The sequence below is a fragment of the Nicotiana sylvestris genome, chromosome 4, assembly GCF_000393655.2.
Source record: "Nicotiana sylvestris chromosome 4, ASM39365v2, whole genome shotgun sequence".
NCBI lineage: Eukaryota > Viridiplantae > Streptophyta > Magnoliopsida > Solanales > Solanaceae > Nicotiana > Nicotiana sylvestris.
The window spans coordinates 82,299,398-82,371,486 of record NC_091060.1 but is presented as its reverse complement, the minus strand read 5'-3'; the positions used below and the strand labels follow the sequence as shown (position 1 = coordinate 82,371,486).

At 38.9% G+C, this 72,089-nt stretch overlaps 4 protein-coding genes and 1 long non-coding RNA gene across 5 annotated transcripts; 3 read left to right on the top strand and 2 right to left on the bottom strand.

Annotated features, from left to right (window-relative positions):
* Positions 1 to 30,084: 30,084 nt before the first annotated feature.
* On the top strand, positions 30,085 to 31,830 carry LOC104216191 (transcription initiation factor TFIID subunit 10-like). The gene is made up of 2 exons (XM_009766191.2): positions 30,085 to 30,445; positions 31,163 to 31,830. Exon 2 carries the CDS (start codon positions 31,252 to 31,254, stop codon positions 31,672 to 31,674), a length of 423 nt encoding a protein of 140 aa, XP_009764493.1. The 5' UTR covers positions 30,085 to 30,445; positions 31,163 to 31,251; the 3' UTR covers positions 31,675 to 31,830.
* Positions 31,831 to 36,294: 4,464 nt separating this feature from the next.
* LOC104216192 (uncharacterized) lies at positions 36,295 to 40,212 on the top strand. The gene is made up of 3 exons (XM_009766192.2): positions 36,295 to 36,814; positions 37,827 to 37,956; positions 39,644 to 40,212. The coding sequence occupies exons 1-3, from the start codon at positions 36,410 to 36,412 to the stop codon at positions 39,862 to 39,864; spliced, it is 756 nt and encodes a 251-aa protein (XP_009764494.1). The 5' UTR covers positions 36,295 to 36,409; the 3' UTR covers positions 39,865 to 40,212.
* A 1,340-nt stretch (positions 40,213 to 41,552) lies between these two features.
* On the bottom strand, positions 41,553 to 42,249 carry LOC104216193 (uncharacterized). The gene is made up of 2 exons (XR_708419.2): positions 41,916 to 42,249; positions 41,553 to 41,811 (listed from the first exon to the last, which is right to left on the bottom strand). It is a non-coding gene; the product is annotated as an uncharacterized lncRNA (long non-coding RNA).
* Positions 42,250 to 54,545: 12,296 nt separating this feature from the next.
* Positions 54,546 to 55,751, top strand: LOC104216195 (subtilisin-like protease SBT3.15). Its single transcript, XM_009766193.2, has 3 exons — positions 54,546 to 54,763; positions 54,871 to 54,968; positions 55,517 to 55,751. The coding sequence occupies exons 1-3, from the start codon at positions 54,591 to 54,593 to the stop codon at positions 55,588 to 55,590; spliced, it is 345 nt and encodes a 114-aa protein (XP_009764495.1). The 5' UTR covers positions 54,546 to 54,590; the 3' UTR covers positions 55,591 to 55,751.
* A 5,294-nt stretch (positions 55,752 to 61,045) lies between these two features.
* LOC138889763 (uncharacterized) lies at positions 61,046 to 61,794 on the bottom strand. The gene is made up of 2 exons (XM_070173099.1): positions 61,722 to 61,794; positions 61,046 to 61,656 (listed from the first exon to the last, which is right to left on the bottom strand). Exons 1-2 carry the CDS (start codon positions 61,792 to 61,794, stop codon positions 61,046 to 61,048), a joined length of 684 nt encoding a protein of 227 aa, XP_070029200.1.
* Between the last annotated feature and the right edge of the window lie 10,295 nt (positions 61,795 to 72,089).

Below are 72,089 nucleotides of genomic sequence, written 5' to 3'. Positions count from 1 at the left end.
GTTTTTCTTGGTTTTTAAAATCAGAAGTCAGTTTTAAATTCAGTTTCAGAACTGAATTTCAACTCCAGCATCTATTAAAAGAACAAAAGCGTAGTTTGAAATAGGAATCCTGTCCAGTTGTTTGTTGCTTGATTTCTTCTGAAACTGCCATTGGATTCTGATTTTTATTTGTTTGGTTTATTCTACTGGTTGTTTGGCATTTGTTACTGCCTTGCTACTGCTGCTGATGCTGTTTCCATCTTGCTGTTGCTGACTTCTCTGCTTTCATCTTCTTCTTTTGCGTTTCAACATCCAGGTACACACTAGAATCTCGCATTGTTGTAACAGTGAAAGCATGAAATGAAAGATGTTGAAGAAGTTTAATCATTTGCTGCAGTAATTACAGTTTTTGTAAGATGTGGTTAGATTCGTATAACTTGCTAGGTTACAACTCAATAGCATAGAACAATTGTTAGTTTTTGTACTTAACTGAAGCTTTAGTCTGTTTTAGTATTGTGATTTATAGTTGTTTGGTTGTACGAATGATATAATCATGCGGTTTGTGGAATGCACGAATAGTTGGCATAGCTAGATTTCCTTTCAGCTATATGTTGTATGTGTAGGGTAGAATGCTTTAACCTTGCTGAATACATCGTAATTTCAAATAGTTTAGAGTGTTAAGAATAGAACTTGGAGGTCGTTAAACATAACTCAATATATGTTGTTAGTTTGTTTGCAATCTCACTTAGCGAATTAATAAGCATATTCACTTGTTGAAGACAAAGCATGCGGTAACCCTCACCTCATGAACAATCAATCAGGTAATCAAACAAGTTTAGGTTCGGCAAACATAATAAGGATTCAGTCCGTATTTGTCCAAACCAGCAAAATTCGGCATCATCCTTTTCTTTAAAGATAAATGTAGTAAAGACGTAGTCATTGTAGGGTACCCTTCTAAAATAATGAGACGAGCCTCGCCGAATAAAAAGGCAAATTGCGGGGCCCTCAATAATTGGTCATAATAAATACTTAGAATTTGGGATGGACTGTTTAGTGAATTCCACTGCCTTCCCCAAAGATAATAACGCGTTAGACTTTTTAGGCGCGACTTAATTAAATTACATTCTTAAATTCGGGTGCGCATTTATGTGACCCAAATTCAAATCTCAACGGAGTCGAAATGTGTTAACAACTACGGGTGCATTGATTGTGACGTGGTTCGAGATGCATTTTCACGACGTTGCAATTCTATAAAAATAAATGATAATAATAAAAGCGGTTTAAACTTAATAAAAGCACATAAGTCACAACATGTATTTAAATCAGATATTTAGCCATTATAACAATTTAAGCGACCGTGCTAGAACCACGGGATTCGAGGGTGCCTAACACCTTCCCTCGGGTCAACAGAATTCCTTACTTAGAATTTCTGGTTCGCAGACTTCATTTGGAAAGTCGAATATTTTCCTCGATTTGGGATTCAAGATAAACCGGTGACTTGGGACACCAAAGGCCAAACCTTTCCCAAGTGGCGACTCTGAATTAAATAAATAATCTCATTTCGAATATTGTCACTTAAATTGGAAAAACTCCCTCACGCGTTCTACCTTCCGGGGCGGGCGCGCAAAAAGGAGGTGTGACAGTTCTGGCGACTCTGCTGGGGATTTAAGAACCCAGAACCTTCGGTTCAGGGTTCAAGAATTCGAGCTTAGAATAATTGTTATATTTGGCTTTATTATCTGAGCTTTATCACATGTTTCGACATAATGTGCTAAATGTTGTCTTTTACTGCTTTGATATTATCTGAACTATATATAAACTGTGCCGAAACCCTTCTCTCTTCACCTCCGGGGATGTGCTTACTGGTTGAGACTCCCTATTCTGTTAGTGTCAAATACCCTTAAATGAAAAAGAGGCTCGGACAAGTTACGAAGCCGTATGGCCTTTTGGTTCCCGGTAAGTTGCCCCCTCCTCGACTCGAGTTGTCCGCTCGGGTACACAGTCTAGAACACCGACTCAGGATTTGAACATAAATTAACATGACCTCATGCCGGATCCCTAGTAGGAACGCTTATTTGCATCATGTTGCATTTGACCTAGGGGACTCAACACAGGGGTTGGGTCTGTCTAGGACAGGCAACCTGGAATGAAAAGACCATCCTGCTGCATCCCGTTTGTTTTGCGCATTTATTTGCTTCAGTTCCGCATGCTGACCGGTTTCCGAAAAAAAATGAAAACAAAATTTGTCTTTTAGTTTGATTTATTAAAAAAAAATGTATATAAAAAAAACTCCTTTTAATCACTTTCAAAATCCAAAAAATATATATTTATTTAAAAGTAAAAAAAAAAAAGGGAAAATTCAAAATTCAAAAAAATGTTGTTTCTTTTGTAGTATCTCTTTTATAAATTCAGACTAATAGTCCAAATACTTCCTTAAAAAGATTTTTCTTTAGTCTTTATCTCTTTTCAAAATAAAAAAAATAAAATATAAAAATCCAGAAAAATATTTTTTCTTTTCTTTAAAAAGATTGTATTCAGAAGGGGTTTTACTCTACGCTTGATCAAGCCCGAACTACGCCGGTTTGATTCTCGCAGGGTGCGAGATACGTAGGCAACCCTCATCGGGTCCAACCTCCCCGTTTTCGGAAATAGCCAAAATATCAGAATTTTAATTTGTGAGTCGGGTGATGCCATTTTTTCGAGAATAGCCAAATGTTCCCCAAAGGGACGTCGGAAGGATATCTTTGCATAAACAGCCATTTTAGTCATTTTTAAATTTTGACCAAGTTGCCCAATGGCCTTAGGATCCTCGTCCCCGAGGATCTGCGAGGCCATGTTCCCAATATAGGGTCACCATTCCTAAAAAAAATTAAGTGATGCTTTCATTGTCAAAAACAGCCGAATGTTCCCGAAAGGGACGACGGAAGGCTGCCATTGCATAAACGGTCATCTTTGGTCATCGTTTTTGATTTTCGACCGGTTGATCCTCGCAGCCTTAAAATCTTCGTTCCCAAAGTGCTAAAAGGCCGCATTCGAAAACCGAGTCCATCATTTTACAAAAAAGAAAACATAGATAGTTTTATTTATTGAGTCTAATGAAAGTTTTTCGTTGGCATAATCACCTTAATAAATGTGCAGGATGAGCACGATACAAAACAAACCTTTTTCAATAATGACCAAGATCCCTTTCGAGTTGCGATTATGGTGGAATGATTTAGGTAAGGAGGGGCAAGACAAAGTAAAGAAGTATCTGAAAGATCTCCCGGATTTACTAAACATTCAGCCTCGGGGTGATATTATCAGATCATTGGTCACTTGTTGGGATTCAGCACACAATGTATTTCATTTCTCGGACTTTGAGCTCACCCCGACATTGGAAGAAATAGCGGGATACATCGGGAGTGATGAAGCTCCGTTAAGGTTCAAGTACTTGATTGCACCTAGGGCCATCACGGTACACCGGTTTCTGGATTTCTTAAAAATACCCCGAACATTTCACCATCCAGATCTTGCCAAAGGTTTCTGCAGTCTCCACCTCATATATGCTAGATACGGCCACGTGGGCGGGTTCAATAAGCCAGACTTCAAACTATGCAGTAGAGGTAACCGACAAAAGTGGGACGAACACAGGCTGGTAGCTTTTATGATAGCTTTTTTGGGTCTTATAGTGTTCCCAAGGAAAGACGGAAACATCGATCTAAAAGTAATTGGGGTCGTCAGTACTTTGCTCACCCAAGATAAAAGTACTCTGGCGCCTATGATTATGGCTGACATCTTCCGGGCTCTCACTACTTGCCGAGCTAGGGGTGACTTTTTCGAAGGATGTAACCAATTGTTGCAAATGTGGATGACCGACCATTTATGTCACCGCTCCCCGCTCTTGGGTTACGGTTTGCCCAAGAAAACTTGTGTTGGAGAATTCTACACAAGAATCAAAGGGTTTAGTCTACCCGAGGGAGTCACAGCTTGGACGTCATTTTTCCGAACTCTCACTGCTAACCAAATCCAGTGGACGCTCGGATGGTTGCATGTTGAGGAAATCATATACATGCCGGCAACCAGGCCCCACTTTCTGTTGATGGGACTTAAAAGCATCCAACCCTATGCACCGTATCGGGTTTTGAGGCAACTTGGGAGGTATCAAGTAGTGCCGAAAGATGAAGACTTGAGTACCCAAGTGGTTGAAATCAGTCCGGACGGTCGGTTCCCCGAAGAAGAAGTTTGCCAAATCTGGAGTGAGTGTCAACACCTGACAGCAAACACTTGTGTGATGGATATGACTAAAGGGGAAGTTGCCTCGGGGTATCACGCTTGGTTTAGAGGTGACATGTCCTGCGAGAGACCAGCTAAAAGACCTCATCTCAAAGATTTCGTTGAGTCATCCCAAGAGCAATGGAACTGGTTAGCAAAAGAAAAGGGGTATCGGGCAGAGATCGGTGATTTGAAGCAACAGGTTGACAGTCTGAAATTCAATAACAGTATGCAAATCGCTGCGGATCGAGGCAAAAAGAATAGATTGGCCCAAGAAAATGAAGAACTTAGGGCCCAAATCCAGAAATTGAGATTGGCTCTTGATAAACAACCAAGGAGTCGATCAGATGAGCAGTTGATAAAAGGGCTGAAAGTGAAGTCAGGGAATGGCGAGATGGTTTAGAAGAGTCTGAAAACGTCATGGCAGAGCTCAAGGTACAGTGGGGTACAAGAGCAGATAAGCATCGCCGATACTTGAATCAATTGAAACACGACCACGAGAAAACTGTTGCCAAAATGAAGAGAGAGATGGCTACACTTGAGGTTAAAGCAGTTAATCAGGCCGAGGATTTCCAAATTGAGAGCAGATACTGTTACGACTTGTTGGCCCGGATGAAGGTAAAAGTGCGGCAACTAAAGAATCAGCATATGCAGGATTCTCAGGTTTTAAAAACGTGCAGTGATCAGATAAAACGCCTGCTCGTGGAAAAGAAGCAAACCAGAGATAAGATCAGGACCATTGCCCCCGCCATCATCAGACGGTGTCTACGGTGTGAAAACATGACCAGCATTACCGTTCTCTCGGCAGTGATGTGTTTTGTCAAGCAAACCATGCATGAGCTGGAACAACTTGAAAGGGATCTCACACCTAGGACCGTGGCGAGGCCGAACGATGCCCCGCGGATGCCAGTTCTCAGAACCTTAATGTATTCATAGGTCGAGTCTATCCGACTTTTGCATTCAATGTGTATTAGTCTGTTGGGTCTGTACTATTTTCGATGCTTGTTATTTTCCTTTTTCAAAGAATGTTAGTTTGTAATAGATTGTTCAGGAAAAAATGTGTGCTCCTTTTACACTCATCTGTTTTGAACTACGTAATGATCTGATTCATGCAGCATCGTGGTACGTAGGCAATCCTCATCGGATCCGGTCACATTTTAACTGCAAATATTGAAAACAGTAATAAAAAGAGAAAGAAAGAAAAATAAAAATAAATAAATAAAAATAAATAAATAAAATAAAATAAAGAGAAAGCCTAAAAGAAGCCGGAATGGCGCATGCCTTCGTTGCAAACATGTAGGAATTCACTTAACTGTATAGGTGCATCATACACCAACGTGAGATTACCTATCTGTTATTTGTTTCGAACTAACCGTTCGTTTGTTGTTGAGTCCTTCCAGGTTTTAGAAAAGGCGGTTGGTTTGGTGAAAGTCTGGCCTCACATTCATACTTCACGAGGTCGAAAGGGAGTGTTCAATTACCTGTTGATAAGTCAAGAGGTGGTACTCACACTTACTTCACAAGATCAAAGGGAAGCATAGAAATGTCTTCAGAAATTCCTTTGCCGACAGTTCCTGTTTCCGAGGAGAGTTCGATCTCGGTCATCCTCACGCCCGAATCCGCAACTGCGGAGGAAAATAGAATCCTGCGGCTCCGCATGTTGGAAATGCTGGATGACTGGAATAACGGAAAAGAGCCACCAAGTGTTATCCCTGGATTCGCTGAGTTGTTCTCCAGGACAAGTGGGACTTCTAACGTCCCCATAAGCTATCCGGCCACCCCATTCGGGTACCCAGCCATTTCGGCCTTCTCTGCTGGATCGCCCTCTGATTCTTATCCCCGGATGTCAACAACAGACGTAGCTACGAACATATTCACTGCACCTCCCTGTCCGATCGTGGTTCAACCCGCTACACACAAGCCAAATTTTGACTCATCCTCATTCACATTCCAAGCACCATCTTTCTCACTGGAACCAAATCGGTTCGCCACCAGCACTCATCCTCCATAGCCTCAATACGAGTTTGCACCTGGGCAGGATCAAAACCCCAAAATTGCTGAACAAGATGAGATGGCCAAAAGGATGAGGAGCCTTGAGCAGAGTTTGAAAAACATGCAAGGTTTGAGCGGACAGAAGAGCGTCTCCTATACCGATCTATGCATGTTCCCTCACGTGCACCTACCCGTGGGTTTCAAAACCCCAAAATTTGAGAAGTATGCCGGGCACGGCGACCCCATTGCTCATCTCAAGAAATATTGCAACCAATTGCGGGGAGCCGACGACAAAGAGGAATTGCTAATGGCATACTTTGGGGAAAGTCTGGTAGGAATAGCCTCAGAATGGTATATGGACCAAGACATATCTCGATGGCATATATGGGATGATCTCACCAGAGATTTTGTGAGACAATTCTAGTATAACATCGACATTGCACCAGACCGAAATTCTCTGTCAAACTTGAAGAAGAAACCTTCAGAAACCTTCAGAGAATATGCTATTAAGTGGCGCGAGCAGGCATCGAGGGTAAAACCTCACATGGACGAGATAGAAATGGTCACTACTTTTCTCCAGGCTCAAGAATCGGACTATTTCCAGAATATGATGTCAGCCATGAGAAAGCCTTTCGCGGAAGCAATCAAGATCGGGGAGATGGTGGAGAACGGTTTGAAAACGGGTAGAATCTTAAGTCAGGCAGCCATAAGGGCAACCTCCCAAGTCGTCCAAAGTGGGTCCGGAGGAATGGAAGGAGGAAAGAAAAAGGAAGAAACGTCCATGGCAGCATCAGAAGTAAGGGAATATCGTAATCCCAGGCCCCGTTTTCCAGAAAGAACCCCACAACACTACTACCCCCACCAAAATGTGACATATGCTCCTCAACCCTACATGGTCATGAACACCCAGCCCTATGTCCATCCCCCACAGCAAGCCAATCGAGGCCAAGCTCCACCTCCCAGAAATCAGCCTCCCTACCGCAACCACTATAATCCACAGCCTCCTCAAAATAACTTCCACCCTCAGGAACCACCTAGAAGACGGACTTTCACACCCATCGGTGAACCATATTCTACTTTGTTCCCAAAGCTAGTCCAGTTGGGTTTCCTGCAGTCAGTCCCTCAGACAAGGCACAATCCGGTATCACCTACTTACAAAGCCGGTGTTAGGTACGCCTATCATTCAGGAGCGGAAGGGCACGATACAAATGACTACTGGGCTTTGAGAAGGGCAGTCGAGAATTTAATAGAGCAGGGGAAAATAGTACTAAGGGACGAGGAGGTCCCAAATGTGACTAACAATCCGTTGCCTGCTCATAACAACGGGCCGCTGATTGGAATGATCTGCGAGGACAAAGAATTTGATCCTGCTTTAAAAGCTATAATCGCCATCGTCGATGTAGGGAAAAAGCGTAAAACCATCCCGAAGCTAGAAAAAGGGGAAAAAAGGTTAGTACTGTCAAAGGCGAGCCCGAAGAAAAGGTGGAGAAAAAGACAGTGACAATGGTGCCTGTAAGAATGAAGTTCTTTACGTTCCACGAGGTCGAGCAGAGAAACCGCAGAGTTTCAAAGTCAAAAGGGCAAAACCAGTGTACGTACCAAAAGGGGCCTATGTGGTCCGGGGGACGATTCAACCACCTCGGCTGAATGAGCCAGTGGTTATCGGACGCGTGCCATAGAAGGCGATGACAAACCCGTCCACAGTGCCGTGGAACTATCAAAGAACGTTGGTTACATACAAAGGTAGAGAAGTCACGGGAGAACTTCTGGAAAATACTTTCATTGGAAGATATTCGAACACTCAAGAGTTAAACAACGCCACACGGAGACGCTTCCCACCGAAGAAGCCTGTAAGCGTTGAAGAAGCGGAAGTTTTCTTCCAACAGATGAAAATGCCAGACTACGAAGTGGTAGATCAACTACGCAAGTGCCCCGAGCATGTGTCCATGCTATCACTGCTGATGAGGTCGGCCGAATACCAAAAGATCTTGCTCAAGACTCTGAACGAAGCATACGTACCAGTTAAAACCTCAGTCGAACAACTGGAACGGATGATAGAGAGGTTCTTCGCCGTTAACCAGGTTTCTTTCAGCAAGAACGACTTACCTCCAGAGGGAGCAGCTCACAACAAAGCCTTACATCTGACAGTTAAATGCGAGGACTACTATGTGAAGGGGTTAATGTTGGATGGAGGATCAGGTGTTGACATTTGTCCGCTCTCCACACTACATAGAATGGAAATTGGGACCGGAAGAATCCGCCCCAATAATGTCTGCGTAAGGGCTTTTGATGGCGTCAAGATGGATACCCTCGGGGAAATAGACTTGGTGTTGACTATAGGACCAGTGGAGTTTGAAATAACTTTTCAGGTGCTTGACATGGATACGTCTTACAATTTTCTCCTCGGCAGACCTTGGATTCATGCGGCAGGAGCTGTGCCTTCCACTCTTCATCAAATGGTGAAGTTTGAGTACGAAGACCGGGAAATTGTGGTCCACGGAGAAGATGAACAGTCTATTTATCGGGACCCATCCATCCCATATCTTGAACCAAGGGAAGGGAGCGAGCACACGGTTTATCAGGCTTTCGAAGTTGTGCTAGCAGAGCAGTATGAAGAAGGAAGACCGTGCCCCCAACCTTTCTTGTCCAACACCTCAATCATGGTGGCTAAAGAGATGATCATGCATGAATTCAGGCCAAGGAAAGGGCTCGGACGAACATTGCAAGGAATAACGGAACCCATCACCTTGCCTTCCACCAAGAAACTTTTTGGGATAGGTTTTCAACCCACTCCAAAAGATGAAAAGTGGGCAAAGAAGAGGAAAAATGAGGGTTGGAAACTGCCTCGTCCATTGCCAGATCTATACGAAACTTTCGTCGGACCGAAATACATCGAAGAAGAAGACGATGAGGTTTTCACGGCCGAAGAGATCGAGGAGATATGTGGGGCAATGAGAGAAATTCTCTACGAAGCTCACATGGTTCAACCAGGAGAAGGCACAAGCACCGCTGAGATGCTATATGTGGGGCTAAACGCCAAGCTTCGAAACTGGGAGGCCACGCCATTCCCTACTAGACAGGAGTCCGGGTAGACCTGTCCTGCCACCCTTCCTGCATCACGAGTTATCCCCAGGATATAACTTGGATGTTTTTCCCTTCAATTGTTGTTTTGAATTCCTGAGTTATAAACATTGTTATCTTCCAAATTCCAAGAAAATAAAAATCATTGTTTTCTCATTTTTCCTTTGTTCTGATTTTTGTTATTTTTCCTTTATCTTTTCTTTCAGTTATAATAATGCGGCTTTAAATAATATGACATGCTTGCGGACTTCACGCCCAGATCACAACGAGCTATTTAATTGTGAAATAATGAACCAAGAACCAGAATATGACGAAGAAGAGGCTTTTAGGGAAATAAACCGAGAATTGGAACACTTTGAGAATAAACCTAAGCAGAATCTGAATGACACTGAACCGGTTAATTTGGGAACTCCTGAAGAAATCCGAGAGACCAAAATAAGCATTCACACGGACGAGAAAACGCGAGACGCGATAATTCAACTCCTCTTTGAATTTAAAGATGTGTTTGCTTGGTCATACGATGACATGCTAGGATTAGGTGTTGATCTAGTGGTTCATAAATTGCCAATACACCCTGATTGTCCTCCAGTTCAACAAAAGCAAAGAAAGTTCAAAACTGATGTCAGTGACAAAATTAAAGAAGAGATCACCAAGCAGCTGAAAACAGGAGTAATTCGGGTAGTCCAGTACACCACGTGGTTGGCGAATGTAGTTCCAGTGCCGAAAAAAGATGGGAAGACTCGGGTATGTGTGGATTATCGAGACTTGAATAGGGCGAGTCCCAAAGATAATTTCCCATTGCCCAACATCCATATCCTTGTTGATAATTGCGCCAAACATGAGATACAGTCTTTCGTAGATTGTTACGCTGGGTATCATCAGGTGTTGATGGATGAACAAGACGCCAAGAAGACTGCTTTCACTACACCTTGGGGCACTTACTGTTATCGGATTATGCCGTTTGGTCTGAAGAATGCTGGGGCAACTTACATGAGGGCCATGACTGCCATTTTTCATGACATGATGCATCAAGAAATAGATGTGTATATGGACGACGTGATAGTCAAGTCCAGGACGCGGGACAATCATATCCAAGACTTGAGGAAATTCTTCGAGAGACTGAGGAAGTATGACTTGAAGATGAACCCAGCCAAATGCGCTTTCGGAGTCCCATCGGGCAAGCTTTTGGGTTTCATAGTAAGCAGGAGAGGTATCGAATTAGATCCAACAAAGATAAAATCTATCAGAGATCTACCTCCCCCAAGAACGAAGAAAGACGTGATGAGTCTGTTGGGCAGGTTAAACTATATCAGTCGATTCATTGCCCAGCTGACTAGCACATGTGAGCCCATATTTATGCTATTGAGGAAAGATGCAGCAATCAAATGGACGGCTGAGTGTCAAGAAGCTTTTGACAAAATCAAAGAATATCTTTCAAATCCCCCAGTTTTGGTCCCGCCAGAGAGACCACTGTTCTTGTATCTGACAGTCTTGGAAAATTCTTTCGGTTGCGTCCTCGGGCAACATGACATAACCGGAAAGAAGGAACAAGCGATCTACTACTTGAGCAAGAAATTCACCGGCTACGAGGCCAAGTACACTCTACTGGAAAGAACATGTTGTGCTTTGACGTGGGTTGCTCAAAAATTGAGACATTATCTCCAAGCTCACACTACTTACCTCATAAGCAGGCTGGATCCTTTGAAGTACATATTTCAGAAACCAATGCCTACTGGAAGACTGGCCAAGTGGCAAATCTTGCTTACTGAATTTGACATAGTCTATGTCACCCGCACGGGAATGAAAGCCCAAGCGTTAGCAGATCATTTGGCCGAAAACCCGGTTGATGAAGAATACCAACCATTGAGTACTTATTTTCCGGATGAAGAAATAAACACCATAGAAGTAGTCTCGGAAAACGCTCATGTTTGGAAGATGTTCTTTGATGGGGCCGTAAACGCCAAAGGTATAGGAATCAGGGCAATTTTGATCTCGCCCTCTGGTCAGCATTATCCTGCTACAGCTATACTACGTTTCTTTTGCACGAACAATACAGCTGAGTATGAAGCCTGCATCATGGGCATGCATATGGCAATCGATCAGGATGTTGAAGATTTATTGATTATGGGAGATTCTGAACTGATTATCCGGCAAGCCCAAGGTGAATGGGAAACTCGGGATGTCAAGCTCATTCCTTACCGATAGCACGTGGAGGACCTCGACAAGCGTTTTAAATCAATAGAGTTCAGGTATATCTCGCGGTATCACAATGAACTAGCGGATGCACTTGCTACCTTAGCTTCAATGTTACCCTACCTAGGCAACGCCCACGTCGATCCTTTGGAAATCCAAATCGGGGAAAGACACGGTTATTGTAACGTAATCGAGGCAGGATCGTGTACAGAGCCATGGTACCATGATATCAAGAGGTTCTTGAAGACACAAAAATACCGCGAACATGCTACTGGAGATCAAAAGAGAACCATTAGGCGGCATGCAAGTGGTATCTTTTTGAGCGGCGAGTTGTTGTATAAGAGGACCCCGGACCTCAATCTGCTAAGATGTGTTGACGTCGAGGAGGCGGGAAGAATCATGCACGAAGTACACGCAGGAGTGTGCGGGCCCCATATGAACGGGTATGTTTTGGCAAAGAAAATCCTTCGAGCAGGTTATTACTGGATGACCATGGAAAAGGACTGTTTTAGCTTCGTTCGAAAGTGTAATCAGTGTCAGGTGCACGGCAATTTGATTCATGCGCCCCCTACAGAACTGCATCCCATGTCTGCACCTTGGCCATTCGTTGCTTGGGGTATGGATGTCATTGGTCCGATCGAGCCGAAGGCCTCAAATGGACACAGATTTATATTGGTTGCTATCGACTACTTCACAAAATGGGTGGAAGCTGTCACTCTCAAGTCAGTCACTAAAAAGGCTGTAGTGGATTTTGTGCATTCAAATCTTATTTGTCGTTTTGGTATTCCTGCGACTATCATCACAGATAACGCGGCAAACCTGAATAGTCACTTGATGGGGGATGTATGCGAACAGTTCAAAATAACGAATAGGAATTCCACTCCTTATCGGCCCAAGGCCAATGGCGCTGTGGAAGCAACAAACAAGAACATCAAGAAGATTTTGAGGAAGACGATCCAGAGTTCCTGACAGTGGCATGAGCAGTTACCCTTTGCATTAGAATATCGCACTATGGTACGCACGTCAGTAGGAGCAACCCCTTATCTTTTGGTTTATAGGACCGAGGCTGTGATACCAGCAGAGGTAGAAATTCCTTTGCTCCGAACCATTGTTGAAGTAGAAATTGAAGATAGCGAGTGGGTTTAGACTCGATTGGAGCAGTTGACTTTGATTGACGAGAAACGAATGGCTGCGGTTTGTCACGGGCAGTTGTACCAATGAAGAATAGCCCGTGCTTACAACAAGAAAGTCCGACCCAGGAATTTCGAAGTGGGTCAACTGGTACTGAGGCGTATTCTGCCACATCACCAGGAAGCGAAAGGAAAATTTGCTCCAAATTGGAAAGGCCCATACATTATCAGGAAGATATTGCCGAGAGGAGCGTTGTATCTGGGTGATATTGAAGGAAATGATCCTGAAACAGCAGTGAATGCGGATGCAGTCAAAAGGTACTATGTCTGAGTTATACTCCAGTGGTCCTAACACATTTGAGATAATGAAGGTTTTATTCCCACTACCCCAAACACTATCGACTCTCTCTACAAGCCCTTTGAGCCGGTTACATTTCTTTGGATACCTATCGAAAAAAAGAAAAAAAAAAAGAAAAAAAAAGAAAAAAGCCCTTTGAGCAAAGAAAAAAAAACACAACAAAACATTGATTGAGCCTGAACTACGTCTGACTTGATTCCGAAAGGATACGTAGGCAGCCTCTCTCTGGGGTTCAGTCACACCAAAACAAAATCCAATTTTTCCTGAAATTGAAACCGGGGCACACCAAACGGCTTAGAAGTTGTAGTTTCATCTACCATTCTTTACCAAGCACAAGTCCTTCGGATCAATTACCAAAGGTAGGGAGAGCCAAGAGATATCACGATTGGAGGCCGGTACATTCAAATTTGAGAGAAATAAAACGAGAGAGTCTTGTCGGTGAAAACCTTCGGGCACCATGAGGCGACGGGAGTAGAGAAATCGAAAATGAGAGAGCTTGTTTAGTAAAAAAAACTCGCAAAGAGTGCTATGAGGCGACAGTGAGAAGAGAAATGAGAGAGGTCGACTAGCGAAAACCCGCAAAGGGCGTTGTCGGTCGAAAAGATGATTCCACTTCAGGAAGTCTTGGCAAAGTTCCACCGCGGGTTTAGAAACATAGTTCCACTCTTGGTTCATGGGGAAATACAAGTTTGTAAAGGTCAGGCGTCCAGTCCAAAAAGCATGTCATGTCAATTCAAAGTCAGCATGTTTTCCTCAGATAAGTCTTTCTTGTCCCGAAAGGGACACTCCTCTTCTAAAACTTGCTCTCTCCGTTATTTGTTTTACTTTTCTTTGAATACCTTTCATTTTAACTCCAAGTTCCAGATATACTGGAAAGAATAGGTGGCAGGACCGGTTTCACGGAATTCCATTTCGTAAGAAGTAAATACCCTGCTTCAGTGGTACCTTTGTCCAAACCCGATGGATCATGATGTTGGCTGCATTCGAAGTAAAGCCACACAAATGAAAAAAAAAAGACAAATCTCCACAGAGCCTCCTTTTGTAAAAATTCCCCAAAGAGTCTACCCCAGCTAATCCCTAACGAGTCTTGCCTTGTACAAATCCCCACAGAACCTCCCCAATAAAAAATCCCCACTGAAAATCCCCAAGCAGAACAGGATGGAAAAACCAAAGCCTTACAAGGCAAATCATCACAAAAATCTGGAAACGCGAGTCTGAGTAGTCCAAAGGGTTTCGCCTGTGAATCCAATCAATGGCAGAGTTTCTCAACAAAAATAAGGACGCGACAAAGCAACTGGAACAATCAAGGTCACCGAATCAACCGCCATTGCCGAACTGACAATTGTTCTTTGTTTGGAAATTAAAACAGGTGTGACCCAGAGCAACCGTACAAGAAGCAGGTTGCCGCCCAAAAAAGAAAAGAAATACATGAGTGCAAGAAACGACTCTGCAAAGGAATCCACTCAAAAGGGAAGTTTCCCCAAAATTCTCTTTTACATTTTACTAAAAGAAGAAAACTCAAAAAAAGAGGGTCAGTTTAGAATCATCAGCATTTTCTACTTAGCCAGCATTAGTGCTCCACCCCTGAACTGAGCATTGTTTTGTCAGCCAGTATTAGGGCTCCAACCCTGAACTGAGCATTTGCCATTTAGCCAGCATTAGGCTCCAACCCTGAACTGAGCATTTTCCATTTAGCCAGCATTAGGGCTCCAACCCTAACCTGAGCATTTTTCTGCTAGCCAACATTAGGGCTCCAACCCTGAACTGAGCATTTTCCATTTAGCCAGCATTAGGGCTCCAACCCTGAACTGAGCATTTTCCATTTAGCCAGCATTAGGGCTCCGACCCTGAACTGAGCATTTTCCATTTAGCCAGCATTAGGGCTCCGACCCTGAACTGAGCATTTTTCTGTTAGCCAGCATTAGGGCTTCAACCCTGAACTGAGCATTTTTCTGTTAGCCAGCATTAGGGCTCCAACCCTGAACTGAGCATTTTCCATTTAGCCAGCATTAGGGCTCCAACCTTGAACTGAGCATTTTCCATTTAGCCAGCGTTAGGGCTCCAACCCTGAACTGAGCATTTTCCATTTAGCCAGCATTAGGGCTCCAACCCTGAACTGAGCATTTTTCTGTTAGCCAGCATTAGGGCTCCAACCCTGAACTGAGCATTTTTCTGTTAGCCAGCATTAGGGCTCCAACCCTGAACTGAGCATTTTCCTGTTAGCCAGCATTAGGGTTCCGACCCTGAACTGAGCATTTTTCTGTCAGCCAGCATTAGGGCTCCAACCTTGAACTGAGCATTGTTCTGTTAGCCAGCATTAGGGCTCCAACCCTGAACTGAGCATTTTTCTATTTAGCCAGCATTAGGGCTTCAACCCTGAACTGATCATTTTTCTGTTAGCCAACATTAGGGCTTCAACCCTGAACTGAGCATCTTACATTTAGCCAGCATTAGGGCTCTAACCCTGAACTGAGCATTTTACATTTAGCCAGCATTAGGGCTCCAACCCTGAACTGAGCATTTTTCCATTTAGCCAGCATTAGGGCTCCAACCCTGAACTGAGCATTTTTCCATTTAGCCAGCATTAGGGCTCCAACCCTGAACTGAGCATTTTTCTGTCAGCTAGCATTATGGCTCCAACCCTGAACTGAGCATTTTTCTGTCAGCCAACATTAGGGCTCCAACCCTGAACTGAGCATTTTTCTGTTAGCCAACATTAGGGCTCCAACCCTGAACTGAGCATTTTACATTTAGCCAGCATTAGGGCTCCAACCCTAAACCGAGCATTTTTCCATTTAGCCAGCATTAGGGCTCTAACCCCTGAACTGAGCATTTATTTTCTGTTTAGCTAGCATTAGGGCTCCAATCCCTGAACTGAGCATTTATTTTCTGTTAGCCGACATCAGAACTCCAACCCCCGAGTTGAGCACTTTTCCATTCAGCCAGCATCAGGGCTCCAACCCTTGAACTGAGCGTTTTTACCTTGTGGCGACATTAGGACCCCAATCCCTGAGTTGCATTTTGTAGACTAAAGTTTTCCAATCCCCTCATCAATTCTGTAAGTTGTTATGGCGATTAATTCACGAAATTTTCCTAGTGAAACTGGGGCAGAAAAATTTCATTCGTTTGTTTTTGTTTGTCTCAGCAGGTCTGACCTCGAGGCGCATGGATCGAGACGACCTATGGGATGAGTCTCAATCCATATTAAAGAAAAGAAGAAAAGGACAAAAAGAAGATGTTCCGAGATATTGGAAAAAACGAAGGGCGGATCGCTCCAAGATTTGATCAAGGTCCCGAGTTCTGCCAATCCCGTCTCACTCAATATCACAGAAATAAATAGCGCCTACAACTTGCAAGTATCAAGATTCGGATCGAAGTCTACAAGCAGAATCAGCTAAGACCCAAGATCAAGTTGCAAAAGAATCATAGATAGGAATCTTGTAACTAGCAGTTGACAGGCATACATAGTTAGTTCAGTTTCAATTTTCCTTTGGTTGTAATAAGGAGGTCGGCAAGCAGTAGTGGCAACAGCAACAGCAGTAACGGCAAGCATTGCAATCCCATGGTAGTCCCAGCTACCAAAAGTTTCCCGAACTACATTGACCTGATTCCTGCTTAGCCCAGGATATGTAGGAAATCTTCGAAGCAAAGGTTCGGTCAAATCTTTCAAAATGTGCTTCACACGGAGTATTCCAATAGGCAAAAATCGCTCATATCCGCTCACTTTATCTTTGCACGAAAACTCTTTGTGTTTTCGGACAAAGAGGGGCAGATGTGAGCACGTGATTTTTGTTTACACGACAATTACTCCAAAAGAAATAAAAAATGATGGCAAATGATTTTGTTGTACAACTTTGGAATTTACGTGGCATTTTTGGTAGTTATTTGTGGTCTTGTCTGTGATTATTTAGTCTTATCAAACAAAAATACAAAAAATATATGTCGTGTGTAAGTTTAAGATATCTTTTCTACTATTAGGAATTAATCAAACCATAATTTGGTTTTAAGGAAAAATCACAAAAAATATGTTGTCATTAATTGATTTTATTTAAATGGTTAATATGTGTGATAATTGTTGTTTAAGTAGTAATCAATATTTGTATAAGTTTTATTTTTGATTTTACAACTTAGTTAGGAATTTTGTTTAAATTAGAAATTAAAAGAAGGAAAAGAAAAGAGTTTAAATTGGAGAAAATCCGGATTTGGGCTCAAATTTGAGACCAAAATTAGGCCCAAATCATTTCATGACCCAGTCCGTTTCCCTGATCTTTATAGCCTCACCAAACGACGTCGTTTAAGGACTATCAAATCGGGACCGTTGATCAAACATATCTAACGGTCCAGTTCAACTCCCATTTTAAACCAAACGATGCCGTATAAGGATACTCAATCAGAGCCGTCCATCTTGTCCAATCCGACGGCTCCCAAGCCTTCCCCAGATACCCGACCCACTGAAACCCGGTTTGATCTGTTCCCAGCATGAGACCAAACGACGTCGTTCCCCCCAGTGGAATGATCAAGGCCGTCGATCATTGGTGATCCAACGGCCAATATCAAACCATTCACTCCGTATATATGCTTACCTCCTTCACCCCGCACCCCCCGAGCCAGACCCCCCTCCTCACTGTTCCTTCGTCTCTCTCATTTCAGAGACGGACCTGGGTTTAGAACCCTAGCCGCCTTAGCCCCCTTCCGTTTGAAACCCGGCGGCATCAACGCCGTCGGCCACCAGACTAACACCTTAGGACCACTCAATCACCCTGAATCCAAATCCACCAACCGTTTAGTTCGAATCAATCCCTAGGTTCTCGAATCTTCATTTGAAGATTCGAGCAAAACCTCTATCTACACCGACCTACCCCAGACTCACACTAGACACTCCCCTGACCTCCCTCATGACCAAACCAGGCTTGGTTTGGTCCGAATCCAACCAGGAAAACCTGAATCCTAAATCTGCCTTAAGAACCCTAGAAGTCCTGAGTCCGATTTTTGTCCGTTTGAGCCAGAAGATTAGGGTCTAATGGACCTTAATCGGAGTGTCGATTAAAGTCCGTTCAACCCCAAGAAAGGTCGATTCAAATCCAAGATAGGGCCTTCTGATTTTTCAAGCCTTTAAGGTATTTTTGTTTTCCTTTTCCTTGTCAGTCCATTTTGTTGTTTTGTTAAATGTCTGTTCATATGTCCAAATGTTTAGTTGATTTGTTTTGAATTTTTTTGTGTCGACTGTTCTGTCCTCGCCCGGACATCTCATTTGATCGAATCTCTTTTGCTATTCATTGATGAGTGTATGTGTTTGACAGTGTAATCAATTGAAATAATACTCGATCGATTAATTGGTTCCCAGGGTCATTTCTTGTTTTGACAGTGCAATCTGAAACCCCTGTTCAATACTGTTCGACTTTGATCATTAGTTATTGATTGTATGTGTTGTAATTCGCGTAGTCGATTCAATATATGTCGTCAATTAGTTTCAGCTTTGAATGGTAATAATTTGATTCATGTTTTCTGCTGAGGCTTTGTTTGAATCCAATTAAGAATTGAGTATAGCTACTTATAGTTTATGTATTTGAATCAGAAACATTTAAGGATTGAGTTGTAGCTGCAGTTCAGGGTTAAGTCTGAATTGATGGCATGTGCACTTGTGGACAGCATGTGCATTAAAGCCTTTAAGAGATTAAAATTAACTTGACAGCATATGCTGTCAGGGCATATTCAGGCTGCTCATACCCTTGTTTTAGTTTAATAAAATGGAAACTACTTTGAATATTTTAAAGATAGGGCTGTCAGGGGGAATCTGATGAGGAAGGGCTTTCTTTATGGCTGTGAGTGGGAAACAGGAGGGGGGATGGGGAGTTTGAATTGTTTAACAGGCTGGTAGATGGTCTGATGTTAGGCTATAAATAGAGGAGAGTTTCCATTAGGGAAAGGACAGAAGCTAAAAACCAGGCAGACAGTAGAGAGTTAAAAAGGGAGGGAGCTCTGAAAATCAAAATATAGTTCAGAAAATCAAAGACAGTCCTAAGAATCAGAAAAGAGGCAGCGGAGAACACAAAAAGAGAACCAGTGAGAGTGAGAGCATTTGGGATCAGCCTAGAGAGGTTTCAAATTGAGTTTTTCTTGGTTTTTAAAATCAGAAGTCAGTTTTAAATTCAGTTTCAGAACTGAATTTCAACTCCAGCATCTATTAAAAGAACAAAAGCGTAGTTTGAAATAGGAATCCTGTCCAGTTGTTTGTTGCTTGATTTCTTCTGAAACTGCCATTGGATTCTGGCTTTTATTTGTTTGGTTTACTCTACTGGTTGTTTGGCATTTGCTACTGCCTTGCTACTGCTGCTGATGCTGTTTCCATCTTGATGTTGCTGACTTCTCTGCTTTCCTCTTCATCTTTTGCGTTTCAACATCCAGGTACACACTAGAATCTCGCATTGTTGTAACAGTGAAAGCATGAAATGAAAGATGTTGAAGAAGTTTAATCATTTGCTGCAGTAATTACAGTTTTTGTAAGATGTGGTTAGATTCGTATAACTTGCTAGGTTACAACTCAATAGAATAGAACAATAGTTAGTTTTTGTACTTAACTGAAGCTTTAGTCTGTTTTAGTATTGAGATTTATAGTTGTTTGGTTGTACGAATGATATAATCATGCGGTTTGTGGAATGCACGAATAGTTGGCATAGCTAGATTTCCTTTCAGCTATATGTTGTATGTGTAGGGTAGAATGCTTTAACCTTGCTGAATACATCGTAGCTTTAATCTTTTGAGTTCTTAACTTAATCGGATCCCGTTAGGAAGTATATAGGACCACGTTCGAATCCCATTAGTAACAACTTCTAGTAGTTTAATTCAATTAATCTATTTAAATAGGTTAGCTTAAAGAACTTGAAAGACGACTAGCATGAGCTTAGCATGCTATTTACCTGGTATGCAATTTCTTTTATCAAATTGAAGGCATGTTCAATAAGGCACGAAATTCCCCACCTCGCAGATAATAAATCTGATAATTAATAAGAACCCGGAGTTGACCAAGCATGCAATTTAATTAGAATGTATTTTCTTTCTTCCATTTATTTTAGAAAAACAAAAAATAGGAAATGTAGTCATGCTAAGATTATCCTTTTAAAAAATGACGAGACGAGCCTCGCCAAATAAAAAATGCAAATTGTGGGGCCCTCAACAATTGATCATAATAAATACCTAGAATTTGGGATGGACTGTTTTAGTGAATTTCACTGCCTTCCCCAAAGATAATAATGCTTTAGACTCTTTAGGCGCGACTTAATTAAATTACATTCTTAAATTCGGGTGCGCATTTATGTGACCCAAATTCAAATCTCAACGGAGTCGAAATGTGTTAACAACTACGGGTGCATTGATTGTGACGTGGTTCGAGATGCATTTTCACGACGTTGCAATTCTATAAAAATAAATGATAATAATAAAAGCGGTTTAAACTTGATAAAAACACATAAGTCATAACATGTATTTAAATCAGATATTTAACCATTATAACAATTTAAGCGACCGTGCTAGAACCACGAGATTCGAGGGTGCCTAACACCTTCTCTCGGGTCAACAGAATTCCTTACTTAGAATTTCTGGTTCGCAGACTTCATTTGGAAAGCCGAATATTTTCCTCGATTTGGGATTCAAGATAAACCGGTGACTTGGGACACCAAAATCCAAACCTTTCCCAAGTGGCGACTCTGAATTAAATAAATAATCCCATTTTGAATATTGTCACTTAAATTGGAAAAACTCCCTCGTGCGTTCTACCCTCCGGGGCGGGCGCGCAAAAAGGAGGTGTGACAAACCTCATGGGCTATTATCCTTTTTTATTCTAGCTGTAAATATGACAGGCTACCCATAGATCTACGGTTGAAGGCGTCGGCTACTATGTTTGCTTTACCCGGATGGCATGAAATATCAACGTCATAATCTTTAGGTAGCTCCAACCATCTTCTTTGACGTAAATTCAATTCTTTTTTTCTTAAAGATATACTAGAGGCTCTTATGATCCGCATAGATATCAACATGAATGCCATACAAGTAGTGCCTCCACATCTTTAGTGCATGAATCACCAGGGCTAACTCTAAATTATGGGTCAGTAGTTCTTCTCGTGCTTTCTTAGTTGTCTAGAAGCATAAGCTACAACCTTACCATGTTGCATCAGCACACGACCCAATCCAATACCTGAAGCGTCACAATAGATAACATAACCATCGGTCCCTTCTGTGAGCGGTAGAACTGGGGCTAAAGTTAATCTATCCTTCAATGCTTGGAAACTCCGTTCGCAAGGATTGGTCCATTGAAACTTAGTTCCCTTCTGAGTTAACTTACATGGGTATCCTAATCTTTTACAATTCAGGAAATTCCTCTCTTCGGAGGCCCAAACTCCATCCTTTATCCATCACAATTACGCCTTTATCCCACTATTAGGGCAGTATTTCATCTATTCTAAACATTACCAGTCTTAGACTCTTTTGAGTTCATTTGGGCTATACTGAGCCTTCTATAACTTAGAGAAACCATCAGCTCTCTTATGAACTTATTCACAAGGACTTATCCATTCTCGTTACCTTTTCACTCATATTTTCTTATCCTTCCTCCTGTCTTCCTAAAACCTTGTCGCTCTACCATACTTTAGCTTGCGACCTATACATATATTTATACTTATTCGCAACCTTTCTTCAACTTACTTGCATCATAGATTTCCTTATGTTATTCTGGAACATTAAGCGAGACACCACATACCACTTTGGTCGAAGGTGCTTAGAAGGGAAGAAAATTCCATTATAAGTTTCCTGTAATAACCTGACAAACAGAGAAGCTACGAACCTCCGTCGGTGTTATGGGTCTAGGCCAAGTCTTCACTGCCTCAATTTTTTGTGTATCCGCCCGGATGCCTTCACCCGAAATGATATGCCCAATGAAAGCTACAGAGTTCAACCATAATTCATATTTAGAGAATTTTGCATACAACTTCCCTTTTTGTAGAACTCTGAGCACAGAACGCAAGTGATCGCATGCTCAACCTCTGAATGAGAATATACCAATATATATCGTCGATAAATATGATTACAAACATGTCTAAAGAGGGCCTGAACATACAGTTTATCAAATCCATGATAACGTTATAACATGAAACTTGAAGTGCCCGTATCTGGTCCTGAATGTTGTCTTCAGAATATCTTTCTCCTTAACCCTTACCTGATGGTACCCGGACCTCAAGTTTATCTTTGAAAAACACTTGGCACCTTGTAACTGATCAAATAAATCATCAATACTCAGGAGCCGGTACTTATTCTTGATCGTCACCTTATTCAACTGCCTATAATCAATACACATTCGTAAGGTACCAGCTTTCTTTCTCACAAACAACACCGGTGCTCCCCACGGTGACATACTAGGTCTGATAAAACCTTTTTCAAACAAGCCCCTTAGTTGTTCCTTTAACTCTTTCAGCTCTGCGGGGCCATTCTATAGGGGGAATAGATATTGGATGAGTATCTAGTAGTAGGTCAATGACAAACTCAATTTCTCACTCTGGCGGAAGACCCGGAATCTCATTGGGAAAAACATCGGGAAACTCATTAACTACAGGAAAGGATTGAATGGTTGGTAACTCTACTTCCACATCCCAAACCCGAACTCAGTGATAAATATAGTCCTTTCTGATTATCTTCCTTGCCTTGAGATAGGAGATAAATTTACCTCTTGGAGATGCGGCATTACCTTTCCATTCTAAAACAGGCTCTCCTAGAAACTAAAATCAAACCATCTTTGATCTACACTTGATGTTAGCATAACAAAAGGCCAATCAATCCATACCTATTATAATATCAAGTTCTACCCAACCGAACACCACGTATCTTATCCTTGTTTATTATCAAATCTATCACGGGCCATTTCGGGCCACATCCATATATATAGGTAACAATATTAAAACATAACTTGCATAACTAATTTACAAAAAGATTTATATACATAGGGGTCGATTAGGCCGTAGATATGTCATACCCAAAACTATATACAGGATGATGTCTGCAAAACCTCTAAGTAGGCATAACTATAATATATACAAGTCGGGATGGGGCTCCCTACGTCCTCATAAAATAACCTAACACATTTAGAACCCTGACTTGGTAATATTCCAAGAAGAGGTGGAACTCATCAACCAAAAACTGACACTTGGGGGAAGTCTAAAGTAGAGGGTCCTTGCCTCGTCCTATATAAGAACCTCGATCAGACACACTTTGGAGCGGAATCTTCATATCCTTATCGGTTACCTTCCTCCTCTTGGCCCGACTACTATTATTTTCCTATGCATATCCCATAACATACACTGGCGAACCTTGATTGACGGACTCCCAAGACTGTGGACTATCTATAACCTCAGAAGAGCTGGTGTCCGCAAATGCCTTGACATAGTTTTGAGCCTGAGGGAATCCCGGTTGTGCCAACCCATGCACTACTCCCCTCATACCCTGATCAACGGGCTATGAAACTAAGGGCTTGGTGATGTCGGAACTCCTCTCATCTCATCTACTGCCGGAGTGGTCGAAACAGCTCGAATGGATGACTCATATGGATCGGATGGATCCTCCTCAATAGAAACCATGATCTCTGATGGGTCTGACTCCATAGTATAACTGATATCTCTTTCTAACACCTTCATAGCTTTCTGACCCATGCTAGCGGCTGTAGTCTTCGGAGGCATCGCTAAAAACGTAACACATCGTTAGGAACATGATTGCTTATATCACACGATCTAAGATAAGAAGAGAGGATAACATCCTATATGTCTTGTAGCCTCCTGTCTATAAGTGTGGTGCACAACACACCCATAAACAAAACTCTACTAGACACGATCTGTAGATAACCCTAGAACAGCACTACTCTAATACCACTTTTGTCATGACCCAAACCGATGGGCCGTAACGGGTGCCCGAGTCCTATATGTCAAACACTCTTAAGCATGCGTGTTAGATGTAAACCTGAATAACATCTACTGAATTACGACAATAATGTACATGAAGGAAATCTGCCCAAAAAGGCATACATACGCATATACATGCAACATACGTAGGGCGAGCCAACAAGGCTGCTATAGACAACTATATAACTCAAAATAGGAAGTTGGCAAGCCAACAAGGCATACGTAGGCATATATATATATATATATATATATATATATATATATATATATATATATATATAACATGTCGTACCATATCAAAAGCAGCTCCGAATCAAGTGGAGCACGCCAACTCTCGCTGATCAGGGATCCTAAGATGGGGACCGTCAGCTTGCCTACCTGCACCTGCGGGCATGAAACGCATGCCCCGTAAAATAGGGCGTCAGTACAAAAAATGTACTGAGTATGTAAGGCATGAAAATCAGTACGTAAATGACATAGATGAAACATAGAATAAATAAATCCATCTATAAATCTGAATAACTTTATGAATTCTGAAACATTTATAATGTTATGCACGTGCGTACAAATGTCGTGTCATGCATAGGTATGGGTGTACATAATATCATCAAGCCACTGAGGGCATCCCATTATATCATCTCGCCACTGTGGGTAACATCATCAACATATACCAACTGATTAAGTGGTGGTGCGTATATAATGCCGTAACCTTTTCTCATATCCCATATACATATATTTACATATATACGCGTATATAATGCCATCTGGTCATGGGTCAATGCTCATGTATAAATAGGTGAAATGCATGAAAAATATGTAATAATCTCAATAATTTTTCCGGATAAACTTTTTCAACTACGTACTATTTTAAGACCCATGAACAGAAGATAATAATAATTCTCGTGGGGAATCAAGAATATAGACACCCCTAGTATTTTTATGAATAGAGTAATATATGAAAACTGTGCATTTGCTCGTTTCTTCTATATAATTTGGACCATGCCAAAAGAAAGAAGGGATGACCTTAACATACCTGGAGTAGGAAAAACTCCGTATAATATTCTTGGCGAAGATTGCAACGTATTCTTGTAACCGCAAAACTTTGATGGAATTACGCTGAAGTATTTTGAATGAAATAAGCTTTTGCTTCTTTGAATTTTTCTTGATCGAAATGAGCTTCTGCTCCCCGAATAGTTTTGAATGAATTTTGGACTTCTCTACTTTGAATTATTTGAACTAATTTGGACTTCTCTTCCTTGAATTGTTTTGAACTAGGAAAACGTTTCTTACTTTTTAATTAAGAACATCTTTTGTTCTCTTGTCAAAAAGGAAGTAGTAAGCTACTTATTAAATGTCAATTAACCCTTAGGTAGCCACCTACTCCAAACGTGACCATGAATCATTGTTTGGAAAGTGGTTGGTTGCCACGTTTCTTTTGTGGTGTAATTTTGTTAATTTTTATCCACTTATTAGTTAACTGGATAATATTCCGTTACCCCGTAATTAATCAATTACCGTATAATTTAAAAATTATCTCAAATTACTTAAAATTTTACTTATTTTTAATATACTTTATACATTATACTATCGTGGTCATATGGTATCTTGCATGGTACTAGTTCATAATTATCGAGTATTATTGCTTAACCCGTATTTTATCCCAAATTGGCCACTTTCAACAAAATTCGTTTTCTTTAATTCGTGTACCCTTTATCTTTCATGACACTTCTTTATAGCTTGTTATAAATAGCGTAAATACGTTAACGTCAAGATGATCTTATCCCCGAGTCTACGTCAATTAACTGAAGACGAAACTTTTGCGTACGAAAATACGAGATGTAACACGTACTCCCTTAAAATTGTAAAATCTCACGTTGCTAAGATGCTAAGAGATGTTGTTTGAATTTTGTTTCAAGAAAATCACGTTACTAAGATGCTAAGATGCAAATTTTGTTGAAGATTTCATATAAATTCGTTGTTTTGAGATTTCATCCATTAGCAAGCAAGCATAAGCATAAGCATAAGCTAAGCATATGGGAAAGTCTCTTAAAATTGGGATTGTGGGCCCCACTCTTGTGGATGACTAATCCACTAAACTCATCAAAATTTGCCACCTTAAAATGCGACTTAAGAGTCACAAATTGGAGCTAAATCTTGTTGCCACGTTGGGCTTAATCCGAAAGCCTTAATTAATCACCCACCAACTCTTAATTAACTAGTTAATCTCTCATTAACAATAATTAACTAATTACCCACATAATTAAGAATTATCTCAGATTACTTAAAATACTAGTCACTTTTAACATATTTTATACATCTTACTATCATGGTCATGTGGTACCATATAAAAATTAATATATACATTATTATTTTATTATAACATCCATGTAAGAATATACATATTTTCTCAACTTCTAATTTTCCTAATCTCATAACAAGAGTACAAATTTTCATACGCTTAATTCTTAAAATGGTAAAGATAACTTTCTTTTCTTGTGAGAAAATAATTTATCTTTATAATAAAGAAAATCTCATAAGCTTTCTTATATTATGTGTATAATTTAAAGCATATTCAAAAGTAGTAATATTAATAACTATATAAAATCATATTTTTCAATTTTTTTTTACAAAAGTATATCACTCAAAATACCATATCAAATGTATATAATGGTATGGTATCAAGGTTGTTAAACTTATAGGGTCTTATAATAACATGGTCGCAAATCCTCTATAATCTCATGAATAGTCTTAATCCCTTCAAGCACATGGATTCTACAACTCATCCTGATACCAAAGTACGGGATGTAACAGCATAGAACACGCAATACTAAATGAACTCCCGAAAGACTAGGAGGCAAAAACAAGCTTATAAGCAACCTCGCCAACTCTCTCCAACATCTCAAATGGAACAATAAACCTCGGGCTTAACTTTCCTCTCTTTTCAAACCTTATCACGACTTCATAGGTAAAACTCTAAAAAGAACCTTCTCACCTTCCCCTATATGGCATATCAAGAACCTTCCTGTCTGCATAACTGTTATGTCTGGACTGAGCTGTACGAAGCCTCTCCTAAATCAATTTTACCTTCTCCAAAGCATTATTTACCAAGTATTTGCCCAACCACCTAACCTCACCGGTCTCAAACCAACCAGTCGGAGAACGACACCACCTACCATATAAGGTCTCATACAGAGCCATATGGATACAAGACTGGTAGCTATTATTATAAGAAAACTCCCACTAATGGTAGAAACTGATCGCACTGGCCTTCAAAATCAATAATGTATTCCCTCAAGATATCCTCAAGGTTCTGAATGGTACGCTCGAGCTGTCCATCTGTCTACAGGTGAAATACATTACTGAGCTCCACCCGTGTGCCCAACTAACTCTAAACGGAACCTCCAAAAGTGCAATGTAAACTGAGCGTCATGTTCTGAAATGACTTAGGAAGGTATACCGTGCAAGCAAACGGCTCTCTGATGTATATCTGATCCAACTTCTCTGAAGTCTAAGAAGTCATAACCGGAACGAAATGCGCCGACTTGGTCAAGCGATTAACAATGACCCAAATAGCGTCAAACTTTCTCAAAGTTGGTGGAACCCTACCACAAAGTCCATAGTAATGCACTCTAACTTTCACTCTGGTATATCAATCTTTTGAAGCTAGCCACTAGATTTCTAGTGCTCACACTTGATCTGTTAACAATTCAAACACCGTGAAATGTGCCTCACAATTTCCTCTTTATCCTTCACCTCCAATAATTCTGATTTAAATCACGATACATCTTTAGATTTACTTTCCGATTTGGAAGATGTATTTGAAAGGAGACTCGATGGGTTTGTCATGTTCTTCAACAGGTGCTGAAGTTCATTCTAAGTTGGTTGGTTATATTGTTGGGGCTGAAAATTATTGATTAAATTCTGATTTTGAAGCTCTTTATTGTCATGAAAATTGAGGCTTTTGGGTGGTGGAGCCACTGGTGGAAGAAGAACGAAGGGGAAGACAAGTATTGAGGGTAGTGAGGTTAGTTACGTGGCATTTTTAATTGAGGGGTCTCAATGCTCTGATGGACATCCATTAAGGCTGGGGACAAATTTGTTTATTACCTTAATGTTAGGGTTAAAATTGGACGGAAAGTATAACGGATGATATATATGAATTATTTATCAATATAGGGATAAATTTGGCCCTTGTCCCAAAACTTTTTGGTAAAAAATCTGTGACCTTGTTTTCTAAACAGACGGAATAGACTGACGTTATTTGCAAGCATAGGAAGCATCGAATTCTTCTATGTCCTAGAAAAACAAATTTAATATTTTACTTTCAACTATATGTAGATGGGAAGACAGAAGAAAAAAACATAAAAAATCGAGGAAAAGAATAAAAGAATCAAATTTGCTTTTTAGTATTGTATTAAGTACTATATCGTTTTACAATAATTGGATAAATTGTATTGTTTGTCATCGTTTCATGATGTCATGTATCAAAAATATGAAAGTACACTTGCAATATTATAAAGAAAAAGAAGGGTACGAGTTATAATTTTTATTATATAAAAAAAGTAAGGTAAAAGATAAAATAAGATTATTTAACAATAAGGAAAGGCAAGATAGAGACAAAAATAAGGTAACGACACGGCCATACCAAATCGGTCGTCGCATAAAGTAGCATTTTTTGTCATTACGTAACGATAAATTTAACGATACGATACAATAAAATTTAAATAATAATTAAAACAAACATTATATATAAAATAACATTACGTTACAATACATCATGTAACAACCATCCAAACAAGCTACACAAACAGAATAAAAGGAAAATGGAAACAAACAATATTTTCTCTTATATTATTATCTCTTATATTAGAAGCAACAGTGAGGTGGCTGTATCGTCAACATGCCTGCTTGCTGAAGAGGGTAATTTCATAATTTTACCTAAGCACATTATTCCCGTTGGTCCAAATATTTTCTCTTATAGTAGCTGCTTTGATTTTATTTTGTTGTGCAGATAATTTAACCCTTTAAGACACCATAGTTCAATGCTCTTTATATCCGTGGGTCCCAGTTTACTTTGACATGACATCACATACCAGGGATTTTGTATTAGATATTTAGATCATAGATGTATGCACAAAAGTAAATAATTCTAATACAGGCGTGTCACTTTACCCATATATCTTGGTATATAAAATAGTAAAATATTAGTGCTCCTATATAATAACATGAAAAAAATTAAACTTAACTCCTTTTGTATAAATTAATTATCCTATATTTTATATTGTTTCAAAGCTATTCTTTCTTTAAAGTGAAAACTTTTTCTCTAAGCTTATCAACACTTTTTCCATTTGTTAAAGTTGATTATCCATTTAATTACCTAAATAATCATGTCTAAACTAAATGGAGATACGTAAATTGGGGTACATAGATATTATGTAAAAGAAATTAGGAGAAATATGGTACTAATTACATAGCAAAGACAATGAAAAAGTGAATTTATATTGTGTTATTTCAAACACATAACGAGAAATATTGTTGGATTAAGAGTTTTATTCGAAAACCAAATTTACCAGAAAATGAAGTTTGTTATTGCTTCCCAATATCTTAACTTTAATTATAATTGTAGATTTCAACTAAATTACTTTAAAATACCAAAACAAGACAAAAATAAGAAATATATATTTTCTGTCCTAATTGAAAAAAGGGGATACAACAATTGTATAATATTTTTGTAACAAACATTTGGAGGTTTAAATTATCTTTTTTTGAGAAATTTTCAAAAGGATGTGATTTAAGACAAGACATACTAATTTTAAAAAGTGCAGATGTTAAAGACGCTTCAAAACATACGCTATATAGGCACCTGAATTAATCATTAATTTTTTTTAAAAAATCTTTAAAACTAAATTTAAAATTATAAGGCTAATATAGTTTGTTGACATTTAGGCCTCATTTGTTTGAGGGTCTGAATCTGAATGAATCAGATGTTAGCCCATTAAGTATATTTGTTTTTTTTATTTTAAAAAAGTCTGAATAGGTCTGATTCGGTCAATTGAGGTTAAAAATACCGAAAATACACAACAAATATGTGCAGATCTGAATGAATTCTTTCCCAAAAAAAAATGGGGAAAGTGTAAAAATAGAAAAGGAAACTTTAACAAGAATTTGTGGGAAAAGAAACTCCTAAAAATCGGAACTAATTGTTGGAAGAGAGAGTTGAAGACGCTGAAACTGAATTGGTTTTTCTCAAGAGAGATTTGCTCTTCTTTCTTTTCTTTTTTTCTCCAATTGCTCTTTCTTCGAGTTTGTGAATACTGTTTGCGTTGATATTCTATGCGTTCATGCTCGTCTGCCCGGAATAGGGAAAGTAAAATGACTGGAATAGCCTCAAGGAGTTTCTGAATTAACGGAAATACACGCCGGTGCTCCTTTTCTCTCTCTCTTGACATCAGGCTATTTCTCCTAAACCCAAAACAAATTTCATCCTTCACACGTCTCTCTGCAGCCGCCGAATCTTTTTCTGGGTAAGATTTTGAAAGTTATACTTGGAATTCTCCATCTTGTTTCCACTTTTCTAATGGTAAATTTCAGTTTCGAGTTTAGGGTTTAAAAAAGATGGGGCTAAACTAGAAGGTTTTGCTTGCCTCTTTTTTGTGTCTTGTTCTCACTTTTGTTGATTGAATCTCTGAATTTTCTCTAATTTTTCTTGATTTTGTTGACATCCCGATTCTCTAAATCGTAAATCTTCTAAATTGTTAGCAATGTTTTTTTCTCTTTTGCAGATTCACATAGTCCCTTTTGAACCTTCTTTTGTTTTCTTCAAGAATTGCATATTAGTGACTGAAATTCAATTTCTCTAGTTTTTTGAAATATAAACCGTAATTGGTGTTTATGAAGCTCGTCCAAAATTAAGAAACTTTGCTATGGCTAGAATTCGGAGAATGAAGTTCTGTGTTGTTGAAAAGAAATTAGAGCCGCTATAGTTTCATATTTGGGTAGAATTCGAATAATGTATACATAAGTAAGATTTATATTTCAGTGCTTTCTGAATATTTATGTGCTATTGCTCTTGAATTATTCTATCATATGTTACATGTTTTATAATTGAACCATGCTTTCTTTTATTTTTTCCTATTTTGTGTTTAAGATCTTACTTCCTCCCTATTTGCGTACCACATCTTAATATTCACACGTGCATTCAGATAATGTGCTCTCAAAAAGTTTTTTTTTTTTTTTTACAGAGCGAGCGTTGGAAAACCTCCTTACCTCTGTGGTTTCGCACCCCTATTTTACCTCCGGCGAAGTTGAAACTCCGAACGGCGCCGTTGAAATGAACCAGAGTCAGAGTCAGAGTCAGGGGGGCCAGCAAACGAGTGAAGGAAGACACGAAGATGACACTGCCCTCGCCGATTTCCTTGCTTCCTTAATGGACTATACCCCCGCTATTCCAGATGAATTAGTGGAGCATTACTTGGGTAAAAGTGGTTTCCAATGCCCTGACATTCCATTAATAAGGTTGGTGGCAGTTGCTACACAGAAATTTATTGCAGATGTTGCCACTGATGCTCTCCAGCATTGCAAGGCAAGGCAGTCAGCTACTGTCAAGGATAAAAGAGATAAGCAGCAAAAGGACAAACGCCCGATGGATGATCTTTCAAAATCTCTACGAGAGTATGGTGTGAATGTCAAACATCAAGAATACTTTGCTGATAGCCCGTCCGCTGGGTTAGATCCTGCTTCAAGAGAGGAATGATGTATTGCCTGCCTACAAATCTCTGTAATCACATTTGTCGTCTTCTGATGGTCGCGAGGGCATTGTCTTGTCATCTTCTACATATCTCTCAAGCTATATATGTGTTGAAGGATACAACTTTTGACTACTTTGTATCTGATTTACTTATCAATGTTAGCTGTAGTTGCCACCAAAAAAAAAAAAAAAAAGTTTACTTTTTAAACATGAACTTCTTCCCATCATTAAAATCCAAGTGTATCTATCAATTAGTAGTTCTAAATATCATAGCCAACAGAAAATCTCATTTTATAAATTATAATTTGATGTTCTTTATGTACGATATTGTAGATTAAAATTGACTTAACTTTAGCATTTTTATTTTTAAAATCTTATAAAAATAATAGTAGAGTCATTTTTTTGACTAAACAAAAAGTCTCATTTTTCTAATTTAAAAGTAATCTTTCTTTTCAATCGTTATAAATTGAGATTGATCGAATTTTAGTATATCCATCTTTAATATCTTATAAAAATAATGGTATAAATTCTTATTGGGTAAATAATATTAGTTAGAGTAAAACAAAGACCAACTTGACATAAAATAACAACAAGAACAACTCAGTAAAATTTTATAAGCGGAGTCTGGGGAAGGTAAAATTTACGCAGACCTTACCCCTACCCTGGAGGAGTAAAGAGGTTATTTTCAAGAGATCCTCAGCTCAAAAAGAAGAAAATAGACAGTAGAATTTCTGATATCAACAAAAATAATATAAGCATCCAACTTTGACATAAAGAAGGGAAAAAAATGTATCCATCTTGCCTATAATGTTATTTTCCTTGTTCATATTTAAATAGCTTATATACCCTCATATTGAAAAAAAAAACAAAATCATTTAAATCAGAGACGAAGCTACATGCATTAAAGGGTGGTCAATTAACTACCATTTGCCGAAAAATAAAAATGTATATATAGGTAAAATATTATGTTTCAGAGTTATATACTATACAACGCGAATACCCTTTGTCGGAAAATTTTAACTTCTTTTAAGTTTTGAACACCCTTGAGAAAATTTCTGACTTCGCTTTAAGATAACATATGAGAACATATAAAGAGTAACTGAAAAGATATAAATAATAACTTAGTTAAATAACCCCTATACTAATGATGTTAAGTGATTTTCTTAATGAATGTGTCAAAAACACTTATTTTGAATGGGAGATATAGTATTACCTGAGAACTATGAATATTGTTTTAAACAATCGGTATTATAGATAAAATTTATGCTATAGGTATATCTATATGAGGAATTTACACGGAATACAACTTATTCAAAACTTAATTAAATAAGTTATAACTACTTTAACTTTTTATATTCCCAATATATTTATCTTGAGATTCTCTAACCTAAAATATATCCTTATATCTCTCTCTTGAGATTCTCTCTCAACTAAAACGTATCTATCTGTATTAGTTTTTCTAAATTTATCCATTAAAGGATAATCCCAAGCCTCTTCCCCATTGTCAAAACTCATTTGGTGTGTGCTAATAATAAATATAGTGGATAATGTATTATATAGTATAAACTCATATGAACCGATGTATAAGTATATCTTAATTCATTGTATAATATCATTTTAGTTTATCTTTGAGGGAAAAAAATGATGTATACTATTAATAAATATAGTATACAATATATTATATACTCCAATATAAACTTATATGATATTGGTATGAGTGTACACTACATCATACCTTTATTGTATAATATCTCTTTAGTTTATCTCATGTGTATGTTGGAGAAAAAATCTGATATATACTGCTAATAAATATCATGTACAATATATTATATATAAACATATATGATATTATTATAAGTATACAATACGATATACCTTTCATGTATAATATCAATAGTTTATCCGATGTATACTACTAACAAATATAGTATATATTATATTATGTAATATAAACTTATATGTCAAATCAGTTGAAGTTCAATTGGATTTTGCTTTAAAATTGATGGAGTTAACGCTACTTTGACCAGCTTGAAGAGCCTGTTTCATCAACACGCCTGCTTGAAAGCCATGTGTTTTGCTCTCGCTCTTATTAAAACACTAGGAGCCTCTGAAGTATCCCATCATTTCTGGACTCCTCTATCCTTTCGCTCTAGGATTGGTAAGAATATTACACGTAAATTCGCAGTGTGTCAAAAAAATTTACATACAAGTTAAAGGGGAAAAGTATGTATTAGGCCAAAATAATTTTATGTTCTAATTTTGTATTTAAGTCAATAAAATGAGACGAAACTACAAACTAAATATTAGCAACATTTATGAGTTTATGACAATGTTTGGTTATATTATTGATAGTTTTCGTTCGTAAAGCTGTATAGAGAATGATCATCAATTAACAGGAATTCCATATATGCAATATGTGAAAAAATGAATAAATATTATTTGAAGTTTGAGTCAATTAAAATCTTATGAAAGTTTAGATTTTTTTTTCTTTTCAAAAAGCATATTCTTTTAAGCTTTGCTTGAATGTAATGAGCATCTAAAAAATTTAAAAGAATTAACTTAAATAGTCACACACCCAATTATATATTTAGTTAATAGATGTATAATATATGTATAATTTAGTTATACATAGAAGAGTTTGACTAGGGGCATTTTTATATATACTCACTTTTGGGATGTCCATTGAAGTTATACCCGCATTGCACAAAATTTTGTAAAGTGTATCCGCTCGGATCTGAAGTAGTTCAATCTCTTTAATGCAACTTCAAATATCAAATTCGAAGTTCTTCTATCTTTCAAACGAAACTTCAGAAATTCGAATTTGAAGTAGTTTAATCTCTTCAATGCAAATTTAGAAATCAAATCTGAAGTAGTTCAATCTACTGAATGCAACTTCAAATTTCGAATCTTAAGTTTTGAAATATAAACTTGTTCTTCGATTTTCAACAATCCAATACACGATTCAATGCTCAAATCTACTCCAAATGAGCTCAAATTTGAAACATAACTTTCAAATATCATAAAGAGCAAATTCTAATCATCAATTGTCGAAATGATAACAAATTTAACAAACTGATTTTGCAACTAAGAAGAAGAAAAAGTAACTCTAAGCACAAAGAAGAAGATAACAACAGTAAAGAAGAAGAGAAAAGTGTATGCATCTGAAGTTATCTAAAAACTTGAGTATCAATTCAGCTTTTTTTTAAAAGTGGACAAAAATTCAACGGTGAAGGAAAACTGGACGCTACATAAATTTTAGGGAAAAGGCCATTATTGTCCCTGTACTTTTGAAATTCATGCACATTCGTCCCCCGTTACACTTTACGTTCAATCTTTTCCTTACCGTTAATAAAGTCTATGCAATTACTCGTCCAAGTGGCAGCTGACCCCATCTCTTTTTTCCAAGTCAGCTGCCAACTCAGCTGCCAATTGGGACTTCCACTAATTTATTAGCCCCAAACCCAAAGGCTATTTAGTCCCCCCAAAACCAAATTTCAGTCCAACCAATTTAACCCATACCCAGCGTTTTCTTCTTCTCCCCCAAAATAAACTCCATTGCTAAGAACTTAGGGCGCGACTGAAATCTTCCCAAAAATTTCTCATTATTTCATTCTCGTCGTAGCTTTGGTTGTTAAATGTCGCAAGCTAGTTGTTCATCACAGATTAGGTGTCGTTGTGGCATTATAGCCAAACACTTTACTTTGTCTACTCTATGTAACCCTGGAAGAAAATTCTACAAATGTCTGAGGCCCAAGGTTACCATATTTTTCAGTTCTCTTCTCTTTTTTTGTTAATAATTTTATTTCAATTTGAAACCTAAATCTTCTTGTTGATTTATGTTTGACAGCCTAATTCATGTGGGTTTTGGGAATGGGAAGATTTCCCGCGAAGTGATTGGACTTCACATATAAACTCACATTCCCATTCCCAAAACCCACTTCACATGAAATCACTTCGCGGGAAGATTTCATCTTCCCATTCCCAAAACCCACATGAATTAGGCTGTCAAACATAAATCAAAAAGAAGTTTTAGGTTTCAAATTGAAATAAAATTATTAACAAAAAAAAGAGAGAAGAGAGCTGAAAAATATGGTAACCTTGGGCCTCAGACATTTGTAGAATTTGCTTCCAGGGTTACATGGAGTAGACAAAGTAAAGTGTTTGGCTATAATGCCACAACGACACCTAATCTGTGATGAACAACTAGCTTGCGGCATTTAACAACCAAAGCTACGACGAGAATGAAATAATGAGAAATTTTTGGGAAGATTTCAGTCGCGTCCTAAGTTCTTAGCAATGGAGTTTATTTTGGGGGAGAAGAAGAAGACGCTGGGTATGGGTTAAATTGGTTGGACTGAAATTTGGTTTTTGGGGACTAAATAGCTGTTGGGTTTGGGGCTAATAAATTAGTGGAAGTGCCAATTGGCAGTTGAGTTGGCAGCTGACTTGGAAAAAAGAGATGGGGTCAGCTGCCACTTGGACGGAGCATTAGGATTAGGGGTAACTTTATAGACTTTATTAACGGAAAGGTGGAAATTGAACTAAAATGTAATGGGGACGAACCTGCGTGAATTTCAAAAGTACAGAGGCAATAATGACCTTTTTCCCTAAATTTTATACTAGTTCCAAACATATCGCATTGAGTTTTACAGCCCACTGGTCAGTCCAACTCAAAACCCTCGTTAAGCCCCTCCGCCCCATTTCTCACATTCTCTCGGACTCGATCACATTCAAAAAAATAATGTTGATCCGACGCGTAGCACTGACCACCTCCCTCCACCACTACCACCTCCGGTTCTTCAGCAACTCCGCCGCTGCCGCCGTTCTTCCAGACCCAGAACCGGAGTTCCCAAAACCGGACCCCAAATACGACGAAACTATTCACGCAATTGCACGCGCCAAATCGGGGAAGAACATCGCCGCAAAAGAGAGGAAAGCAGGGCGAGTACCGAGCATAGTGTTCGAACAGGAAGACGGTCAACATGGGGGTAACAAAAGGCTCGTTTCTGTTCAGGCTAATCAGATTAGGAAGCTAGTTAACCATCTTGGTAGGTCCCATTTCTTGTCCAGGTTGTTTGATCTTGAAGTTCGCCCCGACTTTGACTCTGTTGAGGTTGTTGAGAAGGTTCGAGTTTTGCCCAGAAAGGTACTTTTTGGTTGTATTATCTTAGGTTTTGTTATTTTGAATTGATCTGCAGATACCGGTTTTGCCTACTCTTTTTTGCTTCTAGCGTTTTACTCTGTTTGTTTCTGATTAAGCAGCTAGCGACAGCTTATCCCCCTAACCTTTGGGTTAGTCAAATTATACTCTTATTTAAATATTAAGTAGCTTTGAAGCTGGCTGCAATCTTATGCTTACTAGGTGTAGGGCATTGGTTATGACTGATTGAATTCACACACATTTTTTTGGTTGATAATAGTAGTATCCGGGTCAGGTTGCACACACCTTGACTATTCCAACGGGTACACTAAGTACCTGCTAGCTCCCATCAACACATGTATTTGATCACTCTGCCTACCAAGACTTAGGTAGATGAGAAGAATGACCTTGGTTTTTTTTTTTTTTTGGGGGGGGGGGGGGCTAATGAGAAATGGACTTGGTATCCCATGGTTCACTCACTTCATGGGCCACACCCTTAGATTTAGACCGAGTTTCACACACTTAAAGGGATAAAAGTGGAGCTTCTTGAGTTGATATAGGCTTCAAAGAAAGCAAGGTTCTAAATCTTTTTTTGTGGATTATATTGTCCTATATAGGAGTTGATATTAGCTTCCATAGCAAATAGTCACTATGATGCCCCCATAAATGAAGCAGCCACAAGTGTGAAAGCAACAAAGTGCTTGTGAAAAACTTGCAAAACTTTCTATTTGGAAATATAATATTCACATTTACAGTTTGATGATGATTAATGGACTTTTCTTGTCACTAATCTTGTGGCATTTCTAGAACAGAATGATGGTCGACAGTTGTTGCCATTGTGAGATATTTTTATCATCCTGCTGAGATTTGTGGTATTTAGGTGGGTTTAAACTCCGGGATTGCTTGTCTTGGTTCAAACGGAGGACCTTTTAAAGAATTATGAAGCTGTTGGAGCCAAACAGAGCTTTACATGGCTTTTAGTGGCGAGGTGTGCTGATTTATCTATTTCAATGTTCAGGTTCATCTGGAAGCTGGTTCAGATGCGCCTCTTAATGTTACATTTATAAGAGCTCCATCAAGTGCTTTATTAAAGGTTGATGTTCCTCTCGTATTTAGAGGAGAGGATGTGTCCCCCGGGCTGAAGAAAGGCGAGTAACTTGTGACTTGCTACACATGCTGATTCTTATGATGTCTTATATTTCTTTAGTATGCTGATTCGCGGGGGGATATATTGAAACAAGCTTATCATATGTTACACTTGCACCATTTATTTTTATTTTTTATCTCAGAGGTATAATGACTAGTTTCTTGAGTTCATTCAAAGCAAATATTTACTGTTATTGATGGACATAGAAGTTTCTCTCAAGGTAGAGCCCCAATTGTGTGGTCTAACGGCCAATGAAACTGGAATAGACCATGGGAGATTAGGGTTCAAATCCCAGTATAGGTTAAAAAAATGTTAGGTGAATTCTTCCTATCCGTCTAAGCCTTGGTGGGCAAAGACAAGAAAACCCTACTATCCATCCCAGCACCGACAGTCTTGACCAAAGAGATACATTGTATCATCCATCAAAAACACCTTTGATCACATCCTATCATTATTATTCAGGAGGAAGTTCCAGTTAACACGATCATAGGCTTTCACTATGTCAACTTTGCGTAGAACCCCAGGTTCTCCTAGCTGTAATTGATGATCATGCCATTCATTTGTTGTCCCCTAAATCAATTTATATATTGCCTCTTAAGTCTTTCAGCGAGTGCTTTTGCAATACTTTTACAAATACTTCCTATCAAACTGATCGGCTTGTAATCTCTTAATTCAGTTGCCCCTTTTCTTAAGGACTAAGGTAATTAGAGTAATGAAGCTCTTCTCAGATCTACCTTCAAGGTAGATTTGGTGAAAGTTTCGAGCACCCCATTTCTAAAGATGTGCCAACATTTTTGATGGAAAGCTGTAGTAAAGCCATCATGGCCATGAAGTTGTTCTCCAGCACTATCATTTATGGTGCAGTCCTCTTTCTCTTTGAAAAAGGCCTCCGCAATTATGCTCTGTCATCTTCTAGTAACATAGTTAGGTCCCTGTCATTCCACCTTGGCGGTCATCAACTGTAATTTCCATGAGGGCTTAGAAGGAAAACTATGAATTCTAAAGCAAAAGAGTTTAAGTTAATCATCAACTGTAATTTCCATGAGGGCTTAGAAGGAAAACTATGAATTCTGAAGCAAAAGAGTTTTAAGTGTTCCAAAATTTTAACCACTTACAAGCACGTAATAAGTCATTAAGACAATCAGATTGGTATCTTTGCATGTAGATAAATATTTTCTTAATGGAATTGATGCAACATAAATTTGTTTAATGAGCATAAAACTCACTGCTTTTTTCAAGTATGTTTATGGTCACTTCAAAATTTATCCACCTTGAGTAGTAGAGATTTTTCAGCTAATATATGTTTTCTTGATATTCTGAGAAAGTGAGCTACATAAATAGTGCTTCTCTTAGAATTGACGATCAATTTCAGAAAGAGAGTACACCTTGCTGAATTATAAAATGATGAAAGGAGACAAGCCATATCCATCTAGGTAAGTGGTGACAAAGAACAGGCTTTAAGCATGAGGGACAGTGAGCGAGGTGTAGGATAAAATGGTATTTGAACCAGACAAGGTTGACAGAAACGTCGGCTAGTCAGTCACGGATTACGTGACTTCCATGTGATGATCCAGTGTTAATGACCTTATTCTGGATAACATGTGAGGCCATAGCTATTACCTATGTGCTTGTACTTTCTTTTTCTTTTTTGGATTTTTTAATTAATCATTAGTTAACTAATGTGGCAGGGTCGTATTTGAATATTATCAAGAGAACGGTAAAGTATCTATGTCCTGCGGATGTCATCCCTCCTTACATTGACGTAGATTTAAGTGAGTTGGATGTTGGCCAAAAGTTGGTAATGGGTGATCTGAAGGTTCATCCAGCTTTGAAGCTTGTCCAACCAAAGGATCATCCTGTTGTCAAGATTATGGGAGCAAGAGTTTCTGATCAAAAGAAAGCTAAATGATTTTAATTGAAGCACTTGTGTGAAAGCTTATTATGAAAGGATTCCACAGCTGGGGACGTTGGCATTGGTAGCTGATGTAAGTTATTCCATGATCGTGTTCATTTGTGCTAGTTATATAGGATGATTAGTGATATTATCTCAATTTTTGGAATCTTTATTCGGAATGATTTTATTCCCTTTAGATGAGTATGTTGAATTTTTGGGAAACAGGAGGGAGCCTTCATGATTTGAAGCGGCTTCACTTCTTGAGTGTCATCAGTAACTGAATTGTATATCAAATTGCTAATGTCCAAATAATTTTGCACTACTGGGCTGTGAAATGTGAAACTTCATGACTTTCTCTGCGCAGTTGCAACATCAACTTCATTAATGTAATGTCCTTTTCTTTATCTTGTACATATATATATTTGAATATTTTCTAGTGATCGTTGCAAAGACGATAGGTCCTAGTTAAAGACTTGTGCGAGAACCTTTCATTGGGAAAGATGGGCAGATTGTGGATGCCTCATCGAAAACTATTTTGAGTTGGCGATGTCAATCTTTTCTATCCTTCTGAGTCGGCAGATAAGTTTCACTTATTGCAAGTTGCAACATTATAGAACCTTATATGTGATTTTAACTTCATACAGTTCCTTTTCCAGTTGCACGGTTTTATGTGCTCAAGTCATTCACTCTATCCAAAAATACAAGGATGGATGATATCAGCTCATAGCTGATCTAATAAGGTCATTTTCTCTATTGAACATATATGTGTAAGTTTGGAATTTTTTCCACAAATTATTATTTGCTTCTAGGCAAGTTATCATCTGATATGTTCTATTAGACTCAAGTCATGCCAGCGTCGACAGATCCAAGAGGATATACCAATTCTTCTTTTTTTTTTTTTTTCTTTTTGAATAATGAATTCACTAAGTAGATATAGGATAATATTGGACACCATTTTTAGTTAAAACACTTCAATTTTTGTAGTGGCCATTATGAACGCTTCTATCTGACAGAGGTGTGTCCAATGGAGACTTTTCATAGTGACCATTGTACTTTTAGGTTTTAGTTTCCTTTTGTCATTTCTTTCTTTGGTGTTGCCAGTAGCGCCGCGTTTTGAATTGATGTTCTTGACCTCTTTAGAAGATTCATGATTTACTTGTGGATAGATACATATGATTTAGGGTTAAGTGAAGGCTTAGTTTGATGTAAAAAGGGAGCTCGGTGCATAAAGCATCCCGCATTCACACAGGGCCTGGGGAAGGGCCGCACCCAATGCCGAAGCCACATGGTGATAAGAGTAGTCAACTGACCATCCTTTGTCGAAAAATTGCACCGTGTACATAGATAAAATATTACGTTTTAGAAGCATATAACACATATTGAACACCCTTTGTCGGAAAATTTTCCCTCTTCTTTTAAATATAAATACCCTTGGGGAAATTCCTAGCTTCGCCACTGGCCGCACCCAAGGGAGTGTAATGTAGGCAGCTTACCCTGATGCAAGTATCCATGGTTGATTCAACGGCTCGAACTTGTAACCTATAGGTTACACGGAAACAACATGATCGTTGCTGGTGGTTAAATGTTCGCTTGATGGTTGTCAAGCTCGTTGGGTGCTGATCACGATCTTCCAATTTTGGGTCGTGACATTTGTACATGTAGAACAATAATAACACGGCTATAAAGTTGAACACTGCTAGAAATTAATAAACTGAAATGTAAAACTTTCATATATTTGAATGTCATAAGATCACATTCACACCACACAGTATTCAGCCTAGTTCCTCCATGAGGGCAACAATGGAGGCGAGCATTTATTCTTAGCCTCCAAAATTATTGATATTATTACTAGATACTACAAGTAGAAACATATAAGAAACCAAGTTCATGAAGCAGCTGCAGCCTTTGTGGCACAGTACTTGTCACTGCAACTAGCCATGCATACTCCAAGCTTCTCTCCATCTGAAATATTAAAAAATTAATTAGTTATCATTGTGAGCAAACAAAAGGAATTTTCATTTTGCATGTGTACACACAGAGGTGGAGCTGGAATTCTAGAGAGAGACCATTTAGGATCATGAAGTTCTTGCATTGGCTCAAAGCACATCCAATATTACAAGCATAATTTGCAGCATGAGTTGGTGTTGATGGAGGAGGAAGTTCAATGGCACATTTTGCAGCACAAGCAGGGAGACATATCTGAGGTTACATAATACAATCAATGGCTTTGTCTTTAATGCAGTCAACAATGCAGCTCCCATAATCTCCAGCCATGGATCCCTCTACTAAAATTATTAGCATTAATGCTACACCATCATTTCTTTCCCCTCCATTTTTACTGATGCACTACTCCTCTAGCTAGTCTAATTTTTGGCTTAAATCTTGATGTAAAAAGTAGGGGTTCCAAGGTACATTTTATAGTGACTACTCCTATTTCTTTTAGATTTGATATTAATACGGAGTACTTATTACGTGAACTAACCAACAGCTACAGGATCATTTGTATTCTGTGAACCAGATTTTTAGTTTCTTTTGGTATCAACCACCTGAAATTATGCTCATTGCAACATTAAGAAGACGTAAATTCCTGGATGGTTAAATCACAAGTACTTTTTCAAATATGTGTAACAAAATGCAGTAGGAGAAGCTAATATCTATCTGAAAATTTTTAATTTTCGTTATTTCACTTTTACCCGTTAAACTTCAATTTTTGAAAGAAAAAATATGTATGTCTATGATAGAGCTAATAGCACGTTGATTTTCATTATTCGACTTTTACACTTAAGGTCCGATTAATGTTTAATTTTCATTGTTTGGCTGGTCTTTGTTCATCTCGATCGTTCTTGCTCAGGTAATTTGTTTAGGCAAGGTTAGAAGATGTTGAACTGAATTTAGATTTAGATGAAACTCTCCTCATCCGATAGTGAAGATGATATTTAGCAAACACTGCTATTGAGCGAACATTGTATGGGGTAAAATATGTTCATATTTAATGATTGCATGAGAAAGTGACATGTGGAATCGAAGGCAGAAGATAGCTAAACCCGAAGGCAATAATCTCGCTTGTCACCGGAGAGAATGGTACTCATAACGACAAAATTAATGCCGTCATTCAGTAGCATTCAATGAAGAATATTCTACAACATTAAGTACATGATCCGTTACAGAAAATATGACATTCATTGCCCACCGTTACATATCCTTCAATGGTCCTCATAATTGTCATTAAAAAGGAGCTTAATCCTAGGACCTTGTTTCTTAGGTGCAGTTATAAATAGTGAGCTCTATCATCATTGTAAAGGGCACGAATTATCTCGCAAACACATGCTACACTTTGTTCAAAGCTTAATATAATTTTATCTTCTTACTTTTTGATTTCATTGTTGTTGCGCCCGGAACCCTTCTCCTAGAACTATTATTTATGCTATTTTTTCTCCATTCCAAGGCTAAGTATTGCGTAGTTATATAACTCATCTATTATTTCAGGATCAAATTAATTCACTTGTCTAGATACCATACATAAATTCAACTGTACCGCTTTACAAATAAATAGTTTGGCGCCCACCGTGGGGCCTAGATTGTTGTGTAATTAAGTTGGTTCTTGCCTCTTTTACTAATATGTTTTGATTATTTGTTCTTAGCAAAAAATCACAAAAAATGACAGATAATGGTGTTAACAACACACACAATCTTGAGGCCCAAGGAAATCAACCTCAACACAAGGATTCAATCACTGATACCTGTAGTGAGGGGAATGATACCACGCGGCAGGCGGTACCAACGACATGTCCGGGAGGCAACTCCTGATGATGTTGAAGAGGAGCATGTTGTTGAAGCGGTAAAGGTCCTATAGGAGCAACAAGAGGTCATTCTAGGCCATCTCGCACGGTAAGATAAGGTTATGACAGAACTAAAGCAGGCGTTATCGGGTGCTTCCAATAATGCGAATGGACGAGGTCCAGTCCCTCCTGGTGCTCCCGCAAATCAAACAACGCAGAGGGTTGACAACAACATCCCGAGGGGCGAGGTCATATTTGATGGGGCTGGGGGAGCGGATCAGGTCACAACAATGATAATAATCCTTCCAAAAGCGAACACATACGGTTTATGAGGGAAGTGAATGCCCGCGTGGACCAAATCCCGGGTGCACCATCGGTGCTGAAAGGACCGGACTCAAAGAAGTACACTCAATTGCCATACAAACTGAGCGCGACACCAGAATTGATCACAAAGCGGTTTAAATGCCCGACGTGCCGAAATATGATGGGACTTCAGACCCTCAAGAGCATATCACCACCTATACAACGGTGGTAAAGGGGAACGATTTAGCTCCCCACGAGATCGAATCAGTTTTGCTGAAAAAATGCGGAGAGGCTCTCAGGAGGGGAGCCTTGACGTGGTATTCGTTGTTTCCCGAGCATTCCATAGATTTCTTTTAGATGCTCGAGAATTCTTTCATTAAGGCCCATACCGGGGCCAGAAAGGTGCAGGCCTGGAAGGTCGACATATTCAGAATTGCACAAGGAGAGTCCGAGTTGCTGGGGAATTTATAACCCGGTTTGAAAAGGAAAGGATATTGCTTCCGGCTGTTCCGGATGGATGGGTGGCTGAAGCATTTACCAAGGTTTTGAATCCGAGAAGTTCCGATGCTTCCCGAAATTTGAAGGAAAACTTGCTCGATCTCCAAGCGATGACTTGGGCGGATGTTTACAGCCGTTACAAGTCAAATATAAGGATCGAGGATGATCAACTATGCTTCCCGGCGTCAGCTAACGGTCGGGAGAAGAATAAAGAAAAATCAAAAGACGATTTTAACACAGATAGACTGTCTTCGAGAGGCTGGTTTTTGCCCTATGAACGGGTCAAAGGATGCAACAAAGGTTTTCGGTTGGCAGACAGGTTTTCTACCAATAGAAGAATTGATCGCGGTCGAAACAATAGATCGTTACAGGACAAGGAAACATCAGGTTCTCGAGATCCTTCTTACCCCAGACTTTCAGAATATAATTTCAACATCAGCGTAGCAGTGTTGGTGTCGGCTATGAGGAACATTAAAGAAGCAGGTTCCCAGAGTCGATGAGGTTCGATCCCAGCTAGAGGGATCCTAATTTGTGGTGCGAATACCACAGGACGAACGGTCACTGGATTGGGAACTGCCGGCATCTGCGTGAAAAGGTGGCGACATTACTGAAAAATGGTCATCTCAGGGAATTCTTAAGTGACCGTGCCAAGAACAATTATGGTCGCAATTATGATAACATGGATCCCTCAAAAGCAGGAGAAGATCCCCCGCGCCAGACGATCAACTTGATTTTCGGGGAGAATGAGATTAATAGGGTTACCTTCTCAGCAACAAAAAAGGAGAAGGTAACAGTAACCCACTGCACGAGCTCCAGGAAGTCGCCGAAGACGACATCACTTTCATGGAGGAAGATGCAGATGGATTATTGCTACCATACAACAACGCATTGGTAATTTCTTTAAATATATTAGATTTTAAAATCAAACGTGTTCTGGTGGATCCAGGGAGTTCAACTAATATTATACAATAGAGGGTATTTGAACAAGCCAAATTTACTGGGAGCATTATTTCGGCCATAATACATCTCGCTGGGTTCAACCTCGCAAGCGTGACAACCCATGGAGAGATTCTGCTGCCCACAAATGCCGGGGGGGGTGATGAAGACGACCCTTTTCAAGGTGGTGGATGGTGATATGGGCTACAACATTATCATGGGAAGACCATGGTTGCACAAGATGAAGGTTATACCATCGACGTATCATCAATTGATGAAATTCCCAACTCATGAGGGGATTAAACAGATAAAAGGCGATCAACTAGCGGCAAATGAGATAAATACGATTTCGGTCTCCAGTAGCAAAGGAAAGAAGCATGTGGCATAGCAATTACAGGAGCCGTCACCTGTTCCTGAATCAAGTGAAGTCAACCAGGGGGAAATGGCGTCAAAATCTTACCAGGTGCCTAGATATTTCCAAGTACTAGAAGAGACGGACGCAACAAAGTCCACAAAGGAAGAGCTTGAGTAAGTCGCATTGTTTTACAAGTTTTTGAAGAGGAAATTTCACTTAGGGACATGACTGCACCTCGAGCTCAGGTCCGGGTTTATTGAATTTCTTAAATTTAATGCCGATTGTTTTGCATGGTCGCATGCGGATATTACAGGTATCCCAACGCAAGTGGCCGTACACAAGCTAAGTTTGGATCCCAACATCCCTCCTGTAAGACAGAAAAAACATCCTATTACCGAGGCCAGAAATAAATTTGTCAAAGAAGAGGTAAATCACTTACTTGATATCGGTTCAATCAGAGAGGTAAAGTATCCGGACTGTTAGCTAACGTAGTAGTAGTTCCTAATAAGAATAATAAATTTTGCATGTGCATAGACTGTAAGGACTTGAATAAGGCGTTCCCAAAGGACTTGTTCCCATTGCCAAACATCGGTCAAATGTTTGATAGAACGACCGGGTATGAGTTAATGAGTTTCCTCGATGCTTATTCTGGGTACAATCAAATTAAGATAAACCTGGAGGATCAGGAAGAAACTTCGTTCATAATGAATTTCAGCACATATTGCTATAGTGTAATGCCATTTGGGCTAAAGAACACCAGAGCAACTTATCATCGGCTCGTAAACAAGATGTTTGAAGAACAAATAGGGACAAACATCGAAGTTTATATAGACGATATACTTGTTAAGTTTTTGAATGCAGGTGATCATCTTAAGAACTTTCAAAAAACTTTTGACATCCTAGGGAAGTGTAACATGAAACTCAACCCCGAGAAGTATGCGTTTGGGGTCCCTCCAGCAAGTTCCTAGGATTCTGGTCTCACAAAGGGGGATTGAAGTTAACCCCCATAAAATCAAAGCCATCGAAGATATCCTTGACCAGCTATCAAGTGTAAAAGAGGTTCAAAGGCTCACAAGGAGATTAGCTGCTCTGAGTAGGTTTATTTCCCGGTCATTAGATAAATGCCACCATTTCTTTACGCTACTCAAAAAGAAGAAAAACTTTGATTGGACCCCAGAATGCCAACAGGCTTGAGGGATTTGAAAAGGTACTTGTCAAGCCCTCTGATACTAACAAAGCCGGAGGAAGGCGAAAAAATATTAATCTACCTAGCAGTCTCAGAGGTAGCGGTAAGCGCCATTTTCGTCTGTGAGGATGAACGTACGCAATCTCCCATTTATTACATGAGTAGAATTTTAATGGGAGTAGAAGCTCGCTACCCGCATCTGGAGAAGCTGGCCTTAGCTCTTGTAGTCCCCGCTTGGAAGCTAAGGCATTACTTCCAATGTCATTCGATAGCTGTGGTGACCACATTTCCCCTGAATAATATCCTTTATAAGCTAGAACTCTCAGGTAGGCTAGCCAAATGGGCCGTCGAAATGAGTGAATTTGATATAGAATATTAACCTAGGACTGCATTTAAGTCACAGGTTTTGGTCGACTTTGTAGCCGATTTCAGTCTGGAATTGTTGCCTTTGGCAATCAAGGAAGCACTGATGGTATCAGAATCAACATCAGGAGTTTGGACCCTATTTATGGACGGAGCTTCCAACGTAAAAGGGTCATGGCTTGGCATAGTATTAATCACTCCTTCAGGAGACACCCTAAGGCAGGCCATAAGAATGGTCTCGTTGACTAACAACGAAGCGGAGTATGAAGCTTTGATTGAAGGACTTGAATTGGCCCGGGGACTAGATTCTGAGGTCATAAAGATCAAATACGACTGCCAGCTAGTGGTAAATCAGGTCTACGGGATCTTCAAAACCAAAGAGGAATACATGCAACAATACGCAATGAAGGTTCAGGCTCAACTTGCTCGATTCCAGGAATGGTCAATTACGCATATCCTGAGAGAAGAAAATTTGGAAGCAGATGCATTAGCTAACCTGGTCTCATCAACAGAAATGAAGGGATTAGATTCCGGCACGGTAGTACAACTTATGCACTCGACTCTGGAAGTAGACAACTTCTACGAGGTAAACACGACTAATTTGGCCTGGGACTAGAGGAATGATATCATTGATTATCTCGAGCACGGAAAGTTGCTTGAAGACCCCAAGGCATCCCTGACACTACATGATAAAGCAACACGATATAGCTTCAAAGAAGGCCAATTGTATAGAAAATCTTTCCAAGGCCCACTGGCCCAATGCTTGGGATCCTTCGAAGCTAATTATGTTATGCGAGAAGTCCATTAGGGGATATGTGGAAATCATTCGGGCACAGATTCCCTAGTACTAAAGTTGATAAGGACCGGATACTACTGGCCCCGAATGGAACAAGACGCCAAAACTTTTGTTCAAAATGCGATAAGTGTCAATGCTATGCGTCATTGGTACATCAACCAGCTGAACCATTGCACTCAGTTTTGTCTCCATGACCGTTCATGAAGTGGGGGATGGATATCGTTGGACCACTGTTGCCGACCCCTGGTAAGGTAAGGTTTCCTTTGATTTTAACTGACTATTTTTCTAAGTGGATTGAAACAGATCCTTATTAAAAGATGGGCAAATGTGAAGTGGTGGATTTCTTGTGGGAAAACATAATTTACAGATTTAGAATACTAAAAGAGATAGTCTGCGACAACGGGCCACAATTTATAGGCGCAAAGGTCACAAAGTTCCTTGAAGACTTGAAAATCAAAAGGATCACATCTTCGCCATATCATGCAAGCGCAAATGGTCAAGCGGAGTCAACGAACAAAATGATTATACAAAATCTCAAAAAATGATTGGAAGCAGCTAAAGGCAGATGACCCGAAGAACTGCCTGGAGTACTATGGGCATACCGAACAACGGCCAAATCGAGCACATGAGAGACTCCTTTCTCCCTTGTGTACGGATCAGAAGCCTTGATCGTGGTGGAAGTAGGGGAGCCTACCTTGAGATACTTCCAAGCAAATGAAAAAGCAATGTTGGTCAATATGGAGCTCCTCGATGAGCGTAGGGACATGGCACATATAAGGATGACAACTCAAAAGCAGAGAATAGAAAGATATTATAATCGAAGAGCTAACCTCTGTTATTTCAAAGTGGGAGACTTGGTTCTAAGGAAAGTAACTCAAAACACCCGTGAACTCAATGTAGGGAAGATAGGTGAAACATGGAAAGACCCTTACCGAGTTTCAACTGTCACCGAAAAAGGTTCATACGAGTTGGAGAATCAAGGTGGAGAAAAGTTGCCAAGCAACTGAAATGTGGCGCATCTCAAGAGATACTATTGATGATGAACATCACCTATACTGAAAGTATGTACTGCACTCTTTTTCTCTTCGTCCGATTTTTGTCCCAATTGGATTTTTTGGCAAGGTTTTTAACGAAGCAGCAACGGAATGCATACTATGACGAAGGTTTCAACAACAGAAATAAGACCTTTTAATAGCAAGGCACACAAGTGAAGAACCAATCCGGAGCAGTTAGATAATCTTTTGCTTTGTAACAAAGTTTCCACCGGGAAGTAAAGTTTGTTATCAAACAAAGGTTGCCCGACCACTCACAAATTCAAGCCACTAGGGGATTGTTAGATAGTCTTTGGCTCGATAACGTACATTTCTAAGGGGAAGTGAAGTTTGTTACCAAACTGAAGTTTATCTAGCGATTCATTAATGGAATCCTCGAAGGTGCAAAACTTCTAGTGTTCAAAATCGCATTCTTCGCATTCGAACACTGGGGAGGGGGGGGGATGATATGAGGATACGACAACAATGACTGCCACGTCGACCGAAATATGAAAAGCGGAAACATAGTTTTATCATCGGGACCGGGGACTACACGGACAACCCCGTAGAAACAAGTTGTACAAGTTAGCCACAAGAAATGGCAATTTCTTTTTAGTATAACAAATGCTTATGTACTTTTTGAAAATGGAAGGAATAAAGTAAATTCCTTTTGTTTCTATCTTGTTTCTTGTCTGAATGATGATTTGATTTTTTCATTTGAAAGTTAAACAAGTATTTCAAATGCTAGTGCCGTAATGAATAGGAGACATCCTCTTCAAGAGCACCATAAACATAAGAGGACCCTCTTTTATGAAAACCCTCACGTTACAGGGTTGATTTGGGAACAATTTGTGCCCAAAATCCAAATGCTTTCGGGGAAAAATACACCCAAAGCCTTGCATAATTAGACGCAAACAATAAAATTTGCGCAAAACACTTAAGCAAGAAAGAACGCAAAAATTAAACTTGCATAAATATTCAAACAAAGAACGGAGAAAGTTTCATGCAATATTTGAGCAAAAGGTGTTTTTATTTACAATAAATGTGCCAAGAAAACCCAAGTACAAAAGTTGGGAAAAGTACTGAAAAGCTAAGCTGCTGCACCTCTGGAACTGGGAGGAAGAGAAGCACCCGTGCCCCCAGGGGAAATGGGTAGATCCACCGCCGACTCGATATCCTGAACTTCATCATTTTGGGCTTCAACATCTTCGCCATCCGGTTCCTCTTTAGTTCTCAAGGATTCAAAACCAAAACCAGAAGAACGAGAAGCATCAGGCCTCGCCGAAAGACCCCTTTTAGTAGCTGACTCCAGCTCACGGGCTTTAGCAATTTCAGCATCAAAGTTGATGAAACCCGCTTTTATCTCTTTACAGATTTTTCTCCTCATGCTGCACATAACATATGTTTTTTTAAAAATGAGGGAAGCCGCTAGGCGCTTGCGTTCTTCTTTAAGTTGGTCAACCTCAACCAAAAAATTTTCCCATGCGAATCTAATGGACCTGAGGCTAACATCAAGATCACGAAAAGTAGAGCTGAAAAGTCTGTTATGCTCAATGGTCTTCTTATACTTTTCCTCCAATTGGGCATATTTCACACTGGCAGCAACAAATTTTCAGTTTTGGAGTTCAAGGCTGCCTCCAAATTATTTAATCTTTCAGCGGAGGCACCCTCGCGATCGGATGAAGCAAGAACGACACTATGGACTTCAGCCCATTTGGCCCTAGCCTCTTCAAATTGAACCCTCAACAGGGCGATCTCTTGGCTAAGGGTATCTACTTCTTGCTCGTTATGCTGCAAATGAGCCTCCAACATAGCAACCTCATCAACTTTGACTTCCGGTTCTGAGAGGCGAACAACAGTTTGGTCCCACTCGACTAAAATTTGATCCCGCTCGGAGGTAAGTTCCTCTTTTTCCCGAATTATCCTTTGGAGGCCCTCGAAAGAAAGGAAATTGGCCTGCGAAACAAGAAAGGCAAACTCAAAATACTACTACATCAAGGACAGAAGAAATGACAAAGGAAATGAAAAGTATACCGCTGCGACATTGTGCATAACATTGTTTAAAAAGCACTCTCCCGAGGGAGCCTATATCTTTTCCTGATCTTTGTTTGAAGCCAAAGGCTTCCGATAGTTAGAAAGTTCCACCGACCGAGACAACATATTGCACCGATTAGAGACCAAGAGAGTAACACTCCTCCTCCTTTGTGGATCTTATGAGGGGACCGCTTAATTTTGCCTTTAATTACCATGAACTAGGGACTGGGGGAGAGAAACATCCTCTTCTCGGATAGATGTGGTTGGTGAAGATGATGTAGCAGTTGCTGGTGGAAGAGTTGGTGAAGAAGGAGATGAAGCTGATGGCATTAAAGGGTAAAAATTAGTTGCGGCAAATGCACTACTGGTTGTTGGTTGATCGTAAACCGAAGACGGCAGGGACTCGGTACTCAGCATCACAACACTGGGACCAGTGATTGGGATCTAGAAATGGGAGTTGGCATTTTTCACCATCTTAAACTCTCCCAGATCGCCGAGGATTCATCCTCTGTTGGTGTAACTAACTCAACAGATTGAGAAATATGTTGAGCCGAGGAAGGTTGTCGTCTTCTGTGTAGAGAAGCCCCTCCTCGCCGACTTCTTCATCAAAGCCAATCATCACGGTATCTATGGCCGGCCCGTGCGGGGGGCTCGTTACCATAACTTCCAGAGACGACTTGGGGGAAACATTCTTTGGCCTCTTTATCTTTTCCATAGCTGTGGAGGAATGCCTTCTTTTTGGTTGCTTGTTCTCCAGCCGGGGACTTCGAGAAAAGACACTCGCACCAAAATTAGGCCTGGAGACGCCTGTCTGTGTAAAAGCCTTCCGCAACAGCCTCGCCATATCAGCAAGATCAGCCAAAACGTCCTCCTCGAGGACGACAATCGAGCCTTGGGCTAGACATGAATTCAGCAAAGAGAGAAAGGATTAATCAATTTCCTCACATAAAAAGAAAAGACGAAACGATTCTAAGTTATCATGATTTTAGCCTTTCACCAGTATTTAAGGGCCAATTATTTCACGTACAGATTTCGGGCGTAGTGACGTCCAAGAATTTCTGGACCCATTGGTCCGAGCCTTCAACCCTAGGTGGTACCTATCGAGTTGCTGAAACAAGCGAAAGAAGGAGGGTCAATAATGATATGAGATGATCTCTAATGAAAAAATGATTAAATAAGGAACTTACGAGTGCGGTTCCATGACTAAGGAAAGGATGAAACTGTTGACAGAATGATATCATTGGTGGAAACTGCAATGAACTATTCCATCCACCCACCCACGGTCATTGTCATTGTTCATGCTAGATAGTAAAGCATGGTGGCCACATTTACTGAAATTTACCATTCCCCCGCGGAGTATCTTTGGAAATAGAGGTTCATCACGTGAGCTAAGGATAACTCCTCCCCCATTTTTTGGCACAAGCGTCGAAGACAAGAAATTGACCTCCACACAGAAGGACTTACCTGTGCCAAACACAAAGGCAAAGTTCCATAATGACGGAGTCAAGCTCTCCACTCAAACAAAACACCCCTAAAGTGAAGGGATACGTAGAAATACGTAAAATCTTTCTTGGATAATGTTACTCGCTCCGCCAGATCAGGAGCGATAGTGTCTAAATCCTTGCAACGACAATCTTCCTTCACAGCGGGAATACTGGAAGGACGGATAGAAGAAGGGTATCTGCCAACGGCCCATGTACGAGGGTTAGTAGAAGGAAAATTCTCTTTAAAGTCTTTGGTAGTAATAAGGTTCTTTGGGACGATGGTACTCACCGTAGGGGGAGAAACATCATCAACTTTGCCTTTATCTTTGAAGAATTAGGTTTTCTTGAAGAAGAGGCCATTTTTTATCAAGAGTGTGACTTTTCTCTCAAAGAAGGAAATTAAAGAAAGGTTAAAGCTGAAGTATGAGTTGAGTAAAATAAAGTCTTAGAAAATTCAGAGTATGATAAAGTGAGATTGAAGGAGGTTGATGTGTAAAAGTAAAGGTTTAGACGGCTAAACTTGTGGCCATAATTACCTTGATGTGTTCGGGGCATTAAATGCTGAGAGACGTGTATCTAATCAACCGTCAGAAACTCTTCAGAGGGGATCAAAGAATATTTCGCCAAAAGGTACTTCTACCAACTTCACGGTGACAGAAAGTCATGCTACCGGAAAGCAGGGAGACTATCTGTATGGGATAAAATATGTTCATATTTAATGGTCGCATGAGAAAGCGACACGTGGGACTGAAGGCAGAATATAGCTAAACCCGAAGATAATGATCTCGCTTGTCACCGGAGAGAATGGTACTCATAACGACAAAATTAATGCCGTCATCCATTATCATTCAGTGAAGACTATTCTACATCATTAAGTGTATGATCCGTTATAGATAATATGACATTCATCGTCCACCGTTACATATCCTTTAATGGCCCTCATAATTGTCATTAAAAAGGAGCTTAATCTTAGAACTTTGTTCCCTAGGTGCAGCTATAAATAGTGAGCTAGAACATGAATTTCCTGGAAAACACACGTTACACTCTGTTCAAAAGCTTAATATAATTTTATCTTCTTGCTTCTTGATTTCATTCTTGTTGCGCCTGGAAGCCCTTCTCCCAGAACTATTATTTCTGCTATTTTGTCTTCATTCCAAGGCTAAGTATTGCGTATTTATATAACTCATCTATTATTTCAGGATCAAATTATTCATTTGTCTAGAAACTACGTATAAATTCAACTGTACTATTTTACGGGTAAACAAACACCTAAGATTAGCGTACTCAAAGATCCTAAAACACTACAAATTTGTCAACCAACTGCTAAGTTATGAAATTATTTGATTATTCCCTATATTCTATAAAGAAAAAAACATGAAGCTAGCTCATTGCAAGATGTATATACACGAAAGTTTATAATGTCAAATTTGATCACAACAATCAGGAAGGATTGGGGCTTTTAATTCGTCATATAGCTAGTGATATTAAGAATGTACTAGTGCTCTCTAAATGATATTTTAATTATATAATCCTTTTAATAACATATCAGTAAAAGAAAAAAGGAACATAAAAGATCCGTAAATAAAAAAGATTCAATCTTTCTAGGCTTTTTTTATTTTTTTTATTTTAAATATTCATATTGTACGTAGGCATGGCACATAAGAGATCATCTTCAACTGTACTCGGCGTCTTTAAATTTTCAACTCTAGAATTAAATAAGTCAAAATGAGACATCAATACACTTAAGTAAATCAATTAAAACTTCTTTCCTTTGTAATTACAGTAAACCGACAAATTAAAGTCAAAAATGAAACTTCAGTAAGTTACTCCTATTCAATTAATGCTCTAGGTGCTTAGCATCTAAAACTTCTTTCGAAAATATAAATTATACACCAAGCTCTATTCCTTTTATCACCATCTTCATCGCTTAATAAACCAAAATCTTAAATTTCTAATTTCCACAAAATTAAATCACAATGGCTCAAGGAAAATATTTGTCATCAACAACTTTCACATTTCTAATATTGATTTCTCATTTTTCCTTTATTATAGCAAGAACAGCTTCTTTTCCAGAGGAAGACAAGAAGATTTACATTGTTTTTACTGAGAATTCTGATTATGAAAAGATCTTAGCCACAGTATTGGGAAGGTTCATATCCCTATTTTCCTTATTTTAATGTCATGTTTAATATTCAAATGCTTATAAATTAAGGGTATATAATGTCTCATATTTGTATTTTTTTTTTTAACTTTTAGTGAGGAGGCAGCGAAACAGGCTATTATATATACTTATAATAACGAATTAAAAGGATTTGCAGCTTCATTGACTCCTGAACAGGCTTCTCGTTTGGAAGGTAAGTTTGAATTTTAATATTTTGTGTCATTAATTGATTAAATTTTTAAGAAAGAGGAAACATACACCTATAGATGGTTTAATTTTTTTATAATAATTTAAGAGAAATTTTATCTACTGTTCTAATATGTTATCTAATAGCTAGTTTAATAAGAAATACACACAACTAGAGGTAAGTCATTTTATTGTTTATACGTTGTCCATTATACGTAATGATTTTCAGTTTAATATAAGTACTAGTATTTTATATTTTTCCAAAAGTCTACTTTGGAATCCCAGCGGGGTTTTTTTTTGGGGTGGGTGGGGGGGGGGGGGAGATTTTGAAATTTATATTCTTAATTTGTCTCTAAACATTTGTGAAAGTATATAAAAGATACTTTCACCAAATTAATGAATCGTTCAATATATTCACATATACTGTAATCACTGCACAAGTAGTGTGCTTAATTACTTTGAAAATCTTAATTGATAGCTAATGTTTTGACATTGAAAATGCTAAAATTTCAGTTTTTATGCACTAACTGAAGCAAGTACATCTTTAATTTGCAGAGCAACAAGGTGTATTGAATATTATCCCAGATCGCTCACTCAGCCTGGATAGGGGATTTGAAGGTCAAACCTAGAATTAACTGGGAGATGTAATCGTCAAATAAAGCTCATAAATTCTTGTGATCTTTTATCCTCTGGCATAATAATGGAAATTAGAAAGTAGTGCAAAAACTGTCAATTTCAAACTTTTAATGGATTCTTTATCTGTATAACATGAAAATGAAATAAATAATTATACTAAATAAAGAAATGAGATGGTTGTTATATGATGGAGCATTATGTCAGGATTCAAAAGCGCTGTGATCGATACTCGATGAACCTCAAACCTACTGAGCGAACACTCTAACCCTAAAACCAGATGTGTCGTGGCCCGTGCGGGCCAACAACTTGAAACACAGCAATATAGTTGAATTACAATACAATTTAACATGGTCTAGTTTGCAACTTGTTTATTCTGTGTTTGTATGCTCATGATTGAATTCGAGACTATGCAGATATGCAAGAGCCCATATCATATTAGTATAAATCACTACGCAGTCAAGAAATCATCATTTAAAACATCCTGTAGTTGCACAAAATTAACCACAATACATTTTATGTACAATTTATTATAGTTACACCAAGTAATAATAAAACTGTAAGATCAACATTATAGTTATAATAATATAATAATAAACGTATAAAACTTTCAATATAACTACCACTATTCAATTATCAATTTGTAACAACTCGATCGGTTGTTTTGAGCTTTAGCACTTCGTTCGGTGGTTTAAGACATTGGGTAGCTTCACTTTATGCATTATGACTTGTACACATAGTTGGTTTTGATTTTCGAGAAGTTCGGAGTTGATTTGAAAGAATAATTCTCAATTCGGAAGCTTGAAGTTGGAAGAATTGACCAATGTTTGACTCTTGAGTAAACGACATCGGAATCGAGATTTGAAGGTTCCTATAATTTTGTAAGATAATTTTGCACTTAGGTGTACCCAGGGTAAGTATCAGATGGTCCGGGAGCGATTCAACGCTTATCATCGGAAGTTCGCATTTTTAAGGTTTTGGACTTAGCTAAGTTTGACTTGGAGTGGACTTGGTGGTATCAGACTTTGGGTGGTAGTCCAGGATCTTGGATAAGTTCATTTAGTGGATTGGAACTTGTGTGTGAAGTTTGGTCATGATTTGAAATGTCTACGTATGATTCGGACGCGTTCAGTGAAGTTTGAAGGTTTGAAAGTTAAAAAACGGATTTTGATTAACGATTAGTGGTTTTGATATTATTCGTGGCGTTTCGAGCCTTTGTCTAAGTTTGGATAAGGTATCGGGGCTGGTTGGTATAATTGAACGGGGTCCCGAAGGCCTAGGATGCATTTTAGGGTGGTTTCAGACCATTTCCTTTTGACTTGCAGCTATTGGTTTCTGGTGTGTTTAGTATGCATCGTGATCGTGGATGTAGGGTCGCGATCGCGGATGCAGGGGGTTGCGATCGCGATCGCGAAGGGTGATCCGGAGATGCAGATTGCTGTTCTTCGCGATCGCGGGTGAAGCTCCGCATTTACAGTTTCCTTGGCCGGGGCTTCGCGTTCACGTATGGAGGCCCACGTTCGAGTAGGGGTTGAAGCCGGGCTGGTTGAGTTGGTCTTCGCAAACGCAAAAATGTCCCACATTGGCATTGAAGGGGTTATTCGTGTTTCCCGATCGTGGAAGGTCAGACACGATCGCATAGGCTATTTTGGTCAGCAGGGGTGTTTTGCTTCGCAATCGCAATGGATAACGTCTGGATAGTGTATAAGATTGCAAATCGGGACCTAGCTCATTTTTATCCCATTTCTCACATTAGAGATGATTTTTGGGGCAATTTGGAGAGGCATTTTCATCATCTATCACAAGGTAAGTGATTCCTACTCATTGTGAGTTAAATACATAGATTATATATGGATTGAATATGAAAATTTGTAAAATTGTGGGATTTTGGAAGAAAAGCTAGGAATAGTATTTTTGAGTTTTGAACATGAAATTAGAAATAAATTATATATTTGAGTTTGTGGAGTTGGGAATTATTTTTAATTATTAAATTACGGGTCTTTGAGTATATTTTGATTGGGCTGCACATTCTTTGATTAGTTTCGGATCATTTGGTATTGATTTGAGGTGTTAGAGAGGCATTGGAGTCGGTTACAGATTTACGAGCTAGGTAAGCCTCTTGTCTAACCTTATGAGGGAGAACTTAAATCTTATGTGTTATATTTGTTATGTGCTATGTGTTATGGGAGCTACACACATATGAGGTGATGAGTGTCCGTGCATATGTTAGAATTCCCGATTATGTTCGGGTAGACTTAGACTCACGCCATGCATTAATTATATTATTTGAGTTGTTCTTACCTGTTTAAATGCCTTAATTTACATTTTAGCCTAAGACTAGACTTTCATAATAGAAGGAGACATGTATAGAATAGAAGTCCGCCTCAGTCACTAAACCTAGCTCACCAAGCCTTAGGAGTGCTCCGCTGTGGGGCTTGGCTTGTAGCGACTGAATCGGACTTGTTATTTTAGATACTTGACGAGCTACTTGATTAGTCATGGAAATTATACTTCCTTTTACGTATTTGTTCCAGGTTGTGTGTATTCGTACGCAAGTTTTCTTGAATTTCATAACTCACACGTATATTCGTGAGAGGGCCAGTGACCCATCAAAGTTTTATATTCTTATGGGATCAGATTCAGCAGTACTCTTATGGGATGTGGTTGTTTGCCTCAAAACTATCTTGCAATATATTCTTATGGGATCCGACTGTTCGTATCGGCAGTATCGGACCTTTTTCCTTGGCAGTATTATGATATACATCTATGAATCGGGTCGTACGACCTCGGCAGTGTACGCTATTCAAAGGATCGGGTTGTATGCCACGATAGGGTATTATACCATCACTCTTATGAGATCGGGTCTGTCACGACCCGGAATTCTAACCTCGGGGTCATGATGGCGCCTAACATACACTTGCTAGACAAGCCGGCGTGTAATAATTAATTAACCAATTTTAAAAGTTAAAAACACAAAAATGATATTCAACGAGAAATGAAAAAAAACAATTGTGACACTGTATTGATATAAACCACGTGATAATATTTACTCCCAGAAATCGGAGTCACGAGTACACGAACAACTAGAAGTCGACAAGCAAAGTTTGAAATAAATATAACTGTTTCGAAAGAAATGGACAGTAAAGTGGGAAATGGAAGGGGACTTCAAGGTCTGCGGACACCGGCATATCTACCTCAGGTCTCCGTATGCAATGATCCGAGATAACGCACGTCACACACCGCTAGGACCAATACCAGTATATGCAAAAGAATTGCAGAAGTGTAGTATACGTATAACCGACCTAATATACTCTGTATATGTTGAGCTTAACCTCGATGAAGTAGTGACGAGGATATGACGAGATGCCTACGTAAATAAACTTGTACAAGTATATATAAAGCAACAATATTAACAAAGAATGATAACGTACTAACTGGGAGGGGACATGCTAAAAAGGGAATATATAACAAATACGACATATATGAAATCATGAAATAACCAAGTAAATCACCAAAATCGAAAAAATCAGTCAAATCAATGATATGAAAATGGCACGACATCACCCTTCGTGCTTTTACTCTTGTCCTAACCATGCAATAATATGAATAAAATGGCACGGCATCACCCTTCGTGATTTTACTCTCATCCTCGCTATGTAATAATAATGATATGAATGAAATGACACGGCATCACCCTTCGTGCTTTTACTCTCTTCCTCACCACATAATGATGATAATATAAATAAAATGACACGACATCACCCTTCATGCTTTTACTCTCTTCCTCATCATGTAATAATAATAATATAAATTCGAATAATAAACAATACGGAGAATAATTTAACTTCAAATATGGTGCCATGATATTAAACTTCAATCCCAAAAATACTCAACTACTTTGAAATAAGCAATAATTACGAATCAAATAATCAAAGAAGTAATAATCTAACCTAAGCATGAATATCATAATTATTAAAATAATAAAATACAAAGAAACAAGTTCACCCACATGCTTTAACCCAATGACAACACATACGTACTCGTCACCTCACATATACGTTGTCCCTTACATATAAAACATGTAGCAAATTGACCAATAAGTCATAATCCCTCAAGTCAAGGTTAACCACGGCACTTACCTCACTTCGCAACTAAATCAATGCTCAACCGCGACTTTTCCTCTAGAATTAACTTCCAAACCAATCAATTCTAACCAAATATAGTTCAAATAATTCAAAATAAGCTTTAGAAACTACCCACAAGTGAAAAAGATTCAATCTTTAATGTTTTTTAAAAAAAGTGAACAAAAGCCAATGCCGGGCTCGCTTGGTCAAACCTTTTCAAAATTGCCTCAAGGCAAGGCTCAAACTTGAAAATGATGAAAAATGACTCAATTCTTGACTTTGGGACCTTTTAATTATTGGGCGTCATGCCTTCTTCACGTTCATGAAGGGCCTAACACGTTTGCGAGGAATAGCGGCCTGAGTGGCCTTCGCGTTCGTGATGGCCTGCCCCCGGCCTTCGCGTTCGCATTCGCGTAGAGCAACAGACCAACTCCCCCAGGTCCCTCCCTAACACTACCCGTTCGGAAAAAGGAGTGTCGCGCTCGCGAAGGGTAAACCCCCAACTACTTCGTATTCACGATCAGCTCCTCGCGTTCGCGATGAGTAATTTTCTCCCTAGCTAGAGTCCCCTTCACGATCGCGAAGCACGTTTCACCAGACACCAGAAACTCAGCTGAAGCTGCTACCTCTAAGTCCAAAAATGGCCCGCAGCCTATCCGAAACTCACCCGAGCCCTTCGGTATCCAAATTAAATATGCACAAAAGTGTAATAATATCATACAAACTTGCTCGCGCGATCAAAATACCAAAATAACACCTAGCACTATGAATCGGGCGTCAAAATGCATGAAATTTTCAAATAAACTTAAGAACTTTCAAAAATTACAACCGAGCGTCCGAATCCTATCAAATCAACTCCGTTTTGTACCAAATCTTGTAGAAAAGTCTTAAATAGTAAATTGAACATATACCAAGTTCCGAAACAAAAATATGAAAACGGTAGCAATAAAATCAACCTACGGTCAAATTTCGGGATTCCTTAAATCTTCAAATTACTAGTTTTCAACAAATCATGTCTAAGCAAGTTAGGGACTTCCGAATTTAATTTCGGGCATACGCTCAAGTCCAAAATCACGATATGAGCCCACCGAGATAATTAAAATACCGACACAGATCCATTTACACAAAATATTGACCGTAATCAATTCAAATTATTTTAAGGCTAAAATTCATATTTCTTCAGTTTTTCAGATAAAAATTTTCCGGAATAAGACACAGATTGTGCACGCAAATTAAGAAATGCTAAACGGAGCTAATCAAGGTCTCGGAACACAGAAATAAAGCTTTAGACTCAAAATGACCTATCGGGTTATCACATTCTCCCCCTTTAAAACAAACGATCATCCTCGAACAGACATAGAAAGGTACCTGGACCGATGAAAATGTGTGGATATCTACTCCGCATATCGTACTCGGACTCCCACGTAGTTGCCTTGATCGGCTGACCTCTCCACTGCACTCTAACAGAAGGATAACTCTTAGACCTTAATTTCCTGACCTGCCGTGCTAGAATGGCCACCGACTCCTCCTCGTAAGTCAAATCCTTGTCCAATTGGGCTGAGCTGAAATCTAATACATGAGACGGATCACCACGATACTTCTGGAGCATGGAAACATGGAATACTCGGTGAATTGCTGATAAGCTAGGTGGCAATACAAGCTTGTAAGCCACCTCATCAACTCTCTCAAGAATCTCAAAGGGTCCGATATTCCTAAGTCTCAACTTACCCTTCTTCCCAAATCTCATCACACCCTTCATGGGTGAAACCTGTAGCAAAACCCTCTCTCCAACCATGAATACAACATCACGAGCTCTCCGATCGGCATAATTCTTCTGCCTAGACTGCGCTGTACGAAGTCGGTCCTGAATCGTCTTGACCTTTTTCAAGGCATCCTGAACCAAATCAGTACCCAATAACCGAGCCTCTTCCGGCTCAACTAAACAATTGATGAACGACAACACTGTCTCTCATACAATGCCTCATAAGGAGCCATATGAATACCTGATTGGTAGATGTTGTTGTAGGCAAACTCCACAAGCGGCAATAACTGATCCCAAGGACCCCCAAAATCCATAACACATGCGCGAAGCATATCCTCCAATATATGAATGGGGCGCTCAGAATGTCCGTCCGTATGGGGTGAAATAATGTACTCAACTCAACCTATGTGCCTAACTCACATTATACGGCCCTCCAGAAGTGAGACGTGAACTGCGTACCCCGACAAAAAATAATGGACACCGGCACACCGTGAAGATGAACAATCTCATGGATATAAATCTCAACAAACCGCTCTGAAAAATAGGTAACTACCACTGGAATGAAATGTACCAACTTAATCAACCTGTCCATAATGACCTACACTGCGTCAAAATTCTTCGAAGTCTGTGGGAGCACTCCAACGTTAATACGCTCCTATTAATAAACTGATTCACTTCTTTGTTCCAGATAGGTGTGGGATAAGAATGATCAGATGAAAAGATTCTCTATTTGTAATAAAGCTGAAATCTCTCTGTAGATGAAATTTATGTTTCTTTGTAATTCTCGCTAGGATTTTTTTGAGTGCTAATTGACTTAAATCAGATGTCTTTCTTAACTGTTCTGAGTTCCTCATTAATCCCCTATGGAGTTTCAGATCAGTGGAGATAATGAAACATTCTCATGAATTTCTCAGTTCCTCAAAAAATCTATTAACGGATAAAACTACACAATTTACTTTAAACTCCTAAACTTAAAAATTATAATGTAATGAAAGTAACACTAAATTTTCAAACATCAAACGCACTCTGAATAAATCAAATGGGTCTGTTTGTGATATTTTGTTGGGAACTCATAATTGACTGCCAGAGAAGAAGTAGAGATTAATGGATTCATATATATATATATATATATATATATATATATATATATATATATATATATATATATATATATATATAAGAGATGCAATAGGTAGGATGAGTCTAAATTACACATTCAATTGATTTGAAAGCCATCACCTTTGTCACCGATTTATTACTGTTCATTACAACATCATAGTATCAGATTTCAACTGGGCGGTGGATTGCTGGAAATTTTATCACATCAGAAGAAATAAGCAGTTGGTTGTGTTATGTCCCAAAACAACCATACCTCTTCCGAATTTGAACGGATGGGGTGATTAGAAGGTGTGTATCGGAAGAATAGCAAGGTGAAATATTTGGGGCTTGCCTTTGCCATATGGTGATCATCATGGTGGATCGAGAACGGCAACCAAAGTGCTTAGTTGTGGTTTCTATTGGCCCATTCTTTACAAGGATGCAAGTGAGTTAGTGAAAAGATGTGATGAATGTCAACAGGCCGGTGGAATCTCAAAAAAAATAAAATACCTCTCACTACCATTTTAGAGATTGATATTTTTGATGTGTGGGGTATTGACTTCATGGGTCCTTTTGTGAGTTCTTGTGGAAATACCTATATCTTGGTCGCGGTGGATTATGTGTTCAAATGGGTAGAGGTCGTTGCTCTACCCAACAATGAGGCAAGAAATGTGGTGGCGTTCTTGAAGAAGAATATTTTCACAAGGTTTGGTACTCTGCGGGCTATTATAAGCGATGAGGGGTCACATCTTTGGAACAAGGCTTTCGACACTTTACTTAGCAAGTATGGTGTTACTCATAAAGTCACGACTCCCTATCATCCACAAGCTAGCAGTCAAGTGAAAATTTCTAACCGGGAGATAAAGAGTATTTTGTCCAAAACAGTGAATGCTAATCAGATGGATTGGTCCAATAAGCTTGATGGTGCATTATGGGCTTACCGAACGGCGTACAAAACGCCTATCGGAATGTCACCATACCGGTTGATGTTCAGGAAACTTGTCACCTTCCAGTGGAACTTGAGCACAAGGCCATGTGGCTCTAAAGAAGTGGAATCTTGATTGGGATGTAGCGGCTTACTTGAGGGTTGCACATACGAATGAATTAGATGAGTTCCGGTACTATGCTTATGCAAGTTTGTCCTTATACAAAGAGAAGATGAAATATCTTCATGACAAATACATTTGGAACAAAGAGTTCAAGATGGGCGATCTTGTACTGTTGTTTAACTCAAGGTTGAGGATGTTTTTTAGAAGCTAAAATCTAAATTGAGTAGTCCTTTTGAAATCATGGGTGTGATATCTTTTGATGCATTAGACTTGAAGAACAAAAATAATAAAGTATTCTGAGTCAATGGTCACCGGGTGAAGGACTATTTGGGAAAAGCTGGAGATAGCCATGTCGTGGCGGTCATTCATTTCACTTGATGGTATTATGCGTCGTGATGCTACGTTATATCAGGCGCTTCTTGGGAGGCAACCCATGTTTCTTTTCCTTTTTTCTTTTGTAGTTAGGTGTTTTAATTCTAACTTGATTTGAAGTGTGCTACAGCCTGAGTGTGACTTATAGGAATTGTGGACAAAAATCTAGCTAAGTGTTGCAAGAATTGCGGACCATAGTTGATTTGTGCGGAACACACATTTTTGGGTACGGTAGCAGAAGAACATTGTGGCGGCACAATGAGCTTGCAGACCGCACAAATGAGAGATTGAAAATACCAACTCTCTAATTTGAGCCTGTCAGAGAAGAGGTCGATGTGCGGCCGCATGGGAAATATGCGACCGCAAAGAAAATCTGCGGCCCCACATAAAATTGTGCAGACCGTAAAAGAAATGCTAAGAGGATGTCTTTATGTTACACCCTATGTTTTTGTACGTGAGAGTACACCATAAGAAATTGATGTAAGCTCGGAAATGAGATGTTACATCCCGCATTTTCGTACCTTAAGGTTTCGTCGTAAGTTAATCGACGTAAGCTCGGGAATGAGATTATTTTGAGGTTATAAGTATTATGCTATTTAAAAAAGTGATAAGTAAATTCGTGAAGGTGAGAGGGTAAGCGAATTGAAGAAAGGAGTTTCGTCGAAGTTTGTCAATTTGGAATAAAATACGGTCCGAGCTATAATACCCGGTGTTTATGGACTAGTGTCATACAAGGTACCATATGACCATGATAGTAAGATGTATAAAGTGTGTTAAAAGTAAGTAATATTTTAAGTAATTTGAGATAATTCTTAATTATGTGGGCAATTGGTTAATTACTAAATTAGTGGGGGACTAATAAGTTGATTAAGGAAAGGGGTGAATTTTTGGATAAGTTTAACCCCCCATGTGGCAGCTCAAAGAGGCCTTGATAATGAGTCTTAACTCACAAAAACAAGGTGACACGTTTTGGAGGAGCTCTTGGCTAAGTCATCAGTAAGTAGGGCCCACACCCACTAAGGTAAGGCTTCTCAAATTCAACCAAAAATCATATAAGAATATGATCAAATTCACAAAAAAAGATATATCTATCTTCATGGCAACGTAAATAGCTTCAGCAAGAGATTCATACGAAACTTCTTAGCGTAATAGCAACAGGATTTTGCGATTCTAAGGGAGTACGGTGCAATCGTTCTCAAGAATATCATACGGATTCTCCCCTACTTCGATCTGCCATTACATATTTTGTTGCAATTGACGTATGTTAGAGGAATTGTCAATATAATCGGCTCAGGTATGTTAAGGCTATCCCTTCTTTCCTTTTGGCATGATCCATACAATACAAAAGAAACGAGCAAATGTACAATTTTCATAAATGACTCTATTAATAGAAATACTAGAGATGCATATGTTCTTGATTCCCCATGTGTCCTATTGTTCTATCATCTATTCATGGGTCTCAGAAAATACGTAAGTTGATAAAGTTTATTTCATGATAATAATCAAAGGCATATTGATCTTATGACATTCTGAGAAATCTTATTAACTTACTTCTTATGCATTTCATTCATGTATACATGTACATTGACCCATGACCATATGGCATTATATATGCGTATATGTATGTATATATATGTATATAGGGTATGGGGAAAGGTTATGTAATTATATACGTACAACCACCTGATCAGCTGGTATACGTTGATGATTTTGCCCACAGTGGCCGAGGTGATATGATGGGATGCCCTCGGAGGCTTGATGATTTATGAACGCATATACCTATGCATTATATGACATTTATACGCATATGCATGACATTATAAGTATTAAATGATTCACAGAGCTATTCAGACATACATGTTGAGTCTTTTACTCCAGTTTTCTCTCATGTATATTATTTACTGATTTTCATTCCTTACATACTCGGTACATTATTTGTACTGACGTCCCTTTTGCCTGGGGACACTGCGTTTTTTGCCCGCAGGTCTCGATAGACAGGTCAAGAGTCCTCCAAGTAGGCTATTAGCTCAGCGGAAGGTGTTGGTGCGCTCCATTTGTTTCAGAGTTGCTTATTGGTCAGTATGACTAGGACATGTATTGATTGGTATGGTGGGGCTCTTTCCCGACCTTTATGATATTTATGTACTCTGAGAATATGACATGTATATTGATACTTGTATGGCCTTATCGGCCTATATTTTGAGTTTACAAATGATCATATCGACCTTATAGGCTCGTATGTCACATGTATAAATTTTTATATCAGGTTGGGTCGTCCTATATTGAGTACTCCCTTATGTTTATTCTAGTTAGCCCATGACGACCCTTTTTAGCCCATTTACCAATGATAGTATGATAAGAAAGATATGTTACGTTGGTACTAAGTTGAGTAAGGCACCAGGTTTCTATCGCGGCCCTTCGATTTGGGTCGTGACAAAAGTGGTATCAGAGCAGTTCTGTCCTAGGGACTTTACAACCCGTGTCTAGTAGAGTCTTGTTTATGGGTGTGTTGTGCACCACACTTATAAGCATGAGGCTGTAGGGCATTTAGGATTGTCACTCATTCTGCTTACTCTAGATCATGTGGTAGAGCTCAGTCGTAGGAATTCAAATTCCTAACTTCTATTTTATTCGTAATAAGATGATACCTATATCTAAAAGATAGTTGGTAAGATATTGCATATGGTTGTGGAAGAGTTAAGTCGGAGGGACTCGATTTTGCATTATGCTTATGATGAGTAAATGTGAGGTCTTCAGCAGACCATGTGTGTACTAAGATGTGTAAGCTTCTTGATAAGGAGTCTTAAGGCAAGAATATCTATCCACCCATATGGTAAAAAGCAACGAGAGAATTAGAAGGTACAAGATTCAACAAGTAAAAGAAGCAAGATGAAGAAAGGTACGAGGTACCCAGTTGGTGAAGATGATCATTATCTACAATTCAGGAAGAGATATATAAGCATTTTGAGTTATCTTCAACAGTGACAGAGGTATGTACAATTGGCCACACCGAACTCAGTTATGCCCTATGAGAGCTAACAAATATGGTTTAAGAGAAGGACAAGATATCAAGATCCGGCTGGGGTTATAGTAACCCAAAATGGTGGATGGTGTGTTTGCGTTAGTTGACATTTCCAAAGGATATTGCAAATGTGCTAGTAAATATCCTTGCGAGACACCCATATGGTGCACTCTAGAATAGTACAACTAGATATGAATGCTAGAATGTTCAATTTTTTTATAAAGACAGGCACTGAAATCCTGGAAGGGATAAATATTACCTTAGTATGGCTCCCGTACCTAGTAGATCGAGAATGTTAGGCAACCCAAAGAGCCAGGGGATGGAGCAAGGGGAGCTAAACGCAAATGAATGTCTTGTTGGAGTTTTCAGAATAAAGTGGTAGACATAGATGTTAGCAGGGAAATAAGAAGAGAGTTAATGAAGCATTATGAGTAAGATGTTATACATGGATGACAATGGTAAATAAAAAAAATGACAGTATTACAGAGTCTATGGACAAGTGAAGGAAAAGACGAGAGGTGACAGGCCTTGAGATAACAAAAGAGTATGGGCCATAAAGTTATATCCTCATTTGAGAAATAAGTTCGTGACTCTAATGTGATTATCAGAAGGAAAAGTTAGACCCCAGAGTAATAGAAATCAGTATGGATTGGTGAACAAGATAAACTAAACATGAATTAGGGACTGAGTGATTTGATCATGGTCAGCATCATGAGAATTTCAAATTGCATTCCGGCGATAATAGAATGGATAATAGAAGAAGATTCCTGAGAAATTCAGAGAATGATCATTCAGAAAGACGCTTCCCTAAAGCAAGCAATGTGAGCAAACTTACGTTTAAGCGACTGTATGTGCTAGTTACACTAAGTGTCACCCACGCGAGTAAGGAAATTTCTTTATCCTTGGTACAGAAAGATTACTGCAAGTCAAGTAAGGGTCATCAATGATGTGAAAAGATGCCAAAGATGAAGAGGTAAAACATCTATACGTAGATCATCGTAGCACTAAATCTTAGTTCTCCCCTAAGGGGGAATATTGAGTTATGTGACATTAAGTCAGAATTAAGTGGTTCTAATAATTATGGAATGGTAAAGGAAGAATGCGATAAAAATGAGAAAGGAATGAGATTGCACTTATCCAAATCCTATAGATATACTACGATTCCAGAACATAGTGTAAATACGACATCAAGGAAAGGAAGTAAAGGTTCATGCCTGAGATGTTATTGATAAATAAGGAGCCAATGTAAGATGTAAGTTAAGACAAAGGAAATAACCCAAGAAAGATTATGCAGACAATTGATACAAGAATGGGCCAACGAGTAGTTAGTAGTTGATTCAGGAAGAGCCTAGTTATGACTAGACAAGAGGATATAGACAAATAACCAGATCGTGCAAGATAAACATAATGAATCTAGTCTCACAGATATGACATCGTGACCTTTGATAAATATTCAGATAGGAGTTGGGGTAGTTAAAGATACCGTATGAGTATTACGGGAATAAAAGAGAGTGCCACTGGGAAGACAGTCAAAATATCAGTTCAGAAGAAACCCTACAAGTACAAGGGCATAGAGGTAAGTAACTACGGATAAATATAGGCGAGGAAGAATATCAAAAAGTTCATCGAGTATACAATGTAATAAGCTCGCAGCTTTACAAGAGTCAGAAGGTCCTCCCTAAGTATTAGAATGAAAGACTAGCTGAGGGAATAAGGCAGAAGGCTTCAACCTAAGCATAGTAACTTGAAGAAGAAATGGACATGTAAAATAGTCTCACTACAACATTGTATGCACTCTATAAGAAAGTGGCACCTACCGTGGCTAATGAACGGGAAGTAAAATCAAAAGTAGGATTCGAGATCATATGAGTTGCACAAAAAATCCAGCATGGCGTGGGAACTAAGATAAGCTAAGTATGCACGCAACAAGGGGCAGAAAGATCAGGAAAGTAATAGCTTACATTTAAAGAAAGCTGAGAAGGAACGAAAGGAATTATTCGTTACATTATGAACGAACTTAAGATTTCAGAGTATTATCCAAGCAACATATATGTTGAAAATCAAACAACCGTAGAAGACTCCGGTATAAGTTAAAGGAAAGAATTGAGTCTAGGTCATAGACAAAGGATTGAATTGTTAAAAGATTGTATTGTGGATATTCCATAGTGCCCATGAAAGGCTAAAGTAATAACTAATACCAGGAGCCACAGATCGGAAGATAGCTTAAGACTACATAAAAGCTAATCAGAAGAAAGAGGAAACAAAGAGTTACATCAAACGAGTAAATCAAGAGTCTGATTATTGAACCCAAAAAATTATAGAAATCGTGATTGAGAACATTGCAGGATCACCCTTAATATCAGAGGTACAAGGGAGATAGTACAACAACCATATTTTATAACAACTCTATGATGAAGCCAGTTAGAAAAGTACCAGCCTTATAAGAAGTCAGTATGAAGCTCCCCCCAGATTGTATATGCACCAGAGGTGCAAGTATTATAATAGAGCTTCAAATTGTGGATGTGAATTATACCAATGTAGAAGGGAGGTCATGAAAGAGATAGAAGATATGATACAGGATTGTAAGGTAAGTAAGATAAAGGTGAACAATGTACGAGATACTCAAATGCAGAAGGTTGTGAATAGTCCATACTTCGGAGAGAAGGCTAAAAGCGCAAGGATTCAGTATCCAGGAATAATAGCGGTGTCGTCAGTGGCATATCTTCCAGCCTATGGTTTCTAGGTATATAGAGGTCTAGTTAAGAGAGTAAAAGAAAAGTTAGAAATGATATGATGTCTTGCTTGATGTTCCAGAATAACACAAGGAAATCTATGGTACAAGCCAGTTGAAGGAAAGTTGCGAGTAGTATAAATTGATATGTATAGGTTGCAAGCTAAAGTATGGTAGAGCGACAAGGTTTTCAGGAAAACATGAGTAAGGATAAGAAAAGGCAAGTGAAAAGGTGATGAAAATAGATAAGTCCTCGAGATTAAGCCCGTGAAAACAAGAGAGTTCTCTAAGTTATAGATACCTCAGTATAGCCTGAATGAACTCAAAAGAGTCTAAGACTAGTAATATTTAGAAGAGATGGAATGTTGTCCTGGTAGTAGAATGAGGGTGTAATTATGGTAAATAAAGGATAATGTTTGGGCCTTTGATTGAGTAGTGATTTGAAGAAAAAAAGGGATTTCATGAATTGTACAGGATTAAAATACCCGCGTAAGGTGAATCACATTGGGATGCTATGAAATAGGGTTATAGAAGTATAGTATCGCCCCAGGTGGATCAGTCTAATCATTTCAGATGTTCCCTGATGAGATGTGAGCCCTAGCGACAATGTTACATAAGAGGTCAGGTTATCAAATGGTAGATTATACATCAACATTAAGGTGAACCAACAATAGATGGATAAAATTTCAACAGTATGAGATGAGATTAGACCATCATTCTTAAGATGAAAAGTAATGAAGAAGCATTAAAGGACTTAGATTTATACATATAGGATAACCAACGAGAATAACCTGTAGTTTGGTAGCAGACCTCAGCAACAATAAATAACAGTAAGAATTATGGTATAGTATGACCTATCTAGATGCAGTAAAGTCATACAGATAGATAACTGGGACTATAAAACAAAATATAGCAATATTCATAAGTTCAACAAAGTACAGAGCAAAGAACTTCAGTATACCTATAGATGCCCAGAGGGATATCTTGTTAAGTTCTGTATATGTTTACAAAGTGAGGCATAGAGATTGGCTAAAAACTAGAGGAAAAAGGAAAAAAGCGTCCCATAAGCGCACTTACAAGGTTAGAGTAGTACAGGCTGCATGATAGAAGGTAGCCACAGTTACGAGACTGGAAGAATTCCAACTATAAGTCGTGGCGTGAGAAAGAGGCCTAAAGGGGGGAATGCACTGGCCTTTGGATTTATTCACAGAACATTTGCCTAGATGGCAAGAAGAGTACTAAAGTATTCGCAAGAGCTATAGGTTATGATAATGATAAGTGCATTAGTCAACATTCGAGGATGAATGTTCCAAAGGGAGGAAAGATGTTACATCCCATGTTTTCGTACGTGAGAGTACACCATAAATAAATTGATGTAAGCCCAGAAATGAGATGTTACATCCCGCATTTTCGTACGTTAAAGTTTCGTCATAAGTTAATCGACGTAAGCTCGGGAATGAGATTATTTTGAGGTTATAAGTATTATGCTATTTCAAACAAGTGATAAGTAAATTCATAAAGGTGAGAGGGTAAGCGAATCGAAGAAATGAGTTTGTTCCGAGCTATAATACCCGGTGTTTATGGACTAGTTCCATACAAGGTACTATATGACGATGATAGTAAAGTGTATAAAGTGTGTTAAAAGTAAGTAGTATTTCAAGTAATTTGAGATAATTCTTAATTATATGGGTAATTAGTTAATTATTGAATTAGTGGGGGATTAATAAGTTGATTAAGGAAATGGGTGAATTTATTTATAAGTTTAACCCCCCCCCCCAACGTGGCAGCCCAAAAAGACCTTGATAATAAGTCTTAACTCACAAAAACAAGGTGGCATATTTTGGAGGAGCTCTTGGCTAAGTCATCACTAAGTGGGGCCCTCACCCACTAATGTAAGACTTCACAAATTCAACAAAAAATCATATAAGAATATGATCAAATTTACAAAAAAAGAGATATATCTATCTTCATGGCAACGTAAATAACTTCAGCAAGAGATTCATACGAAACTTCTTAGCATAATAACAACCGGATTTTGCGATTCTAATTGAGTACGGTGCAATCTTTCTCAAGAATATCATACGAATTCTCCCCTACTTTGATCCGCCGTTACGTATTTTGTCACAATTGACGTATGTTAGAGGGATTGTCAAGAGAATCGGCTCAAGTATGTTAAGGCTATCCTTTCTTATCTTTTGGCATGATCCATATGATGCAAACGAAATGAGCAAATGCACAATTTTAATAAATGACTCTATTCATGGAAATACTAGAGATGCTTATATTCTTGATTCCCCATGTGTCCTATTGTTCTATCATCTGTTCATGGGTCTCAGA

What these genes read in the sequence shown, in the direction of transcription:
- LOC104216191 (XM_009766191.2), top strand. Translation starts at nt 31,252, where the DNA reads ATGAACCAGAGTCAGAGTCAGAGTCAGGGGGGCCAGCAAACGAGTGAA.
- LOC104216192 (XM_009766192.2), top strand. Translation starts at nt 36,410, where the DNA reads ATGTTGATCCGACGCGTAGCACTGACCACCTCCCTCCACCACTACCAC. An exon ending in TTCGAGTTTTGCCCAGAAAG is followed by an intron (nt 36,815 to 37,826) that starts GTACTTTTTGGT and finishes TTCAATGTTCAG; the next exon opens with GTTCATCTGGAAGCTGGTTC. An exon ending in GTCCCCCGGGCTGAAGAAAG is followed by an intron (nt 37,957 to 39,643) that starts GCGAGTAACTTG and finishes CTAATGTGGCAG; the next exon opens with GGTCGTATTTGAATATTATC.
- LOC104216195 (XM_009766193.2), top strand. Translation starts at nt 54,591, where the DNA reads ATGGCTCAAGGAAAATATTTGTCATCAACAACTTTCACATTTCTAATA. An exon ending in TTAGCCACAGTATTGGGAAG is followed by an intron (nt 54,764 to 54,870) that starts GTTCATATCCCT and finishes TTTAACTTTTAG; the next exon opens with TGAGGAGGCAGCGAAACAGG. An exon ending in ACAGGCTTCTCGTTTGGAAG is followed by an intron (nt 54,969 to 55,516) that starts GTAAGTTTGAAT and finishes TTTAATTTGCAG; the next exon opens with AGCAACAAGGTGTATTGAAT.
- LOC138889763 (XM_070173099.1), bottom strand. Translation starts at nt 61,794, where the DNA reads ATGGATTTTGGGGGTCCTTGGGATCAGTTATTGCCGCTTGTGGAGTTT. An exon ending in CAACAACATCTACCAATCAG is followed by an intron (nt 61,657 to 61,721) that starts GTATTCATATGG and finishes TCAATTGTTTAG; the next exon opens with TTGAGCCGGAAGAGGCTCGG.